Source organism: Crinia signifera, chromosome 2 (genome assembly GCF_055691185.1).
Source record: "Crinia signifera chromosome 2, ASM5569118v1, whole genome shotgun sequence".
NCBI classification, from domain to species: domain Eukaryota; kingdom Metazoa; phylum Chordata; class Amphibia; order Anura; family Myobatrachidae; genus Crinia; species Crinia signifera.
In genome coordinates, this window is record NC_139218.1 from 123,979,854 (window position 1) to 124,051,942 (window position 72,089).

The following is a 72,089-nucleotide window of genomic DNA, read 5'->3' on the forward strand; positions in this document are numbered from 1 at the left end:
TCAGCAGCTGGTTCCCCTACACCAGAGTACAGCCTCAGCAGCAGCTGCCAGCTTCTCTTCACCAACCCAGCTAAGACAGAGTGGGAGTTGATGCCACACAGAGCCGGCTCCAGGGCTGACAACCAGCCAATCAGTGCTTGCGGACTGGTAGCAATAATTAGTGGTTGGCTGCAGGTCCGCAAGCTCTGATTGGCTCAATACCTTATTTGAAATGTTTGATTTTTGCCGCAAATCGCACGCTACTACATGTGTGATTTTCAGTTAACATGCGATTTTGATCCCAAAAATTGTACATTACTTGCACCCTATTACATTTTTCCCCTGGTCTTATTAGCAAGAGTGCACTTGTAGGCACTGACTGGCTTCCCATTCTGGAGCTGTGGGGAAAAAAAACACTCATTTTATTTTATCACCAACTTCCTTGGCAGAAGGGTGTGAGTATCACAAGTTAGAGGTTCTATAGAAATGTGGGGTGTCGGTATCACAAGTTAGAGGTTCATTTTACAGAAATGAATTAAAGACTTACAAACAGAAAGTCTCTGCACAAATGTGCTCTAAATGGGACACACACACACACGTTAGAGTAATCCCTTGGGAAGACACACTATTTCTATAGCTTCCTTTATGAAGCTGTCCTCTTGTGAAAGTAATTTCTAAGATCTTTCAGCATGTGGTCACCTAGCATTAAATCATACAATAGATGTGACATTGAAATTGTAAGCTCTTATAAGCAGGGCCCTTTTCCCTTTGTCCACTATCTTCATCTTTTTTGTCAATCATCTGCAATTGTTTTATTTTTAAGGGCAATTTGTATTTTGGATGATTTGTAACTATGTCTATTGCAATGAGCATCCTTGCCTTAAATTATGATAATGATAACTGCATAAACACTCAATAGGCAATAGAGAGCAAGTCTTTGAAGTTGATATTAATATCCATTAACACCGGGTTGACACAGTAGTTATGAATGTACTAAGTCAATGTTCATAATGTAGCTTGAACGAAAAAAAGTTCCAGTGAATGAAGAGATGCTCTGAGTGGTAGCAGGAAGGATGTGACATTGTTTTCACCATAAACATTAACATCTGGCACTTGTACAAGGAAAATTATAAATGATGGAGTGGAGGCATAGGGCAGTATTCAATGTGAATACCGGTGATGTGCAGCGAATCCTGTTTAGGATTCGCTGCACATTCGCCACTGCTCGCTGCGTTCCGCCTCGCCGGCTCCGGTATTCAACGAGTCAGGGGCTCGCTGCCCCTGACCGGCGAATATGAGCTCCTGCGGCGATTCCGCAGGGAGCCTGAGGATGGTGGCAGGCAGGGAGATGGAAGTCTCCCTGCCTGCCCCAGAACGTTTGTGGGGGGGGAGGTGGGCTCCCCGGGTGCCAGGCAGCACAGGCTGCCCCCCCGGGGGTGCCAGCAGGGGACCGGGTATATTCACTACACCCGATCATGCATATGTAATGATCGGGTGAAGTGAATATATGAATATCTAATGAGCGGCTCGGCTCCGGCCCCCTGCTGGCTGGTCTGTGTAAAAAAAAAAAATATATATATATATATATTTTTAATTACGGTGGTGTGGCACTCATAGCCAGTGGTCAATAAATCACGAAGAAGGCCAGTTGATAACAACGTTTCAATTTATGTAATTTTCATCAGGTTATACAGAAAACAGTGCAGACAGTACCTTTATAGACGAGGACATCAAGGAAAGTGAAGCTGAGACGCTCGTGCAGCAAAGAGCCCGCCCCTCAGACGCAAACATATTGCGTCATAATAGAGGACGGAGAGGTGGTTACCAAGGGGATGGGGGTAACAACAAACGTAAAAAACGTAAAAAACGGTGATCAAGCTATAGCAACTAGGTCTGTGGGTTTTTAAATGAACGGCAGAAAAATGCGTCTTTAATTAGGAGACTCTCAGCTTCACTTGGCAGCAATGAAACATAATTGAGACAAAATAGACATACATAAACAGTGTTGCATAAAGCTGCAAGAAATGACATGACATGATAAAATACAATGATGCAAAAGAGGCATAACATAATATAATGGCATTCTAGTACGGTCATCAATGCTTAAAGAAAGCTCAAATTGCAGACTGAATAGATGGCACCCCCTAGAATAATAAGCAATTCATGTTTCTGAAATCATGCAGTGATCATGAGAGGATGCAGTACATTAAATAAGGCGAGAAGCACATCTAAATCAATGTCAGAGAAAAAATCGACACTAGAGATGCAAAGTCGGCATCAATCTTTTTGTAAGTCGATTGCACTGCAAAAAAGCAAAAAATATTTTATTAATAACAGGGTATAGAAAACATAAAACACATCACCTGAAAACAGAAAAAGAAATGTTTTCATTTAAGCCTCTCGGTACCAATGTGTCGAGGTGGTGAATCCACCTAGCCTCACAGCGCAGTAGCTGGAGCCCTCGATTACCACCCCTTAGATTGGGCAGAATGCAGTCAATCATGCGATAGCGAAGGCTACTGAGTGAGTGCTTATTTTCAACAAAGTGACGGGCGACAGGATGGTCGCTTTTGCCCGATGCCAGAGCCTGGCGGATGGTACAGCGATGCATTGCCATCCTTTCTTTAAATTTTCTTTCAGTCTTTCCTATATAGGAAAGACTGCACGGGCAAATCAATTGGTAGACCGTGAACATGGAGTTGCAAGTGAAATGGTGTTGTATTTTAAATGTCTTGCCTGAGTAAGGATGCTTAAACGAGTCCCCTGTCAACATGAATTGACAGGTGGTGCATGGACATCTGAAACAGCCACATCGTAGATTACTGAGCCAGGGGCGGGTAACAGGATCAGGATTGAAGGAAGTATTGGTCTTAACCAATAGATCCTTAAGGCTACGGCCCTTCGTGTAGCAGGGCATTACTCGGTGTTTAGAGAGTGGAAGTGTCTTATCACTGGCGATAATTGGCCAATTAGTTTTAATTAATTTGGCTGTAATTGGAGAAGCTGTATTATATCGGCTCACCATGGGGAGTACTTTAGAATTAATGTCATCCAGTTTTTTGGGTTGTAATAGGGTAGCTCGGTCTATTTGTAGAACTTTAGATTTACAATCTAAAAGGTCTTGCTTCCTATATCCTCTATCCACAAACTTTTTTATAACGTTATCAAGCTGTGCTGCACACTTAATAGGATCATTGTTGATTCGATGGTACCTTAACATTTGTGAATAGGGAAGGGAGTTGATTAGACTGCGGGGGTGACAGCTGTTGGGGCAAAGCATGGTATTACGATCGGTCGGTTTGACGTACACACTAGAAGATATGGTACCTTCATTTAGAGAGACTTCAACATCAAGAAAATGTACCACAGTTTTTGACATTTCATATGTAAATTTTATGACATTGTCACCACGATTATGTTCATCAATAAAAACCTTTAGTACAGAATCATCACCCCGCCAAATTGCAAAGAGATCGTCTATATATCTCTTAAAAAGCAAAAAATGATGGGAAATGTAGTCATTGGACAAAAAAATATCAAGCTCAGCGGAAAACATAAAAATGTTTGCATAGGATGGAGCTACCGAACTGCCCATTGCGCAGCCGCGCGTCTGTAAATAAAACTTGTTATTATAAAGGAAAAAATTGTTATACAAAATGAGTTCCATTAAAGAGACCAAAAATTCAATTTTAACAGGGCTGAAGTTGCTATGTACATCAAGAAATTTTCTTAGGGCTAGCAGACCAAGAGAATGGGGTATAGACGTGTAGAGATTAACAACGTCGATAGTTACCAGATAGCAGTCTTCAGTAATGGTATCAGGACAGTTCAGGCTTTGAAGAAATGATGTTGTGTCCAACAAATAGGTAGGTTGTACTTTGATCAAAGGTTGCAAGATGTCATCCAGGTATGTAGCTATCGGCTGTAGCAAAGAGCCACAGGCCGATACAATGGGACGTCCAGGCGGTGGGAAAATGCCTTTGTGGATCTTTGGTAACGTGTAGAAACATGGGACCACCGGAAACTTGGGGCTGAGAGCGTCTCTGATATCATCGCTGATGATTTTAGCATCAACACCCAGCTGTAGTGTATTGGATAATAGAATTTTGCATTGAGTAGTGGGGTTACTCGTCAATTCTCGATAGGTGGAGGCGTCCAGCAGTTGTCGCATGATTTCTTGATGGTAGTCTGCAGCATCTTGTAGCACAATGGCGCCACATTTATCTGCTTGTCGTATGATCAAATTATCATTTTTGCTCAATGTTTTCAATGCATGTCTTTCTGCAGAAGTCAGATTAGGATGGGTAGAAGCCGATCCTTGAACCACAGTGGGGAGACCATGGTCAATCATGCGAGAGAAAGACTTTATACTCGCATTGGCCGAATGGGGTTCAAAGTTGGAAACTGGACCAAATTTTTTAATAGCAGCAGGGATAGTAGGTTTGGCTACAGCGGGTTGCGGTTGGGAGGCAAAGTATTCTTTTAATTTGATTTTTCTCATGAATTCGTGCTTTTCAATGCGCCATTGAAAGTCATCGAAGCTTACAGTAGGGACGAAAGATAGGCCATGGTTCAGCAGTTTGGATTCGCTGATGGAAAGTTCATAGGAGGAGAGATTAAATATCATGCTTTCTTGTAAGTTGGGGGTCTGCCCGGACGACCTCCTCCTTTTCCACTGCTGGCCCCTTCTGGTGCAGCGTCTTTGTTGCTTGGGTTTGCTCTTCCACGTCCGCGACGGGTCGTCCCGCCTAAAGGGGCATCACCTTGGGTATTATACTCGCGTTCGCTATTGGAACTAGCGTTCTCCTGAGAAGAGTCTGTGTCAAATTGGTTGCGATTTTTGCGAGCAGGTCTTTTGTGACAGCGGAAGAATGGAGGTTTAGTATCCTCACCTGCGTTGCCAGCCAGCCAGCGGTAGACAGTATGCCTGTCGTAATCGCCTTGAACTTTAACAAGTTTCTCTTTTTTGTATAGAATCAGCTCCCTTTTATAAGAAGTTATTTGATTTTTAAGGCGCTCTATCCAATCTGTGTCTTGTACAGCAATCAGACTAGGTAGATGTAGATGTTCAACGTTGGAGATTTTCTCTTTGATGATAACTAGTTCTTTGGACGCCTGTTCAATTACCAGAATCATGAGATCGTAGGAACACTTATTCAGTGTCCCTACCCATTTCTTGCAGAATTGAGGATCATAGCATCCTATTGTTGGACAGTTCCTTACTCGAAATCCCCGTGGGATTAATTTGGTTTTATAATAGTCGCTTAAGGAGAGTACATGGAGATGGTAATCAACCTCTTTCTTTTTAAGACGTAAGAGATCACGGTAGATGATGTCGGGTGTTAGGGTTTCAAGTTCATCATTGATGCCTTTTTCGGAAAGGATTGCAGTAATCTCAGCATCTGAGAATGTGTGTACAGTTCCAATAGGGTAGTGGAATTGACCAATAGAGTTTTCATCAGCCATAGTACAAGAAGCAGCTTGAAGTGTAGAGCTCCGTACAGAAGAATATTGGCAATGTCCACAGGATAGTTGTTTGTTGTTACCCCCATCCCCTTGGTAACCACCTCTCCGTCCTCTATTATGACGCAATATGTTTGCGTCTGAGGGGCGGGCTCTTTGCTGCACGAGCGTCTCAGCTTCACTTTCCTTGATGTCCTCGTCTATAAAGGTACTGTCTGCACTGTTTTCTGTATAACCTGATGAAAATTACATAAATTGAAACGTTGTTATCAACTGGCCTTCTTCGTGATTTATTGACCACTGGCTATGAGTGCCACACCACCGTGCTTCTACAATTTTCCTCTGTGTAGGCACCAGCCGCAGTTATTCTGTTATAGGGAGTGCCGATCCTCTGCCGAATATATTTTTAATTAAATATATATTCATGTGCTTACAGCACATGAATAAAAATAGCATGCCCCTCCTCAGAATAAAATTCCAGATTTTTTTACATCAATTGTAAAAAACAAAACACTTTATTTTAAAAGTTCACCTTCCACTTCACCATAAAAAGATAGCGATTGCTACTCGGTGAATCATGGCGAAAAAAACCTTGAAATGTATTCGCCATCTGGTCATTGAATAGGGTGATTCACCGTTTTAGTCAGAAATTCGCCTTACAGCACAAAATCGCCATAAAAACCTGGCGAATCAGCCTCATTGAATACCGCCCATAATGTAGTTATACTGGGTATACTGTGGGCAATTGTATTGTTATGTGCAAGATGCAAAGCTAAACTAATATAATGAAAATACATTTTATTATTTATGTTCTTTTGTGTGTTTTATCATCCATGTCAGCTGTGTTTATAATTATAGTCATAATCAATTCACTATGTATTGCAGGTTTGCAGAATTTGCAGTTAGTTATATGGGAGAAAAATGGGAAATTGGACCACCTTCTGACGCAGCAGCCAATCTAGCCTCAACAAATGAAAAGGAGACACCTCTCCTCCAAAACACGTACACTTTGCAAAAAACAATTGGAGACACACTGGCGCTTTATAACATGATCGGGCCTGATTCAGACCTGATTGCTGCTGTGCGAATTACCGCTTTTCAAATTAATGTGCACACTGTGCGACTAGATGTGGGCGGGTAGCAAACACTTCACAGCCGAGAAAATATGTCAAAATCCATTAGTTAGACGCTCACCATGATATGATTTTTCCACTGGTCACCACTCATCGCAGGCTCACAGTAGCCAGGGACTTACTCAGTGGCAGCGATTAAATCGGCCTGATCAATGATGGAGCTGACATCACACACCCTCCCCTAATACACTTGGGCACGCCTGCATTATCCTGAGCACGCCAATCGGTTTTCTGGCACGCCTGAGTTTTTCTTGGCACTCCCCTGAAATGGCCGGTTGCCACCATGAGCTCCGGCTTCCTGACAATTACCTTGTAAATGGCTAGAAAAGGCTTGCAGGCATTGGTCCAGATGCACTAAGCTTTAAAAGTGATAGAATGGAGAGTGATAAACAGCTAGCCAATCAGCTCCTACCTTCCATGTCACAGACTGTGTTTGAAAAATGTCAGGCAGGAGCTGATTGGCTCATGGTTTATCACTCTCCATTTTATAACTTTTGAAGCTTAGTGCATCTATCTCATTGTGGCCTATTCGCATACACAGTGTGTCGATAATAAGCCCATGGTTGGAACAGATGTGACAATACATGGCAGCACGGATGGTGTAATGGTTAGCATTACTGCCTCACAGTGCTGAGGTCATGGGTTCGATACCCACCATGGCCCTAACTGTGTGGAGTTTGTATATTCTCCCCGTGCTTGCGTGGGTTTACTCCGGGTACTCCGGTTTCCTCCCACAATCCAAAAATATACAGGTAGGTTAATTGGCTTCCAACAAAATTAACCTTAGAATGTCTGTGTGTGTACATGTAGTAGGGAATATAGATTGTAAGCTCCACTGGGGCAGGGACTGATGTGAATGTTCAAATATTCTCTGTTAAGCGCTGCGGAATATGTATGCGCTATATAAGAAACTGTTAATAAATAAATAAATACATGTAATGGTTTTCTTGCATGCTCTTGTGTTTATGTACTTTGTTAGATGCTGCTGAACCCTTGTAGTACCATATAAAGGATGATGATAATAATAATGGGAAGCATAATAAAACAATTTCTAAACAATAATTATAATAACCATGTGAGTATACTTTAAGTAAGATGAGAGCATAAACTAATATTAACTTTTTCCTGAGAAATTCAATATAATGTACATTGTTCATGTTTTTTTTTTTTGTTTGGAAGGATGCTGATAAAGAAAAGAACATTCGGTTTCAGGTAAACAGAACTTTGAGTGGTCATCCTGGTTGAATTACGTATGTGCTGCTGGGTCCTCTAAACATTTTACATGTTCAGAATTGCACAACATTTTGGAACAATACAGTGTGACAAGGTTTCACTAAGATTCCATCTGGTAACATCGTTTGACAAAACTGCTGTTTTCAATGAAACGTCTATGCACATGCAGTTTATACATATCTGCGATCAATGCTGTGTGTTTCTTGGCTTGTCTGGATGAAGATTTGAGGTAATTGCATAGCTCTGGATCAGCTGCTGCCACGTTGGACATTATTCAGAATCTATTTTTACAAATCTGGCTGTAAACCATCACCTCCTCAACAGCATACTAACTGGGAAATGTTATAGCTTGTACGGACTGCCGTTATCTAAGCATAGGTTAGTCAGTGATATTAGATTTTGATTCTATAACATAATGTAAGCTATTTGCAATCTTAGTTCTCTTTATATTTTATGCTCTTAAGCCTTTGAGTGCCAAGTGAATTTGTCAAAATAGGTGTAAAAATGTAAATATAATTATAAATATACATTTTTTATTTCAATTTATATAACAAATGTAAGCAACGCTGGCATCTTTAGCGGATATTTTGCACATCCCTCACAGAGATTTTGGCACTTGGTTAAGAATTGCTATTATTGTTTTTTACCTATTAATAAAGTTTTGTTGCAATCTTTTCAGTCTGAAGAGTTTGGTGAAATAATACCATAATAATTCAGATTACTATAACCACACAATGTGTAATTTTTGTCCTTTTATTCTGTGATAAAGCAGATTAATGTTACCATGGTACTTTTTGTAACATAAAAGAGATTAAGGGGGTATTCAATCCCAGGCACTATTTCCGACAGGGGAAATAGCGCCCGCCACCTATTCAATGCTATTCACCTATTCAGTGCTGCCGTTTCCAACAGCATTAAAGGCAGATTTTGACAAAACAGATCCGACTGTGTTTCTTGGCTTGTTTGGATGAAGATTTGAGGTAATTGCATAGCTGTGGATCAGCTGCTGCCACGTTGGACCTTATTCAGAATCTATTTTTACAAATCTGGCTGCAAACCATCACCTCCTCGACAGCATACTAAATGGGAAAAATATTATAACTTGTATTTACTAATGCACAAACTGCCGTTATCTAAGCATAGTCAGTGATATTCGATTTTGATTCTATAACATAATGTAAGCTATTTTGAAACTTAATTCTCTTCATATTTTTTGCTCTTAACCCTTTGAGTGCCAAGTGAATTTGTCAAAAAAGGTGTAAACATTTTTATATAATTTTTTCTTAATGTCATCATTATTGTCCTTTTATTCCGTGATAAACCAGATTAATGTTACCATGGTACTTTTTGTGACATAAAAGAGATTAAGGGATTCAATCCCGGGCGCTATTTCTGACAGGGGAAATAGCGCCGGCCGCCTATTCAATGCTTCCATTTTCAACAGCATTGAAGGCGGATTTTTACAAAACAGATCCGACTTTGAAACCAGTTGGATTTGTTTTGTCGGAAACGGCCATGGATTGTCGAATTCACTCCTGTTTCTTGATAATTCATGGCCATTTTAACTGAACACCATGTAACTAATGCAATCTTGAATAGAGTGTAAATGGACATGCAGATACTGCCCCTGTAAACTGTCCTACTTAGTAAATATGTATATATATATAATAAAATAGTGGATTTTTTATTAATCCATTCAATTTTCTATTATCAAATGAGGGCTTATAAGTAAACCAATAAAAAAAAATTGTAATGAACACAAAGCTTTATTTTTCCTTACTAAATGGTGTTTTAATAAAAAAAAACAACAACCATAAGGTGGGAGGTGGGGGGTGGCCATTATTGTTGTGCCTAGGGGTACCTTCACCCCTAAATCCGCCACTGATTCCAGTGTACCTGTGTTCTGTATTGGTGCACTGCCCTGTGTCTTCACTCCATTTAATTAAGGTGTTCCACACATGTGATGTTTGGGTGCTTTGCCCTGTGTGTTTGCTCCATTTAATTGGAGCAGTATGGATGGTGTAATGGTTAGCATTACTGCCTCACAGCACTGAAGTCATGGGTTCAGTTTCCACCATGGCTCTAACTGTGCGGAGTTTGTATATTCTCCTCATACTTGCGTGGGTTTTCTCTGAGTACTCCAGTTTCCTCCCACAATCCAAAACTATACTGGTAGACTAATTGGCTCCCAACATATTAACCCTAGAATGTCTGTGTGTACATGTGGTAGGGAATATAGCTCGTAAGCTCCACTGGCGCAGGGACTGATGTGAATGTTCAAATATTCTCTTGCTGCGGAATATGTATGCGCTATGTAAGAAACTGTTAATAAATAAATACATTTAATTAAGGGTTCCACCCATGTGCTGTAGGGTTGCTTTGCCCTGAGTGTTCACTCAAGTTAATTTTAAATAATATAAATAAAGTTTCCAGTACACCTGTGTTACAGAGGTTCCAGTGCACTTGTGTGCTGTATTGGTGCTCAGCGCTGTGTGCATACCCTCCAACATGACCCATTGCATTCGGTACACAATGCTCTGCTCCTGGACTTCCCTGGTAATGTAGGATTGCCAGCACCTGTGTGAAACTAGGTAATTGACGAGAAGGTTGTTTCAACACAGGTGATGACAATCATACATTACCAAGGACGTCCAGGAACAGAGCATTGTGTACCGAATGCAATGGGTCATGTTGGAGGGTATGTCTGTGTTCACTCCATTTAATTAAGGGGTTCCACCCATGTGCTGTAGGGATGCTTTGCCCTGTGTGTTCACTCCATTTAATTAAGGGGTTCCACCCATGTGCTGTAGAGGTACTTTGTCCTGTAGGTTCACTTTTAATAAATTATGGAGGACAACAATTTGGAGGATACATTAAGGAAAGATAAAGGACCACTTCCTAGTGCTAAAGCTGCTGCCATTAGTTATGAGCATGACATAGACAATGAAATGCCATCAACGTTGTCTGCAAATGCCGATATACAATGTCATAGTATAGGGCATGTAAGATCCAAAAAGTCAAATTCCAGTAAAATTATTAAAAAAAAATTGTCAGTGGAGAAACGTAAACTTGCCAATATGCCATTTAAGACATGAAATGGCAAGGAATGGTTAAGGCCCTGGCCTATGTTCATGACTAGTGGTTCAGCTTCAAACAAGGTTGAGCTACACAAGCAAACCCTGCCCTGCGTGCCCTCTGCCCGCTGTCTTCTGTGTCCTGACTCCTGCGCTGCCCGACCGTGGCTCACAATATCGGCTGTGTGTTAGGGGAACGGGAGTGAACCACCAGACTTGCCCCCTGACTCTGTTGTCTCCCCCTGTATTTGCGGGTGCGTGCGTAGCTAACCTTCACCATTAACAGCCGCATGGTCTTATGAAAAAACAACGTGCCCGCCAAGGCAAGAGATGGACAACAGAAAAACTAGCTAAACCAGACAGGACAGGCTGGGGACCCCCTACAATACCCCAGGTTTAATCCCTGAATGTTCACAAGGGAAGACACGCTGTGCGTGCTCCCAGAGATGTATAGTGAACACAATGCACAACATGTATAATATAAGGAAATATAAATGCAACAATGCACAGCAGTGGTATATAAATATATACAATGGAAGACTCCTGACTTATCTCTGAGGATGGAAAATGGAGACCAACACAGGAGACCCTCTGGACAGATCGGATGGACACCAGATGCCACAGCAGGAGAAGGCAGGGGCACAGGGACAGGCACTGGCAAGACTGACACTGCAGGGAAACTTCTGCTGGAACCGGGAACACTCTGGATGTGGCAAGGCAAGACAGAACTCCTCTAGGACATAGGAGCTCAGACCAACTGACTAGCTCACAGGACTGGGAACTGGAAACTAGGAGCTCTCTGGAGCAGGAACCTAGACAAAACAGACTAGCACTGAGGACTAAACAGAACTACAGTATAACCGTCAGGGTCTGCATGCTGAGAACCTAACTAAATAACCTTGCATGCAGCCACACCCAAGAAGTAGGGTATGCAAGAAACCCAGGGAGCTGGATCCACAAAACCCGGAGTACCGATCCAGGAAAAACACACAAGCCGGGTGGCTCAGGAGTCAGTACACAAAGCAGGTATGTCCGTCGCTATTTTCAAGTCTCCGGCTGGACCGCGAGCCAATAGGAGCTCGCGTCCCAGCAGCCAATCAGGAGCGGCATTGGTGGCTGCTGGACTGCAAGGTCCTATTGGCTTGTGGTCCAGTGGGAGACTTGAAAATAGCAGCGGACCGACCTGCTTTGACTGACTAAACAGCCGGGCAGCGGGTGTGGTACAGGGGTCCGAGAGTCAGGATCCCGACAGTCATTAGCCCAACGTCGGGATCCTGACTGGCCGGACCCAGACAGAATGGTGAGCACAATGAATGAGTGGTGTGTTATATAGTATGTAATGGGCATCAGGATGTGTGGCACAATGTGTAATGGGCATTACGGTTTGTTATATAGTATGTAATGGGCATCATGTATGGCCTTATGTATAATTAGCACTATGGCATGTGGCTTTATGAGTAATGGGTATTATGGATTGTGGTATAATGTGTGATGACATGCCTCCTTTCTATTAGGCCATGCCCCCTGTTCATTACACGGAAGGGCCCCGTCTGCTACAAATGGGGGGGGGGGAGGCTTAACATGCCCTTGTTCTGAGCACCATGCCACCTAGCTACACCACTGAGGATATTAATGTAGCTTAGGAGGAAGTTTATGAGGTGGATTCTGATGGTGATGTGGACTGTGTAAATAAGCCACCGGAGGAGACAGTTGTTGTCCATCATGCCTGGGCAGAAGACCAAAAGATCTACATCATGTTCTGGAAATATTTCTACCCCAATATCCAGAAGAAAACTGTCTAGCCATATGTAGCACATGTAAAGCTGTACTTAGTAGGGATAAGGATGTTAGCCAGCTGGGAACATCCTCAATTATACATCACCTGCTGGCATTCATCATAAGTCACTATCAAGTTCAGAGACTTTGGCTAAGAGCGCAAGCAGTCCATTGACACCTAAATCCATTTGTCCTGCAATCCATACCACCACTTCCCTCCTCATCAATTTCCTCATCAGTAGTCCTTCAGGCCATGTCATTGGCATGACTTACTCCTCTCTTATCCGGGATTCCTCCAGATGATCCTACAGTGCTGAGCCTACTGCTGCCGCTTTTGCTGCTGGGAGTAGTTCATCATCCTGGAGAGAAAGTTGCAACACAACTACTTTCACTAAGCAATTGACCGTCCACCAGTTCTTTGTGAGGATAATAAAGTATGACAGCAGTCATCCTATTGCAAAATGGATTACTCAGGCCTTGACCACTATGTTGGTGTGAGACGTGTGTCTGGTATCCGCCATCATTGCAGTAGTAATTAGAAAATTTATGGAGGTAGTGTGTCCCCGGTACCAAATACCATCTCAATTCTACTTCAGCGGGGTGTTCCGTCAGAACAGGGTGTGCAAGCATCTCGTGCACACACGCCCCCCTCTGACGGCTGGCGAGCAACGGCGATTGCTGATAGAATCGCAAGGAGCAACTCTAATGAGAGCTGCTCCATCTGTATCACCTTCCACAGCAACAACAGCAGCAGCAGCACCATTAGCAGCATCTCAAAAATGCCAGCTCGTTTTAAGGCAGGCTATGCTATGTATCTTGCACAATGCCAAGAACCTCTTAGCCAGCATGTCCCATGTTTTGCTTACACAATAAATTTGGTGGTGCAGCATTTCTTGAAAAATGACAGGGGAATGCAGGAGTTGCATTTGGTGGCCCAAAAAAATTTGGCCAATTTTCACCATTCAGCGACTGCTTCCCGAAGACTGGAGCACCAGCATACTCTCTTAAATCTGTCCTGCAATCACCGGAAGCAAGAGGTAGTGATGCAGTGGAACTTAACCCTTTATATGCTTTAGAGCAGGGGTGGGCAACTATTTTGGCTAGGGGGCCGCTTAACAAAACCAGGAAATATTCGAGGGCCGCACACAATATCTTGTGTATATATATATATATATATATATATATATATAACCTCCGATACAGTAGGCGTCACTCCAGGTCTTAGGTGAAAAAACGTGATGTTTATTTATCCTTCTAACGGTCAACGCCGTTTCGGGCAGTCGCCCTTCGTCAGGACCAGAAGAAACAAAATTCAACAGTGCAACAACCAGGTTGTTGCACTGTTGAATTTTGTTTCTTCTGGTCCTGACGAAGGGCGACTGCCCGAAACGGCGTTGACCGTTAGAAGGATAAATAAACATCACGTTTTTTCACCTAAGACCTGGAGTGACGCCTACTGTATCGGAGGTTGTATCAGTGGCTGCAAGGCTACTTGGGAAGGCACCTGGGCACGTTTATGTGGCTGAGCGAGGAGTGCCGGACACCCCATATGTTCTATATATATATATATATATATATATATGGGCCATGTACTGCGGACTCTGTAGGAATTGGTCTGTATGGGTTACAGATGTAGCTGCTAATTTGGTGGTATAAACAGTGGTGGCAGCACTGGGAGGATGGGGCAGCATCTGCCTGGCATTCCTCTCTCTTCAGGACCAGCGGTCCAGTCTAGGGAGCTGGGAAAACACCCTATGGATGGAGCATCCATTCTAGCAATGTGCAGGGCAAGAAGCAGAGGCTGGGGAGTGTAACAAAAATAAATGGACACTACCTGGAGGACCAGCACATATAAAGTCAGACCAGATGTGCACAGCATCTACCACTCCTCTTGTGATAGGGGTGTGCTGGCCTGGCTTTCTGTTTTGGGCAACAGGGAGACTGTCTGTGTCTATCACCGCATGTCAGTCATTTTCAGGGGCGGATCCAGAAAAAAATAACTGAGGGAGCACCATAGGGAAAAGAGCAAGGAGGTTTTTTGCATGTGCTGGAAAAATGGGGATGGCCTTGAAATAGGAAATGGGTGATGGGGAGACATTAGATGACATAAAAAATGATGAGGAGACAGGAGCATAATTAACGCTTTGTGTGCTCCATAGTAAAATCATGAAAGTTCCCCCCTCTCACCCATTACAATGCCTTTCAGGTTGGGGGGGGGGGGAGAGTGAGTGAGACAAAGAGGAAGTTGGGGAAGAGAGAGACAAAAGGGAATACAAAGCGAGAGTGTCAGGGAAAGACAGTAATGAGAGAGAGGGTGTCAGGGAGAGAAAGAATTAGAGTGACAGAGGGTATCGGATGCAATAAAGAAAAATGACTAGCGCTCTGGCTATAAATTGGTAATCAATGGTTTACTGATAGGGTGTGGATGTCAAAAACTGCCCAATGTCTAATAGGTGTAATCAATGTCTTAGGAAGATATGACAATGAGGTAAAATGAAATATATTTATTTATCAGGTAGCATGGATGTATTATCAGCATACAAACATGTGGGGTGGGAAAGGGGGGTGAGAGGGAAGGCCCTTGTGGAGGGATCCGGGGAAAGCAAGTATGTGGCTGCAATAGCCTGATTGTCCAAGTTCACAGAGGGATGTATGGTCCCAAAGCAGACACCGCTTCACCTCCTGCGGTGAACGCGGTCTGTGTGCTCTGGATGGGGGTGGGCAGTGGAGGGGAAAACAGTCACAAGTCCCAGCTGCGGTATTGTTCGGTTGCTGAAATGGTTCAAGGGGTCATGGAAAGTGTCCAAGTGGCGCCCAGTCCAGAGCGTCCTCCTGCTGGTCCTGGCGGTGCACCCAACACTTACCTGATACCCGGTGGTGTCCTCTCTACGACCGTCCCACGTCGCGCTGAGTCTGGCTGTGTCCTGCTGGTGTCTGCACAGCCGTGCAGCAGCACCAGTGAAGATTCCGCGTCGCTTCCACAGTAACCTCAGTACTTCCGGGTCCCGCAGCTGTGCGTTCGCCGGGTACCTAGGGTCACTGGAGTAACATGGGCTCGACTCCCGGTGGGGAGGAGGCTGCTGTAATGATGGCTGAGTAATGGAGCTGTGGTCCAACGCGTTTCAACCCCTCTAGGGTCTTTATCAAGGATGATGTTCTGTGGTGTGCTATTGCTTTTTGAAGGTAGTGAGCAAACCCCGCCCCTTAGAGGAGGGCGCTCATTGGTCTGTGTAGTTGTCCATCAAAGGTATTATGCAGTGTCATACCTGTTCTTAAGGTTGCGGATGTCCATTATGAAGAGACTTTGATTAATGTTTCCATATGGTTTGATTTGAAGGGCATGACGGGTTATATGCGGAACCTGATGTTTTGTGAGTTTAATTGAGGAAAAAAGAAGGTTTATAAAAAAAGAGAAAATTTTTTAAAAAAAAAGAGTGGACACGGCATGTGTCGACCCTGTCACATATTGGTGAGTTTTAAGTCTCAAAAATAGTGTGATGTTGATACGTATGGGGTAATGCTGTGTCATCTGTCAAATCCCCATGGCGGATGATAATAAAAGTCCAAAATAGGTGGGTCACAGTATCTATCGGATATAAGTCAGGGGCATGTGTCCACGCATGTGTGGACCTGGGGCTGGGTAGTCCTGTCTCCTGTGGGCGTCTGTTGTAGATAGTGGTCGTTAAAAATGGACTGTGTGGAGGGTCGACACTGATTGTGTCGACTCTTGTCTTGAGTTATATGCTGAATCATGTGGGAACAGATTCAATGTGTAGTCAGTCACTATTTGGAAATAATCCCCAGGTTAAAATCTATGTTGAGTCCGTTGGGTGTAAGTGTTTTCAACTGGAAGATCCAGAACAGCTCTCTCCTATCTAGCGTGCCTGCAAAGTCACCCCCCCTCCAGTTTCTTTTAGGTGCCTCAATTGCTGTAAACTGTAGTCCTTTGGGGTCGCAATTGTGTCTGTCCTTGAAGTGAGAGGACACGCTGTGTTGTGTATACCCTCTTTTTATGTTTCTAACATGTTCGTATATTCTCGTACTTAATGATCTTGTGGTCCTGCCTATGTATTCTAAATTACATGGGCATTTGAGAAGATATATGACCCCTGTGGAGTTACATGTGAGGTGTTCCCTGTATTGAAAGGTTTTGTTCACTGTAGTGGAGTGCCAGGTGGTTTGTGCCTTGGTGCTGATGTTATTCTTTATCTTGCACCCTGAGCACCTCCCACAGTGGAAGAAACCTATGCTATTGGTTAGGGTAGTTTGAGTGGACAGGGTAGGTTTGATGTGATTTTTTGTCAGTTTTTGTTTGAGGTCTGGGGCTTTTCTGAAGACTAGTTTAGGTTTATCTTGAATGTGTGCTTTCAGATCTGTGTCTTCCTGTAGTATATGCCAATGTTTCTTCAGAATTTTCTTAAGGGTGTGGGCTGATTGGTTATATTGCGTGATAAATAGAGTGTTGTTGTTGTCGGTGGTCTCTGTTTTGTCTTTTATGGTTAATGTGTGTGCCCGGTCTGTGTTGTGTACTTCTTGTTGTGCTGCTTCAACTGATATGGGATTGTATTGCTTTTCTATAAATTGTCGCTTTAGTTCATCGGATTGTGTTTCGTATTCTGTTATTTTGGAACAGTTCCGTCTTATTCTGCGGAACTGTCCTTTAGGTATGTTGTCGAGCCACGGTCTGTGATGTCCACTATTGTACAGTATGTAGCGGTTTACATCAACAGCTTTTTTATAAGTTCTAGTGTGTATTGTGTCTTGTTCAATGTATATTTCTAAATCCAGAAACTGTACTGCGTGTTTACTGTAGTGAGTGGTGAATTTGAGGTTGTTATTATTGGTATTGAGTTGCTCTATGAAGTGTTGTATGGAGTCCTCTGGCCCTCTCCAGATGAATATGATATCATCTATATATCTCCGCCATAGGATCAAATTGGCGCTCCAGTCATGCTCACCCCAGATATGGTCCTCCTCCCACTTCCCCATAAATAGGTTTGCATAACTGGGCGCCACTTTTGATCCCATGGCGGTCCCTGTAGTCTGTAAATAAAATGAGTTGTTGAAAAATGAGTAGTTGTGTAGCAGTATGTAGTCGAGTGCTTTTATGATGAAGTCTGAGTGTTCTGTTGGTAGTGTTGAGGCTGTGTCTAGGAAGTGTTTTGTGCTGTCTAGTCCTTGTCGATGGTTGATTACTGTGTATAGGGATGTGACGTCGCTAGTGGCTATCCAGTAGTCTTCCTTCCAGTCTATGTGTTGTAATGTATTGAGGATGTCTGTCGTGTCTCTGATGTAAGATGGTAAATTCTTCACTATTCCCTGTAAGAAATTGTCCGTATATTGTGCAAGGTTGGCGGATAGTGATTTGATACCTGAGATTATGGGTCTGCCAGGTGGTTTCTTGGGGTCTTTGTGTAGTTTAGGTAAGTAATAAAAAACTGGTATGATGGGATGATCTGTTTTGATGAATGTGTACTCGGATTTGTTGAGGATGCCCATGCGTCTTCCTTCTTCTAGGAGGGTGTCTAGTTCTTTTTTGTAGGCTAGTGTGGGGTCTTGTTTCAATTGTTGATATGTGTCGGTGTCTCCTAAGATGTTGTGCGATTCTTGTATGTAGTCAGTGGTGTTTAAGATGACTATGCCCCCCCCCCTTATCTGCGGGTTTGATAGTGATGTCTTTGTTTTTCTCAAGTTCTTTGATGGCCTGTGTTTCCTTTTTGGTGAGGTTGGGTTTTGTGCTGTGTGAGTTCTTTTGATCAATGGTTTCTAGGTCCCTAGTTACTAATGATTCAAACGTTTTTATGTGGTGACTTTTGAGATATGTTGGGTTGAAGTGTGATTGTGGTCTCAAGTTTGTGTGCTGGTATTTCTCAATGGTGTCTTGATGGTTCCTGACAATGGGGTTAGAGTTGAAATATTTTTTTAAACATAATTTTCTAGTGAATGCATGTAGGTCGCAGAATACTTCAAATTTGTTTGGTTTACTGTTAGGTGCGAATTTGAGTCCTTTAGTCAGTACAGTTTCTTGTTCTGGGGTCAGTGTGGTATCGCTGAGGTTGTAGATTGGAGTGTCACTGGTGGTTTTGTCTGCTGTGTGTTTGTCAGTTGTTTCTGTTTTTTTGCTGCTGTTCTTGGAACCTCCTCTACAGCCTCGTCTTGTTCTATTTGTCGTTTTTTGTGGTTGGATCTGGGGGTTGTGTTGTTGCGTTCTGTCTGGCAGGCTTTTCGGCCTGCCTCTGTATCTAAAAAATGATCCCCCCATAATGCTTCAGGGGGGTTGTCAATACTGCCTTGTTTGTCGGAGGTATGTGTCTGTGTTCTAGTGGTTTCTCTAATGTTGTCTTGGTACTCCCTCAGTGTGGTCACCCAACCTTTATCAAAGGACAGTTTGGCTAAATCATCATAGTCTCTGTCTTCATCTATTTCATGTATCGAAAAAGATGTGTTGGAAGAGCTGTCAGATGAATCGTCAGTTAAGTCACTGATGTTTAAGTCTATATTTTTCTGTAAGGGTTTTGGGATAGCGTTTTGTGTGTTTACAATCGCGTTGATTCTGTGAATTTTTGTCTGGTATTGCTGGTACGTGAGACCCTTGTTTTTGTAAACAGATTGGTCTTTGTATGTGGATCTTGTCACTACGGTCTTGGCTTTGTTTGGTGTTTTGAGTAAACTTAATGTTTTTTTGGGGGCCTTTGGTCGGGGTGTTTTGTTGGTTATGGGTTTGATGTCTCTGAGGATTTTCTTAAATTTGTTTTTGATAAGTATGTCCTCTGTCCTTGTTAGTCTGGATTTTGTAATTGCTTCTTTCTGTGAAAAACCCTTTTCTGATGTGAGTGGTAGGAGTGATTTGTTCTTTGTCTCTATGTCAGAATCAATGGTACTAAGTTCTGATTCGTGCTTCTGAATGACTAGTCTTATTAGGTCTTTCGAACAGTTATGCAGGATGTTCCTCCAATCCGTCATAAATTGTTGGTCATCTAGATGGTGTGCTGGGGTTTTCTTAAGCCTAAGTCCCTTAGGGATAATGTTGTTGTCCAAATACCATCCTAAGATTCTTTTGTCCCACCATATTTTCGTCTCTCTCTGTAATAAGGCTTCTAATTGTCTGAACTGTGTGTAAAATTCAGCAGGGTGGATGGCCTCTTGTGATGTTAGAATTTTTGGATTTCATTATCGGCCCTTTTGTCCCTATCCAACCTTATGTCGGTGATACCCATAAAGTGAATGTCTGTGATTCCTATTGAGGTTAGCTGCCACACTCCACGGACAGGGGGCAATATGGGAGAGTATTAGGAGAAGGGCGCTCTGCCTCTGTGCCGGCTGCTGAGTCAGGTTTGTCCAAACCTAGGGGAATTGCAATAAAGAAAAATGACTAGCGCTCTGGCTATAAATTGGTAATCAATGGTTTACTGATAGGGTGTGGATGTCAAAAACTGCCCAATGTCTAATAGGTGTAATCAATGTCTTAGGAAGATTTGACAATGAGGTAAAATGAAATATATTTATTTATCAGGTAGCATGGATGTATTATCAGCATACAAACATGTGGGGTGGGAAAGGGGGGTGAGAGGGAAGGCCCTTGTGGAGGGATCCGGGGAAAGCAAGTATGTGGCTGCAATAGCCTGATTGTCCAAGTTCACAGAGGGATGTATGGTCCCAAAGCAGACACCGCTTCACCTCCTGCGGTGAACGCGGTCTGTGTGCTCTGGATGGGGGTGGGCAGTGGAGGGGAAAACAGTCACAAGTCCCAGCTGCGGTATTGTTCGGTTGCTGAAATGGTTCAAGGGGTCATGGAAAGTGTCCAAGTGGCGCCCAGTCCAGAGCGTCCTCCTGCTGGTCCTGGCGGTGCACCCAACACTTACCTGATACCCGGTGGTGTCCTCTCTACGACCGTCCCACGTCGCGCTGAGTCTGGCTGTGTCCTGCTGGTGTCTGCACAGCCGTGCAGCAGCACCAGTGAAGATTCCGCGTCGCTTCCACAGTAACCTCAGTACTTCCGGGTCCCGCAGCTGTGCGTTCGCCGGGTACCTAGGGTCACTGGAGTAACACGGGCTCGACTCCCGGTGGGGAGGAGGCTGCTGTAATGATGGCTGAGTAATGGAGCTGTGGTCCAACGCGTTTCAACCCCTCTAGGGTCTTTATCAAGGATGATGTTCTGTGGTGTGCTATTGCTTTTTGAAGGTAGTGAGCAAACCCCGCCCCTTAGAGGAGGGCGCTCATTGGTCTGTGTAGTTGTCCATCAAAGGTATTATGCAGTGTCATACCTGTTCTTAAGGTTGCGGATGTCCATTATGAAGAGACTTTGATTAATGTTTCCATATGGTTTGATTTGAAGGGCATGACGGGTTATATGCGGAACCTGATGTTTTGTGAGTTTAATTGAGGAAAAAAGAAGGTTTATAAAAAAAGAGAATTTTTTTTTTTTTTTTTAAAAGAGTGGACACGGCATGTGTCGACCCTGTCACATATTGGTGAGTTTTAAGTCTCAAAAATAGTGTGATGTTGATACGTATGGGGTAATGCTGTGTCATCTGTCAAATCCCCATGGCGGATGATAATAAAAGTCCAAAATAGGTGGGTCACAGTATCTATCGGATATAAGTCAGGGGCATGTGTCCATGCATGTGTGGACCTGGGGCTGGGTAGTCCTGTCTCCTGTGGGCGTCTGTTGTAGATAGTGGTCGTTAAAAATGGACTGTGTGGAGGGTCGACACTGATTGTGTCGACTCTTGTCTTGAGTTATATGCTGAATCATGTGGGAACAGATTCAATGTGTAGTCAGTCACTATTTGGAAATAATCCCCAGGTTAAAATCTATGTTGAGTCCGTTGGGTGTAAGTGTTTTCAACTGGAAGATCCAGAACAGCTCTCTCCTATCTAGCGTGCCTGCAAAGTCACCCCCCCTCCAGTTTCTTTTAGGTGCCTCAATTGCTGTAAACTGTAGTCCTTTGGGGTCGCAATTGTGTCTGTCCTTGAAGTGAGAGGACACGCTGTGTTGTGTATACCCTCTTTTTATGTTTCTAACATGTTCGTATATTCTCGTACTTAATGATCTTGTGGTCCTGCCTATGTATTCTAAATTACATGGGCATTTGAGAAGATATATGACCCCTGTGGAGTTACATGTGAGGTGTTCCCTGTATTGAAAGGTTTTGTTCACCGTAGTGGAGTGCCAGGTGGTTTGTGCCTTGGTGCTGATGTTATTCTTTATCTTGCACCCTGAGCACCTCCCACAGTGGAAGAAACCTATGCTATTATCGACAAGGACTAGACAGCACAAAACACTTCCTAGACACAGCCTCAACACTACCAACAGAACACTCAGACTTCATCATAAAAGCACTCGACTACATACTGCTACACAACTACTTCTGGTTCAACAACTCATTTTATTTACAGACTACAGGGACCGCCATGGGATCAAAAGTGGCGCCCAGTTATGCAAACCTATTTATGGGGAAGTGGGAGGAGGACCATATCTGGGGTGAGCATGACTGGAGCGCCAATTTGATCCTATGGCGGAGATATATAGATGATATCATATTCATCTGAAGAGGGCCAGAGGACTCCATACAACACTTCATAGAGCAACTCAATACCAATAATAACAACCTCAAATTCACCACTCACTACAGTAAACACGCAGTACAGTTTCTGGATTTAGAAATATACATTGAACAAGACACAATACACACTAGAACTTATAAAAAAGCTGTTGATGTAAACAGCTACATACTGTACAATAGTGGACATCACAGACCGTGGCTCGACAACATACCTAAAGGACAGTTCCACAGAATAAGACGGAACTGTTCCAAAATAACAGAATACGAAACACAATCCGATGAACTAAAGCGACAATTTATAGAAAAGCAATACAATCCCATATCAGTTGAAGCAGCACAACAAGAAGTACACAACACAGACCGGGCACACACATTAACCATAAAAGACAAAACAGAGACCACCGACAACAACAACAATCTATTTATCACGCAATATAACCAATCAGCCCACACCCTTAAGAAAATTCTGAAGAAACATTGGCATATACTACAGGAAGACACAGATCTGAAAGCACACATTCAAGATAAACCTAAACTAGTCTTCAGAAAAGCCCCAGACCTCAAACAAAAACTGACAAAAAATCACATCAAACCTACCCTGTCCACTCAAACTACCCTAACCAATAGCATAGGTTTCTTCCACTGTGGGAGGTGCTCAGGGTGCAAGATAAAGAATAACATCAGCACCAAGGCACAAACCACCTGGCACTCCACTACGGTGAACAAAACCTTTCAATACAGGGAACACCTCACATGTAACTCCACAGGGGTCATATATCTTCTCAAATGCCCATGTAATTTAGAATACATAGGCAGGACCACAAGATCATTAAGTACGAGAATATACGAACATGTTAGAAACATAAAAAGAGGGTATACACAACACAGCGTGTCCTCTCACTTCAAGGACAGACACAATTGCGACCCCAAAGGACTACAGTTTACAGCAATTGAGGCACCTAAAAGAAACTGGAGGGGGGGTGACTTTGCAGGCACGCTAGATAGGAGAGAGCTGTTCTGGATCTTCCAGTTGAAAACACTTACACCCAACGGACTCAACATAGATTTTAACCTGGGGATTATTTCCAAATAGTGACTGACTACACATTGAATCTGTTCCCACATGATTCAGCATATAACTCAAGACAAGAGTCGACACAATCAGTGTCGACCCTCCACACAGTCCATTTTTAACGACCACTATCTACAACAGACGCCCACAGGAGACAGGACTACCCAGCCCCAGGTCCACACATGCGTGGACACATGCCCCTGACTTATATCCGATAGATACTGTGACCCACCTATTTTGGACTTTTATTATCATCCGCCATGGGGATTTGACAGATGACACAGCATTACCCCATACGTATCAACATCACACTATTTTTGAGACTTAAAACTCACCAATATGTGACAGGGTCGACACATGCCGTGTCCACTCTTTTTTTTAAAAAAAACATTTTCTCTTTTTTTATAAACCTTCTTTTTTCCTCAATTAAACTCACAAAACATCAGGTTCCGCATATAACCCGTCATGCCCTTTAAATCAAACCATATGGAAACATTAATCAAAGTCTCTTCATAATGGACATCCGCAACCTTAAGAACAGGTATGACACTGCATAATACCTTTGATGGACAACTACACAGACCAATGAGCGCCCTCCTCTAAGGGGCGGGGTTTGCTCACTACCTTCAAAAAGCAATAGCACACCACAGAACATCATCCTTGATAAAGACCCTAGAGGGGTTGAAACGCGTTGGACCACAGCTCCATTACTCAGCCATCATTACAGCAGCCTCCTCCCCACCGGGAGTCGAGCCCGTGTTACTCCAGTGACCCTAGGTACCCGGCGAACGCACAGCTGCGGGACCCGGAAGTACTGAGGTTACTGTGGAAGCGACGCGGAATCTTCACTGGTGCTGCTGCACGGCTGTGCAGACACCAGCAGGACACAGCCAGACTCAGCGCGACGTGGGACGGTCGTAGAGAGGACACCACCGGGTATCAGGTAAGTGTTGGGTGCACCGCCAGGACCAGCAGGAGGACGCTCTGGACTGGGCGCCACTTGGACACTTTCCATGACCCCTTGAACCATTTCAGCAACCGAACAATACCGCAGCTGGGACTTGTGACTGTTTTCCCCTCCACTGCCCACCCCCATCCAGAGCACACAGACCGCGTTCACCGCAGGAGGTGAAGCGGTGTCTGCTTTGGGACCATACATCCCTCTGTGAACTTGGACAATCAGGCTATTGCAGCCACATACTTGCTTTCCCCGGATCCCTCCACAAGGGCCTTCCCTCTCACCCCCCTTTCCCACCCCACATGTTTGTATGCTGATAATACATCCATGCTACCTGATAAATAAATATATTTCATTTTACCTCATTGTCATATCTTCCTAAGACATTGATTACACCTATTAGACATTGGGCAGTTTTTGACATCCACACCCTATCAGTAAACCATTGATTACCAATTTATAGCCAGAGCGCTAGTCATTTTTCTTTATTGCAATTCCCCTAGGTTTGGACAAACCTGACTCAGCAGCCGGCACAGAGGCAGAGCGCCCTTCTCCTAATACTCTCCCAGAGGGTATCGGATGGATGGAGGGGTAAGCAGAGAGGAGAGGGTGCAGAGGAGAGGATTCAGGGAGAGGAGGTGCGGTAGAGTGGAGAAGGGCGAGTGGAGGAGAGGGGGAGGAGGAGATGATAAAGATGAGTGGAGGAGAAGAGGAACAGAGAAAGGGAAGCGGAGAAGAGGGGAGAGGAGGAAGGAGACTGGTGGAGGAGGAGCAGAGGATGAAGAGCAGAGACGAGGGGGAGAAAAGGAAAGGATGCAGAAGCGAGAAGGTGAGGTGGAGTGGAAGGGGGAGATGTGGAAGGAGGGTGAAAGAGGAGGAGCAGAGGAGAGGGGGACCAGAGGAGAGAAGGCAGTGAAGGGGAGCAGAGTAGAGGAGGGGTATCAGAGGAGAGGAGGAAGGGGAGCACAGGAGAGGGGGAGAGGAGAAGGGGGGCTGGAGGAGTGGGTGTGGGGGAGAGGTGATGTGGAGGGGAGGAGGAGAGGAAGGTGAGTGGAGGAACAGAGGAGAGGGGGAGCGGAGGTGACTGAGGAGGTGCATAGGAGAGGGGGAGCAGAATGAAGGAGGAGGAGCGGACAAGAGGAGGAAGGAGAGTGGAGTAGTAGCAGAGGAGGAGGAAGAGCAGAGAGGAGATGGAGAGGATGTTGAGGGGGAGCAGAGGTGGAGCGCAGCAAGGAGAATCGAGGAGCAGAGGAGAGGGGGACGAAGGGAGAGCAGGGGTGTTAAATAGATGTTACAGCAGATGTCCCTCCTAATCTGCTCTGTGTTTCCCCCCTCTGTACCTCCTCTTATGGACGCTGCACTCTCCCTAGGATGGATCTCCTCCGCTCTGTCTGCGCCGTGAATCTCCCAGCAGCAGCGCAGGGTCTCCACTCTCCAGCTCCCACTTCCCAGTGCCGGGTCTGCTCCCCTGTCTCTGCGGGTGCCTGGTCTCTTCCTCCTGCTCCTGGAGGATCTCTGCAGCACACAGCAGCAGCGCAGCGTCCCCAGCTCCCGCTCTCCATCACTGGGTCCGCTCCTCTCTCTCCGTGGTGCCTGGTCTCTTCCTCCGGCTCATTGTGCTTGATCTCTTCCGTTCATGCCCGTCTGTGCATGCCGCGCGCAGCATTTCTGGGAGCGTGGGAGGGGACGCAGTGACGGGGCTGCACCAACCAATGGCGGGGAGGCGGCTGCCACGTCATCGTGGTCCCTCCCACACTCCCAGTAATGCTGTGCGCGGGGCGCACAGACGGGCATTAACGGCGGTGGCAGCAGTAAAGTAATCATAATGCAAAGTTTATGTTATGTCCTGGCGCTGACAAGCGGCTATAGTCGGGCCGCTTGTCATAGTAATATATGTCAGTGCGGCGGGCCAGGCCTAAGTGTCTCGCGGGCCGCATCCGGCCCTCGGGCCGCCTATTGCCCACCTCTGCTTTAGAGGATGGAGGAGCAGCAAACGACCATTCAAGCCTATACATCCACCTATGACATAGGCAAAAGAGGGGGGATGCACCTGACTCAAGCACAGTGGAGAATGATTTCCGTGTTGTGCAAGGTTCCCCAACCCCTTTGAACTTGCCACAACTGAAATCAGTTCAGACACAGCCAGCGTGAGCAGGATTTTGCAGAAGAAGCTGGATAAAGTAAAGGAGGAGCAAAAAAGGAGCAATTTTGCTAAGTATGTGGGATTTGTGGATCCTTTGCCAGGATTCGAGAGTTGTCAATCTATTGAAATCAGAACACTACATTTTGGCCACCTTGCTCAAACCTAGGTTTAAAGCCTATGCTGTGTCTCTGTTTCCGGCGGACACATGTCTACAGAGGTGCAAAGACCGGCTGGTGAGGAGATTATCAGATGAAGTGGAATGTGACACGGCAACAGCTCCTTCATTTTGTCCCACAAATGGGACTGCAAGGAAAAACTTAGTTTTCCTAACCAACCCGCTTACGGTAATGCAGGACAGGCAGGAGCAAGTTTGGACATCTGCCAACAATTTCTGACATGTCTACTGTCACTGCATATGATGCTGTCACCAGTGAAAAAATAGTGGAGGATTACATTGGTGACAGCATCCAAATAGGTATGTCAGACAGTCCGTATCTGTACTGGCAGGAAAAAAAGGAAATTTGGAGGCTCCTGTACAAACTATTCAACTAGTTTACCCCCTCCAGTGTGTACTACGAAAGAGTTTTTAGTGCAGCCGGGAACCTTGTCAGCGAGTGGCGTAGGAGGTTGCTTCCACAAAATGTGGAAAAATGTGGAAGATGATGTTCAACAAAATGAATTATCAATTCTTCAACAAAGACCAGTAATTGCCTCCAGAGATTACAAAGGGACCTATGATGGTGGATTCCAGTTGGGACAAATGAATAGTCTGTGAGGATAAGCATATGCACACTGAAGGAGGTGAGACATCTGAGGATGATGACAACATATTGCCTTTGCACAGGGAGAGATTTATTGCCAGTTTGTTTTGTGGGGGCCCAAACAAACCAATCAATTCAGCCATGTTCATGTGGCATGCCCTTGCGCTGAAATAATTGGTTTGTTAAAGTGTGCATGTTCTATCTACGCAACATTAGGGTGGGTAGAAGGGTCCAAGAACAATTCCATCTTGCACCTCTTTTTTGAATTATGTGCATTTTTTGCCTAGTTTTAAATAATGCCATCCTGCCTGCCAGTGCAGTGCCACTAACATTAACAAATAAACTCATGAGGGGCTCCTGGTTTTGAAGCTATAAAATGGACCAATAAGTAATCTTGCAGTATTGAAGCAAAAGTCTTCTACATAACCAAACCAAGAAGGAGTTCTGCTACAAGCTAATAAGTGGCAGAAGTCATGCTTGATAGTAGATAGACCCTTATAAGTTAAGGAAAATGCATATTTTGTTAGTCCAGGTCTTGGATCATTTTGATACTGATTATGCACATATATATACTTTTCTCTCCTTGCTATTACAGGCAGACAACAAGATGTGGAATATTGACCTTGTTTGACGTGACTGCTATTGTTCTGTGAGAGACCACCCACTGGTAAGGATGTACACACAACTTACTGGAACCTTATCACACAACCTACAAACAGGAAAGGAACTCTTTCAGCATTATGATCTGTGTATATATTTATGCCAATATATGTATATGTTTATTATTCCAGAAATCTAGCCAAAGACAACACAAGCCCTAATAGAGTTTTTACCTTTTCAAATACATTTTTTACAAAATGCAAAAACAGTTATTTAAGAAATAACTAGTGATGCAGAGATACTGAAGTAACCTGGGCTGATTCTGAGTTAGACTTGGTACACACTAGACATTATCTTGACTATTATATGAATAGATATAGATTTTCCATATCTACTAGTGTATATACCCAGTTGCACACTCCTGTGGCTCGTTTGCTGGGACATTAGCTGGGTGCTACATGCCCAATGGTATAACGATGGCATGCAGGTGAATGTGGCCATGAATGATATATCACACAGTCACGCAATATATAATTTATTGTATACAGCAAACTGATATAACATTGTATTGGTCATGCCATCAGCTAGGAAACACAGTTTTGATGTGTACCCGGGCTAAGTCGCAAGTTCAAATATGGATGGATCACCCAGGTATCTGTAAGCTACGCATATGCCATAGAAATAAATTGCAGGCTGTGAATGCTTTGTCATTGCCATTCATATCCACATAGATGGTGTCTGAAAGAGCAAACATTCTGAGTCTTCCATTGTTTAACCACTCTTTCAGTCTAATGGGAGTTACTGTATAGCAACTGGGTAACTACTGTGCAATGGCATGGGGCAGATCTGTCTTGTGGGAGTGCCATGGGAGTGTTGTGGCCATGTAGGCTGACTTCTCTGTGCATTTGCAGAGAGGATGCCCCCAGCATGAGAAGGGTCTCAAGACATATGCGATTTGGACACAATGTCATCTGGTGTATCGGGCCATGAAATTGGGTGAAATCGACACAAATCACATATGTCTGACATCCAATCTGATGTATCGGAGCAGGAGATCATATGTGCTGCACGTATGATCTCAAAGTCTGACCCCCTCCTAGTGGCGGGGAGCGGACATTGCATGTGATACATCTCATGCAGAATTACCACATGCAATGTACCCCTCCGCGCTGCACTGTGTTCCCCAACCGTCAAATTCTCAGTCAGCCATGGGCCACCTGCTGAGCAGAGCACTGAGTCTTGGACACAGAGGGGAAACACTATACTGACTCTGATCAGCGCACCCCCTGTGTCCTAGACTCGGCACTCTGCTGAGGTTAGAAGCAGCCGACTGTAGAACATAGTGCAGCATGGAGGGGACGCGCTTTCACTGGCTGTGGTGTACAGGAGGGAGGTCGGAGAGAAGTAGCAGTGGGCACTGGCTCAAAAAATGGAATATGAAAATGGGGAAAGGGGGACAGGGCTGAATGTCTAATTACGGCACTGGTGTACACATAAATAGCTGTTTAATCACAGCTGGGATCCTGATTCATGATGGGAACTGCAAATAAGCATACATTTATAGCGTCTGAAATCTCAGTTTTAGGGAGAAAGCACTATGTTTTAATACTTCTGAGTAATTATATTCAGTCATAACTGAAAATAAGTTACACAAAATAGAGGGATAAAAAATAACAAACTTCAAAAAATAGCTTGCATAAAAAAAAAAAAACCATAAAATATCTAGTGTAATCCAATATGAAACTAAAAGAAATCATAGATGGCAGTAAAATCGCAGCAAATAATGTATATTCATAATACAACATGGTGAAGAGTACGAACAAGCCTAAAATACTCTAGAAATGAGTTCCAAAGAAAAATATTATTTTTTGTAGAAACTGTGGAGAGAGGGAGTAGCCAGCTACCCCCTGTTACAAAATGTAAGAAATATGTAGAAACAAAAAACAAGTGGGAGGAATGAAAATGATCATGTGTTGAAATACAGTACCAGTGTTCGCAGGGCCGTTTCTAGAGAATTTAGCTCCCAGGGCAAAGAAATGAAAATGCGCCCCCCCCCCCCCCCCCCCCCCCCCCACACACTCATTATGTGAGAGAGACTAAATTGTGCGCGCCGAAGGCGCGCACGTCGGAAAAGGGGTGTGTTTTAATTAAAGGGGTGTGGCTTAATATAAGGGCGTGGTCCTTACACCTCACTCTTGCAACCTGCATGACCAAACATTGGTTACCCCAGGAATGGTCATTGTCCTCCCACACTCAAGTTGGCGGGCTGAAGTCCACACAGTGACATAAAAACCTAAATGCCCACACAGTGACCTAGTATGCCTCACAGATCAAGCCCAAACAATGACAGGCTACATAAATCATTATACACTGTAATTCCAATTACACATTATGCCGCACACCGTGATGCCAATTACAAATTACACCAATGCCCATTACATACTATATAACAAACAGTAATGCCCATTACACATTTGACACATAAGTTCCACTTACCTACATGCTCATTGCTAGGAACGTCATGCTCTATGCCAGGGGCTTAATGCTCTTTGCCAGGCCCGGTGTTTGTCAGCACCCTAGGTGAACTGGATGCCCCCCTCCCCAGTCCCCACATTCATAAACATCAATACCGGGCAACAGCATGAGGCTATTCGCTGGGCGGTAGCAGAAGGCAGCTAGTGGTGAGCGGGGGACAGCAGAAGCCTCGAAGAGTAATGGTGTGTACTCACGGTCGAGACAATGTGCTATGCGAGTCCCAATGCGATCAGATCATGCATATAGTGGCACAATTTAGACTATATAGTGCAGATCTGCACTATATAGTCTTGGCTGCCCTGTCTATTTGACTGCAGATGTTCACTCACACGGGAGCGCGCATCAGCAGCACATCGGGCTCGCAAGCCCTAAAAAAGCACACAATCAGCATGCGATATGGCTTCCGATGTTCACTATATCGGCAACATCGGAAGCCATATCGCACCATGTGTACACACTATTACTTCTAAAAATGTCCTTAATCACAAACAGATGTGTTTACTCTTAGGAAACATAGAACATAGAGCATGTTTGTACATTATATTGGAACATCCCTATAGAAGTCTATAGCTACAGTATGCTGCACTACATAATTTAGGCATAGCGTCTGTTTGAGGCAGCTGTAGTGATGGCCCTCCCGTGTCAGCTAGCATGAATCGTGGCACCAATTTAATGAGAAAAGTATACAGGTTGGTAAGGGTCAAACGTAACATTACTGACCGATGGGGAAGTTTAAAGAATACCACTGAAAACCCAAATATTCAATGTTGCAGGGTAGCAGGCAGCAGCCCTGCTGTCATTAGGACGGGAGCAGCAGAGTGACCCAGCTTCTCGCTGTAGTAGGACGTGTGACCGCAACGCCAAGCTGCCGTGGGAAATGAGCCCGGGACTAGGGTCTGCTGGGGCAGTGGCAGACACACACCAAACACTTAGACAAATTCGCTTCACTTACTTTTGTGATTGCCTCCTCCCCAGGACAGCTGAGCTATGCTGAGGCTCCTGATGATCGCCCTTCCCACAGACTTCAGCGCGTCCATCCTTCCCCAGAGCAGTTCCCACCGCTTCCTCCGCCTGCATTGTAGCAGGAGGAAGCTAGTGGGTGGTCAGGCGGGTAGTGGCAGGAGGAAGCTGGCTGGTGGGATGCGACGCGGCAGAAGGAAGCTAGCGTGTGGGCAGCAAGAGGAAGCTAGCAGGCGGGGGAGCCGGTGGCAGAGAGCACTGCAGGGAGAGATCCTTCCGGCTGTCAGTGTCCCTTCAGTAGCGCAGCGCTCCCCCGTGCTGACCCGGCGCTCCAGCAAAGTGATACGGCGGGTCATGGGGGAGCTGGTGCGGTGCCCCGGTAGCTATCAGTGGCGGACAAGCCGTGCAGTCACGTGGTGGCAAGCACGGCGCCCCGGGCGGCTGCACGGCTTGTCCGCCTGTAGAAACGGCCCTGAGTGTTCGGCATATACTTTATGTATAACTAAAGTCCCAGATATGACCAGAGACATGATCCATAGAGCAGCACAATTATTAAAATGCTCTTGGGGACATTTTATGGTAAATTGCAGCATACTTGCTTACTTTTAAAAACTAGTTTTAAGGAGATTATAGTTGGTAGTAGAATTTTGCACAGCGCCCCATTGAGGGAGAGTATAGCAGATAGCAGCGGAGGTTGTGTTTGCCCCCCCACCCGTCCAACCTGTGGACGCTGCGGTCCGCAGGTTGTACGTCCCCCAATGATGTAAATGGGAGCCGGGTCGGATGACTCGGCGTACCCGTTTACACCGCCCTTTACCCAGGTCTTAGCCAGGTCAGGACCTTGGTTGAAGTCCCGTGTAAAGGGACACGGCGTGACCCATTTACACCGCCGCTGACCCGGGTCTGACCCGCCAATGACCAGGGTTTTTACGATGGTGTAAAAGGGGTATAATCTGCTACAAAACTAGAAGCTTATAATTGAATTTAATGCAAATTTGTGTTAGAAAAACTAAATCTGTATGTCAGGAGCCTTTATCTCATAAATAATGTGTGTTACTGTGTTGCAACTTTTCAGTTAAGTAAGGATCAGTTTCCAAATTGGTTAATGTGTGGTAAATATTGACCACAGTTTATAATGGCGCACCACACCAAAACAAACCATTCTCTGTCCTACCTGTCCTTTAACGGCAATATCAATGGACATTAATGGCAGTATCACTGAACTAGACTTATATAGCAGTATCACTGGACTGGACTTATACAGCAGTACCAATGGACTTTAATGGCAGTACCACTGGACTGGACTTATGCAGCAGTATCACTGTACTATAACGGAAGTATTCCTGGATTTATGCAGCAGTATAACTGGACTGGACTTTAACGGCAGAATCACTGGACTTTAAAGGCAGTACCACTGGACTTGACTTTTACAGCAGTTAAACTGGATTGGACTTATGCAGCAGTACCAGTGCCACCTTATATATTCACAGGGGGGTGCTGTGGATACAGCTGTCCCAGGCCCCAGCCTCTGGAAGGGCCCAGGCAGCTCATTTTGACCACCCCAACCCCCCCTGACTGCCTCCAATGTGCTGCCTGCTTCTTCAATGCAGGATGCCGGTGGCCAATTAAAACTCTGCACCAGCTTTTGAGCCAATCAGAGCTTGTGTACTGTTAGCCAATCAGAGTGGCAGCCGGTACACAAGCTCTGATTGGCTCACCAGCTGGTACTGCATCTTAATTGCCCGACTACCACTAAACTGGCGGTTTCCACCCCCAGACACCTACTTCCTGTCAATAAACTTGCCTGCAAATAGAAAAAATAGCAGGACTTCATCGCGTGATGGCCTCGCACATACGTTCTACGGGCCGTACGCATGTGCAGTCTATCGATAATTGCCCACTGTGTGAATTTGCAGCCGGACGATTAGGTTTGAATTACCCCTATAGTTATTAACCCCTCCTGACAGAGCCAGTTTTTGCGTTCCTGACAGAGCCCTTTTTTTCAAATCTGACATGTATCACTTAAGTGGGGATAACTTTTTTTTGCTTTTACTTATCCCAGTGATTTTGAGAATGTTTTTTCGTGACACATTGTACTTCAAATTAGTGGTAAATTTGGGTCGATACAGTCTGTGTTTTTTTGTGAAAAATACCAAAATGTCGTAAAAAAATGGAAAATTTAGCAATTTGCAAAATGTTAAATTTTCTGCTTGTGAGACAAATAATCATACCACTCAAAATAGTTAATAACTAACATAGACCATATGTCTACTTTATGTTTCCATCATTATTTCAACTTTCTTTTAATTTTTTTGGACACTAGGAGGCTTACAATATGAATAGCAAATTCTCAAATTTTCAAGAAAATTTCAAACACTGATTTTTTTAGGGACCAGTTCAGTTCTGATGTGACTTTGAGGGACTTGTATGTGAGACACCCCCATAAATGATACCATTTCAAAAACTGCACCCCTCACAGTATTCAAAACAGCATTTTGGAAGTTTGTTAACCCTTTAGGTGTTTCACAGGAATTAAAACAAAGTGTAGGTGAAATTTCAAAATTTCATTTTTTTTGCAGATTTGCAATTTTAATACATTTTTCTAAGGAACACAGTACATTTTACTAGAGAAATGTGACTAAAAATTGATTCCCCCAATTCTTTTGTTTTCATAAATATCCTATATGTGGCCCTAGTGTGCACGTTGACCAAACCACAGGCTTCATAATAGAAGGAGCACCTACTTGATTTTGGAGCCTCCTTTTTATGAGATTATTTTTTAGGCACCATGTAGGTTTCTAGGCACCATAAGATGCTAAAATTTAGGACCCCCCCCACAAGTGACCCCATTTTGCAAACTACACCCCTCTGGGAATTCAACTAGGGGTATAGTGTACATTTCAAACCCCCAGGGGTTTCACCAATTGTGGTACAACTGGGCAGTGAAAATGAAAAATTAATTTTTTTACACAAAAATGCAGTTCTGGCTCCAAATTTTTCATTTTTACAAGGAATGAAGGAGAAAAAGCACCCCAAAATCTGTGCCCCAATTTCTCCCGAGTACGGCAATGCCTCAAATGTGACCAAAAAATACCATTTGGGTGCATGGCAGGACTCAGAAGGGAAGGAGTGATTTTTGGATTTTGCGGCTCAGATTCTGGTGGAATGTTGGTGGGTGCTATGTTGCATTAGCAAGACCCCCCAAGCACCAATACAGTGGAACCCCCCCACAAGTGACCCCATTTTGCAAACTACACCCCTCAGGGAATTCATCTAGGGGTATAGTGTACATTTCAAACCCCCAGGGGTTTCACCAATTTTGATACAACTGGGCAGTGAAAATGAAAAATTACATTTTTTTACACAAAAATGCAGTTCTGGCTCAAAATTTTTCATTTTCAGAAGGTATGAAGGAGAAAAGGCACCCCAAAATCTGTGCCCCAATTTCTCCCGAGTATGGCAATGCCTCATATGTGACCAAAAAATACCAGTTGGGTGCATGGCAGGACTCAGAAGGGAAGGAGTGATTTTTGGTGGTGGAATGTTGGTGGGTGCTATGTCGCATTAGCAAGACCCCCAAAGCACCAATACAGTGGAACCCCCCCACAAGTGACCCCATTTTGCAAACTACACCCCTCAGGGAATTCATCTAGGGGTATAGTGTACATTTCAAACCCCCAGGGGTTTCACCAATTTTGATACAACTGGGCAGTGAAAATGAAAAATTACATTTTTTTACACAAAAATGCAGTTCTGGCTCAAAATTTTTCATTTTCAGAAGGTATGAAGGAGAAAAAGCACCCCAAAATCTGTGCCCCAATTTCTCCCGAGTATGGCAATGCCTCATATGTGACCAAAAAATACCAGTTGGGTGCATGGCAGGACTCAGAAGGGAAGGAGTGATTTTTGGTGGTGGAATGTTGGTGGGTGCTATGTCGCATTAGCAAGACCCCCAAAGCACCAATACAGTGGAACCCCCCCACAAGTGACCCCATTTTGCAAACTACACCCCTCAGGGAATTCATCTAGGGGTATAGTGTACATTTCAAACCCCCAGGGGTTTCACCAATTTTGATACAACTGGGCAGTGAAAATGAAAAATTACATTTTTTTACACAAAAATGCAGTTCTGGCTCAAAATTTTTCATTTTCAGAAGGTATGAAGGAGAAAAAGCACCCCAAAATCTGTGCCCCAATTTCTCCCGAGCACGGCAATGCCTCACATGTGACCAAAAAATACCATTTGGGTGCATGGCAGGACTCAGAAGGGAAGGAGTGATTTTTGGATTTTGCAGCTCAGATTCTGGTGGAATTTTGGTGGGTGCTATGTCGCATTAGCAAGACCCCCCAAGCACCAATACAGTGGAACCCCCCCACAAGTGACCCCATTTTGCAAACTACACCCCTCAGGGAATTCATCTAGGGGTATAGTGTACATTTCAAACCCCCAGGGGTTTCACCAATTTTGATACAACTGGGCTGTGCAAATGAAAAATTACATTTTTTACACAAAAATGCAGTTCTGGCTCAAACTTTTTCATTTTCAGAAGGTATGAAGGAGAAAAAGCACCCCAAAATCTGTGCCCCAATTTCTCCCGAGTACGGCAATGCCTCACATGTGACCAAAAAATACCATTTGGGTGCATGGCAGGACTCAGAAGGGAAGGAGTGATTTTTGGATTTTGCAGCTCAGATTCTGGTGGAATTTTGGTGGGTGCTATGTCGCATTAGCAAGACCCCCCAAGCACCAATACAGTGGAACCCCCCCCCACAAGTGACCCCATTTTGCAAACTACACCCCTCAGGGAATTCATCTAGGGGTATAGTGTACATTTCAAACCCCCAGGGGTTTCACCAATTTTGATACAACTGGGCTGTGCAAATGAAAAATTACATTTTTTACACAAAAATGCAGTTCTGGCTCAAAATTTTTCATTTTCACAAGGAATGAAGGAGACAAAGCACCCCAAAATCTGTGCCCCAATTTCTCCCGAGTACGGCAATGCCTCACATGTGACCAAAAAATACCATTTGGGTGCATGGCAGGACTCAGAAAGGAAGGAGTGATTTTTGGATTTTGCAGCTCAGATTCTGGTGGAATGTTGGTGGGTGCTATGTTGCATTAGCAAGACCCCCCAAGCACCAATACAGTGGAACCCCCCCACAAGTGACCCCATTTTGCAAACTACACCCCTCAGGGAATTCATCTAGGGGTATAGTGTACATTTCAAACCCCCAGGGGTTTCACCAATTTTGATACAACTGGGCTGTGCAAATGAAAAATTACATTTTTTACACAAAAATGCAGTTCTGGCTCAAAATTTTTCATTTTCAGAAGGTATGAAGGAGAAAAAGCACCCCAAAATCTATGCCCCAATTTCTCCCGAGTACGGCAATGCCTCACATGTGACCAAAAAATACCATTTGGGTGCATGGCAGGACTCAGAAAGGAAGGAGTGATTTTTGGATTTTGCAGCTCAGATTCTGGTGGAATGTTGGTGGGTGCTATGTTGCATTAGCAAGACCCCCCAAGCACCAATACAGTGGAACCCCCCCACAAGTGACCACATTTTGCAAACTACACCCCTCAGGGAATTCATCTAGGGGTATAGTGTACATTTCAAACCCCCAGGGGTTTCACCAATTTTGATACAACTGGGCAGTGAAAATGAAAAATTACATTTTTTTACACAAAAATGCAGTTCTGGCTCAAAATTTTTCATTTTCATAAGGTATGAAGGAGAAAAAGCACCCCAACATCTGTGCCCCAATTTCTCCCGAGTATGGCAATGCCTCATATGTGACCAAAAAATACCAGTTGGGTGCATGGCAGGACTCAGAAGGGAAGGAGTGATTTTTGGTGGTGGAATGTTGGTGGGTGCTATGTCGCATTAGCAAGACCCCCAAAGCACCAATACAGTGGAACCCCCCCACAAGTGACCCCATTTTGCAAACTAAACCCCTCAGGGAATTCATCTAGGGGTATAGTGTACATTTCAAACCCCCAGGGGTTTCACCAATTTTGATACAACTGGGCAGTGAAAATGAAAAATTACATTTTTTTACACAAAAATGCAGTTCTGGCTCAAAATTTTTCATTTTCAGAAGGTATGAAGGAGAAAAAGCACCCCAAAATCTGTGCCCCAATTTCTCCCGAGTACGGCAATGCCTCATGTGTGACCAAAAAGTGGCAGGACTCAGAAGGGAAGGAGTGATATTTGGATTTTGCAGCACAGATTCTGGTGGAATGTTGGTGGGTGCTATGTCGCATTAGCAAGACCCCCAAAGCACCAATACAGTGGAACCACCCCACAAGTGACCCCATTTTGCAAACTACACCCCTCAGGGAATTCATCTAGGGGTATAGTGTACATTTCAAACCCCCAGGGGTTTCACCAATTTTGATACAACTGGGCAGTAAAAATGAAAAATTACATTTTTTACACAAAAATGCAGTTCTGGCTCAAAATTTTTCATTTTCAGAAGGTATGAAGGAGAAAAAGCACCCCAAAATCTGTGCCCCAATTTCTCCCGAGTATGGCAATGCCTCATATGTGACCAAAAAATACCAGTTGGGTGCATGGCAGGACTCAGAAGGGAAGGAGTGATTTTTGGATTTTGCAGCTCAGATTCTGGTGGAATGTTGGTGGGTGCTATGTGGCATTAGCAAGACCCCCGAAGCACGGTGAAATGATGAACCTAATAATCCATAGATGTGTGGTATATTTTAAAACACTCCTTTATACATAGGCCGGGTTTGTCGGGGCAAGTTTCACAGTGGAAAATAGTTTCCTTTCTTATTCCCTTTTTATAGCAAACTTTGCACCTTTTTTGTGTCCTGCCCTTTCTTGCAGTGGAGGGGATTTCGTTCGGAAAATGCTGCCCTGGTACAATACGGGGGCCAGTACTAGAAGTACTGGGGCCCTCTGCCTGCTGGTTCCCAAATACTAGGCCCTTTATGACTTCCTCTTGAAAGTGCATAAATGTCCCCCTCTGGCCGGTAGAACGGAATAGCACGTAAGCGTTATACAGTGCCATCTGGATGATATACACGGCCAGCTTCTTGTACCAGATTTTTGTTTTCCGCAGGGCACTGTACGGCTTCAGTACCTGATCTGAAAGATCCACTCCGCCCATGTATCTATTGTAATCCAGGATACAATTAGGTTTTGAGGTGTGGGTACTGGTACCTCGTACAGGGACGGAGGTGGTACTGTCTCCGTGAATTGTTGTCAGTATAAGGACATCCCTCTTGTCCTTATATTTGACCAACAACATATTTTCGGTGCATATTCCCCTGCTTTCACCCCTTCTCATTACTTGGGCAATGTGCGTTTTTGGGAGGCCTCTTTGGTTCTTGCGCACAGTACCGCAAGCTGCTGTACCTCTTGAACCAAGGGCCTTAAACAGGGGGATGCTAGTGTAAAAGTTATCCACATAGAGGTGATAACCTTTATCCAGGAAGGGGTGCACTAAATCCCAGACAATTTTTCCACTAACACCTACGAGGGAGGGGGGGCATTCTGGCGGTTCAATTCTTGAATCCTTCCCTTCATATACCCTAAACCTGTGAGTGTACCCTGAGGTGCTTTCACACAGCTTATACATTTTTATGCCATACCTTTCCCTCTTACTGGGAAGGTACTGGCGGAATTTAACCCTTCCTTTAAAATGTATAAGGGACTCGTCTATGCAAATGAATTTATCTGTGATGTACATCTCTTCAAATTTGGCACTGAAATGATCATTGACCGGCCTGACTTTGAATAGCCGGTCAAAGGTGGGATCATCTCTGGGTGGGCACTGTGCATTATCGTTGTAATGCAAAAATTTAAGGATCGTCTCAAATCGAGCCCGGGGCATGGCCATACGGTAAAATGGGGTGATGTACAGAACATCTGTACTCCAATATTGCCTAATTTCTGGCTTTTTTACTATGCCCATATGAAACACCAGACCCCAAAACGTCATCATCTCTACTGCATCTACAGGGGTCCACCTAGCAAATGATGACGTGGGGTTTTGAGCAATAAACTGCTGGGCATATAAATTAGTTTGGTCCACCATTAAATTTATAAAATCATCAGAGAAAAATAATTTTAAAAAGTCAATTTCTCTGAGACCTGTGGAATCAAATTGGATTCCTGGCATGGCCAAAAACTCAGGAACCTGGGGCTCAAAATTGTCTGGTGGTGGGGTCCATACAAGATCAATTATTGGGGGGGGTCTCAGCTGCTCTACGGGGGCGTCTTTGAGGGGGTCCCTCATCACCAGAGGAGGAAGAGGAGCTTAAGACGAATCCTTCAAATTCCCCGCTTGCCTCACTGGCTGTGTCAGAGTCAGAGGCAAGCATGGCATATGCCTCCTCCACTGAATACATTCTTCTGGATGACTGGGATGACATTTGGGATGACATTTGGGATGACATTTGGGATGCCATTTTTATTTTTGTGTTACTGGTAGTGAAATGTTTCAACACGTGTATAGTGTAGGGGGGGGTACAAACTTTATTTCAACCCGGGGGGTATGTAGTGTGTAGTGTGTATGTAGTGCAGAAAAAAAAAATACTTTATACAAAAAAAAAAATTGAAGGGGTTAAAAAAAAAAAAAATTGAAGGGGTTAAAAAAAAAAATTGAAGGGGTTAAAAAAAAAAAAAAAAAAGGTCCTGCGCCAAAAATTGAGCACAGATGTTGGTCAGTAACGTCCGTCACTGAACAGCGCTCAAAGGCAACAGGAATTTGATCAAAAGAAAAATAAAAAATAGATCAACCCTGTGCCGAAAAAGCTGATCAGTGATGTACGTCACTGATCAGCGCACAGTGGCCACAGGACACCCACAAAATCACAGTGTGTGTAAAAAAAAATTTTAAAAAAGACCCCACAGCACCCACAAAAAAAAAAAGGTGATCAGTGATGCGACACTGATTACCAGTGAGGGGCAGCAGGTGCACAACCTTTGGTGCAACTGACAGTGCAACTGGCAGCAACTGACAGGTATATATAAAAAAAAAAAACCTCTGCACCCCCAAAAAGTTGCTGATCACCTCAGATATAGTGATCAGCACAAAAGGCGGGGGCAGCAGACACAAAATATATCACTCTCTATCACTCTCTGTCACTATCTCTCTCTATCTCTCTATCTCTCACTATCTATCACTCTATGACACTGCAGCAGCAGCAGCACTGACAGTTATATATATGAAAAATAACCCCTGCACCCCCAAAAAGTTGCTGGGGGTGCACAAAAGGGGGGCAGCAGACACAAAATATAGCAGTCTCTATCACTCTCTGTCACTATCTCTCTCTCTATCTCTCTATCTCTCACTCTATGACACTGCAGCAGCAGCACTGACAGGTATATATATCTAAAAAAAAAAACCTGCGCCCCCAAAAAGTTGCTGATCAGTTAATTTATACTGATCAGCACAAAAGGGGGGGCAGCAGTCAGTTATATAAAAAATATATAGCACAATCTGTCACTATCTCTCTATCTCTCTCTCTCTATCTCTCTCTATCTCTCTATCTATAGCTCTATCACACTGCAGCAGCACAAAATATAGCACTCTCTGTCACTAGGCCTCTCTTTCTCTCTCTATCTCTCTCTCTCTATCTCTCTATCTAATAACTCGCAGCAGCACAACACAGCACAGGATGTCACAGGATGTCACAGGATGTCACAAGAATAAGCAAGATCCAGGCAGTGATCAGGTAAGTATTTAGAGGGGTTCTGGTCAGTAAATGGCGGCAGCTGGGCACGGTGACCGCACTGCACGCTATTCCAGACCGGAATGGCGTCTGCAGTGCAGTCACCGTTAGTTTAAACCCCCCTCCATGGCTGTGATTGGTTCGTCGGTCCGACGAACCAATCACGGCCTTTGGGGGCGGGCGGGGTGAGGTGGGGTGACACCAGTGTCACCCTTACACCCCGCGGTGATTGGTGCTGTACTTTACAGCACCAATCACCTCCGATCCCTGTGTCACCGGCGAACGTTATTCGCCGGTGACACAGAAAACGTTGTGAATGGCTGTTCACACTGAACAGCCAATCACAGCGATCGCCGACGGGGGGGCGGCATCGCAGCCCCCCCTGGGCATGCAGGGACATGTCTGCTGTCAGGGACAGCAGACATCGTCCCTCTGTCACTGCGTCTCTAGACGCAGTGACAGTTAGAAGTCATGACTTATATATACGTCATGTGTCGGGAAGTACTTCCCGGCCATGACGTATATATACGTCAAATGTCGGGAAGGGGTTAATGATCCATGCAATGATGAGCTGCTCAATTAACATGGTAAATATGAGGTTTTGTACACAGCAATGTTATCACAGGTTGCGAAACCAGCATTAGGTACTAGGTAGGTTACATAAAATGAGATGGTAACTTAATTTTTTTCCCATAACATTATCTAATCCTTCTGGAAAAGATCCTGGCATTTGTCATAAGATTCATATTGGGCCAGATTACTTCAATGGAAAGTTGTATTGGACTAAATGGAAGCAAAGGCGAAATTAGTTCAGAATAGCAATAGTTCTTTCTGACATTGTTTATTAATGACTAAGAAAGAACAAATCCCACTTTATAGTGTTTATGTGACCTTAGACGATCTCGTGCAAACTACCGTAAGTATGTACTTACTTAACTACGGAAGAATTAGTAATAACATAACATTGCAAGCATGGAAATGCATTCGCTATATAACATTATATGACAAAGAAAGTCATTCATTAGTAATGTAACTGTATAACTAAAAATGTTCTCTCAATACATTTCCATCTTTGGTTCTTGTTCACTTGCTTTTCCTTAAGATTTTTTATTTCAACATACTGTAATTTAGAATGTTATGACATTTTTAAATAACTAGTTCTGCAACAAAGAGCTACGCGATACATTTTTAAATTTTGATGTCATCTAAAATATAACAAATAATAAATAGCTACAACACATGGAATATAGACCTTAGTTTTGAGAGTTTCCCATCCTTGAAGGATTATGATATCCTGAGGATGAGGAAAAAGAAGAACCGTTAAACACATTTTTCTCATCAGTATTTACTAGGGAGGAGCAGACAGCGGAACCCACAGGTACCATAAATGGGACAAGCCAGCTGGAACTTAATATTGAATTTACGACAGATGAGATAAAAAAAGAGGCTCAGCAAAATCAAAACAAATAAATCCACAGGTCCGGACGGGATTCATCCTAGGGTTCTAATGGAATTAATGGAGGAATTAGCAAACCCTCTTTATTACATTTGTGGGAACTCATTTTCATCTGGTATGGTGCCTAAGGACTGGAGAATATCAGAGGTAGTACCAATATTCAAAGAAGGGAATATCCAGTAAATTGTAGACCTGTGAGTTTTACATCATTCCTGGGTAAATTATTTGAGGGAATTTTAAGGGATGGTATCCAAAAACATTTAGAGCTCCAGAGTATAATCAGTAACTAATAACTAAAATGGGTTTGTAAAAAATCCATTGTGCCAAACAAATTTATTAAGCTTTTATAAGGACGCCAGCAACAACCTAGACAATGGAAATGCTGTAGGCATAGTCTTCCTGGAATTTGCTAAGGCTTTTGATTTCGTGGCACATAAGTTGTTGATAGATAAAATGAAGGATTTGGGGTAATAATTTGTAGATGGGTAGGAAACTGGTTTGCAAATAGAGAACAGAGAGTGGTTATAAATGGTGCAGGTATGATACCAGTATTAAGTGGAGTGCCACAGGGGTCGTTGATTGGGCCCCTTTTTTTAACATATTTATTAAGAATATGGGGGTGGGTATTCTCAGCAAAGTTTCCATCTTTGCTAATGACACAAAACTGAGCAGAGTATTATAACAATCAATGATGTCTCCACGCTTCATAATGATCTTAATAAACTAGAACAGTGGGCAAAAAATTGGTAAATGAGGTTGAATGTGGATAAATGCGAGGTTATGCATCTTGGGAGTCATAACCAGTGTACTAGTTATAACCTAAGTGGAGTTGCTTTGGGTAGAACTGGAAAAGGATTTTGGAGTCCAAATTGATTACAAACTTGGATGTAATGCTCATTATCATGTAGCAACAAATAAGGCCAACAGTATACTAGCGTGTATAAGAAGGGGTATGGAGACTAGGGCCTCAAATGTAATTATGCCACTCTACAAAGCATTGGTTTGACCGCATCTAGAATACGGAATACAATTTTGGGCCTCCTAGAACTGGAAAAGGTCTAAAGAAGAGCAACAAAGCTAATAAAAGGGTTGGAGAATTTAATCTATGAAGACAGATTAAAGAAACTGGGATTATTTACACTATAAAAAAGACAGTTAAGGGGAGACATGCTAAACATGTACAAATATATCGGGGCCAATATAGGGAACTGTCAGGCAACCTTTTCGCTTTAAGGAAGGACTCTAGGACATGTGGGTATGAGTTTAGACTAGAGGACAGAAGATTTAGTTCCCTTAGAAGGAAAACATTTTTTACGGTCAGGGCAGCCAAATTGTGGAACTCTCTTCATGGAGAAGTGGTGTCGGCAGACACAGTAAATACATTTAAAATAAGGTTGGACAAACATATATTGGGTAAAAACATCCAGGAGTACAAAGAACAATCATAATCTGTATTTAAATAAATCAGAATACACAATGCATAATAAGGGATGTAGCAAGTGGATAATACACACTTATCGACCACCATTTTTTACCACAATGTGCCAAAAATGCCCAGTGTGTATTCACCTTTATTGTTTCTGCCACACGTGATCCTCAAACAAGCTTGCAGGTTGGTAGTACAAAAGTCTAGCAGTATTCACACCTATGAGTAGCTAGGTGTGTTGACACTCAACAGAACTGGTTGCATGGTTTTGCACATGCACAAAAAAAACCCTGGCGGCCATCTTTGTAAAGATGTCCGGCTTGTTTCACTGCAACAGATAGGAAGCAGTACAGGAGTGTTGTCATGTCGAACAACACATTAATAAACTAGGACTTATAATTGCCATCACATATTTAGATTCACATTCTGTGACCTTCCCTGAAATATATCTTTACAGGATATACCAAAAGTGTCACGGACCAGTTTTCGGGTAAGTGAAAGTAGTAAACATGCTCTACAATAGAAAAATGGTCCTTTAATAAGAGTTTTGCTTAGACAGAATATTCAGAACACTGTCTGGTAATAATCTCTAAATAATGAACATAATTATCACAGCTTTATTCAGTCAAGTGAGATAAAAGGAATTTATAATCTAAATTGCTGGAAGATGAAAGAAAAATCAATCATAATCAACTACATTATACCTGCAGTTAATGTGAGACTGTCCAGAGTATAATATCTTCCAAGTGCAGACTGATATATTTTTGTGGAATGATTTTTACAATTCCCAAATCCAGTCTTAAGGAATTAATTGTTTGCATCTGTAGCCAGGGTCATTGAGAAATTATCAGGGCTAGAGATGGGTCGTTCGCGAACGAAGCAGATCTTTTGAACGGATCCCGTAGAAGAGTGAGTGTGCCGCCGATCCCAAAAATGGTGAACCATCATTCTTTTACTTTCAGTTTAGTTTTTCATTACAATGCATTTGCCTGAGCTCAGCACTGCCATCTGTGGCAGCTGAGATGTACTAACTCTGGAGACTGAGCACAGTGCTGTGACTGCAAATGAAAGAAAGAATAACAAGGCTGCTGCTAGGGACGGCCATCAGTGCAGTGTGCAATGTTACTGGCTATGCAGGCCTGGAACTGCAGCAGCCTCTCCTCTCCCTCTTGCTCAGGAAGCATCAGCCACCTGAACCCATGTAAGCTCTGTCCCCAGTGAGTTCCCTGTAGCTCCACCCCTAACCAGGTCCCATGTAGCTCCACCCACAGCCAAGCGGCAGCAGAGCTGGTGGCCGGGCATCTGAGGGTTGGGGGCTGAGTGCTAAGTGGCCAGATGACTGAGTGGGGGTTCTTTTTCGGGCCTCTTAGATCGGCAGGCCCCGGAATGGCTATCCCCTTTGACACCCCTCTCGCCAGGCCTGCATGTATGTTCATGTGTTACCCGTATCCCCATGCTATGCGTGATCTGTGGTGCAGCCCACGGGCAGCACTTAAGGGGGACTGCAATTTCCTGGGAACTGCTCATTGCATACAGTCATTAATTATTTGCAGGTTATTAGTTTGATTTGCTCTGTACCAGTGTTTGTGTGCATTAACTGTAAATAAATGATGTACTCATAAGCACACAAACACAAGTACAGAGCAAAATACACACTTTTAATAACTTTAATATTAATTAAAGTACACAAAATGATACTCTTAATAAAGATCTACACACAAATATTATTAAAATAAAAAAACTTCCATGCACCTCTCTGGATCAATGCATACCTTCAGCTGCATCACACTGAGTGACTCACTGAAGTCTGGGCATGCTCACTGTAGAGAATTGCTTCTGGGCTGCACAGACAGCAGCCCATAGAAGCGCTGTAGCTCTGGTGATTTGCATAGAATGGCTTCCTGTTGGAAGCTATTGCTGTCATTGCTCCATGTACTGGCAGCCCAAGAGGGGGAGGCGTTTCCAGCTCTGTGTATGATGAGCAGTAGCAGCTTCCAATAAGAATCTACTACATGCTGACCTCCTCCCCACAGGGTTGGGCTGTTGCTGTGTCTACCCTGCTGCTTCATGGAGCCTGGTGAAAGGAGGTTACCGGCTTGTAAGAGACACAGACAGCAAGCACCAGAGCTCCTGAGGGGGGTGCCCACGGGGGGATGCACCGGAGATCTGGTGCTGTCTGTCTGTGTCTCTGGTGTTTTACATGTTGCATTTAATACTTATCTCCTTTTAAATTGTCATCCCCAGGAAAAGCTTGAAGAGGACAAGAAGGTGGGCTTTGATGGATGCTGGAGCACCTGCATGAATAGGCCCTATCTACTTGTGGCAATGGAGCAGATGTATGAAGCAGTGATAATGTAGGAGTGAATGAATTGATCCTGTGAAGAGTGGCCCCGGCAACCAAATAGCATCATCAATAGCAAATAGCATCATTTTAGCCCCTCCATCTCCACGTATAATCAAGAATCATGGGATTTTACCGGCAGGGTAGGAAGATGCAGAGGAGGCCGGGGCTTGTGGGGGGTTTGCCCACTCTTCTGGGGGGGGGGGGGGGGGGCGGGAGGGGGACCCAATTTTTGAGAGCCTCCTGCACATTTCGGGAGGGTAGGCAAGTATGGCCTCTCCTCAGCTGGGATGGCCCTCTGCCAGTTACTGTAGTATCTTGCCTCTTGATGTAGGGAGTCACCAGGCCCAGTAACTCCTGGAAGGTAATGTCATCCATTCACAGATAGTTGCAATAGTCGTCTGGGTTGTTCTCCATAATCTTGGTCTAGGAGCGACATGTGAAAGAGAGAGAGTCTCTCTTCAGTAGCCACCTTTTGGTCCAGCAGGACCTCACCCTCTTCCATTACTGATCCCTGTCATGTCTCAACTTCATAAAGTGATAAGGATCCATCACAGAATAGGGTAGAAAACACTTTGTTAAAAAAAAACAAAGCAAATATTTAGATGGTGTTTCTGTTTTGATGGTTGTGGTTTTACCATTCGATGGCAGCATTCCGATGTTTGCCACCATGTAATGATAAACATTTGATGGTGTTCTGATGGTGTTTCCCTCCCCCTCCCTTCCATCCAGCAGCCACGCTGCAGTGGTTCTGCTGATTCGTGACAACACTAAAGATGTTTACACATGCGCAAGAGATTTATCTATTGCCAATTGTATGTAAAAAATGGCACATCAAGTGTCAAATTGTATGTAGTCATCCCAGGAAGCTGCCGGTGAAGCTGAAGTGAAATTAGTTCTAATTTTTATACATATTATAATATATAAATAACATTATTTTTGTCATTATTATTATTATTATTATTATTATTATTATTATTATTATTATTATTATTATTATTATTATTGTTATCTATGGATAAGGTTTAGAGTCATATTGTTAGAGCCCTTGGGTTATTTTGTTGAATTCACACTGATAGTTAGGTTTGCTGTATAATGAAAAAATGTTCTTTTTAAAATCATACCACATAGACTAGAGGTGAAAGGTAAAAACAAGATAGTTACTAGATAGGCTGTAGGTCGCAAACGCTTTCTGTCTATCTAGCTATAGATTAGCTATAGTAGAGATTAGCAAGATGGAAAAAAACATCACAAAGGTGTTTAAAAAAAATGAACTGTACAGTAGTTTGTAACAATACACTTCACACTAGATACTCAAATAGGATTATAAAGTACAACAACAATTATAGAGTACAACTCAGGATTAATAAAAAAGCACATCCTTATTATTATACTTTATTTATATGGTTCCACAAGTAATCCGCAGTGGGCCCGCAGATGGGAGCAGTAGCACACGCAGGGGGGGGGGGTTTCTGAGTACCCAGAAACCCCCCAGGAATCTAAGGGACCTAGGCTGAAAGCTGAGGGTCCCCTCTTTCCATGGGTATAAGAATTGTAAAAATCGGCCCTTGGGAACCGGAGATATCTGAATTCAAAGCAGTGGTCCCCATCCAAGCCTGTTAATTGCTCTTCCCAGTCAGATATTTCAGGTTCTTTCTGACTTATTTTTTCTGAGGGTATATTCCAAAAGCTGAGACTCTCCCCCTTTGATGGACACTAGGAGCTTGTCTCTACTGTTCCGAGAACCAGAGATATCAGCCTTCCAGCAGCTGGTTACTGCTCCAGCTCCACACACCTGGTATGTACTGTAGTTTTATATTTACTCGTTGGCAGATTGCTCTGCCTCCTGAACTCTGATCCCCTAGTCCCCAATAACATTTGGTAGGTGGGATTCTCTAGTTTTTAATACCATTAAAAGCTAAGAAATTTAGTTCTGGCAACTGGAGATATCTGCAGTCAAGCAAGCTGTCCTCCCACCAGAAAATTATGAATAATAAGCCCACTCCACTATACATCCTCCTCTGCATATTAAACATCCTCTACCACCCTGGAAGTTATGTATCAGAGCCCCTTCATTCAGCCCAATGCCCTCTTCTTCCACCTCATCTTCCACCATCTGTGCAGTAAAGGGGTAGTTAGTGGAAATTACTGATCCTGGCCCTACATGCTGAGCGGTTGATATAATACCCCATACCACCCGCGGGACATCAAAGCTTCCCCCACCCCTACAGCTGGAGGATCGGTAGGGGCCCCAATACATTGCTATGCCCAGGGGTCTACACTGCTGTTGATGCCCCTGTATGTATGTATGTATGTATATATATATATATATATATATATATGTATATGTATATGTATGTATATATATATATATATATATATATATGTATGTGTATATATATATATATATATATATATATATATCCAGGTTTAGGAACAATTATTCCACAGAGCGCACTCACCAGTCTTGATATAGTTTAAAACTTTCAAGTTTATTCCATCCTTTTAAAATCCAACATAGTGGTCGACGTTTCGAGTCACAACAGGACCCTTTTTCAAGACCTCGATACAGCTCAGTCTCCTGCTGACAGTGATGTACTGAGGCATCACCACCCAGGTTTAAATGCTACACACTCCGCCCATCAGGGCTGTTATTAACCAATTAGATAATGCTAGCTATTATCAATATACCCTCTACCAGCTGAATAATATAAACAAGACCATACCGTATCAACAAACTCCCGCCGGTCACTGTTATCCGGCGTGCGTTCCACAGCCTGTAAGCACCGCTGCCATCACTTCCGGCTAGCGTGCGTTCCACTATAAGGAAGTGGTTACGGTAGGCTGAGAGGAGAGCGACGCCCGGTCACATGGCTGACGCCGGGCATGACGCCACGTGCGTTCCAGCTCTAACCAGGATGTAATGCTCTGATCAAGCTATGCGTTCCATTTCTAATGCGGAAATGGCTTTTATATTGTTTTCAACATATAAACCCATGGCAAGTGTGTATATGCACGAAAAACCCTGAGTGGGGAGCCCCATCATCACTGCTAGAACAAAACATATTCCACATGTTATTAAAAAAGTTTTTTTTAAAAACATAAAATTGCGTAATCCATGAAGAGGCGACCACACAAAAATTCCGTACAGTCAGCCTCAAAAGGGAGCACGCAATCTGCCGTCCAGTACTCACATAGGTAATCTATTAACTCATATTTATACCAACAAAAAGATAATTAGATAAAGCAAGAAAATCAGAACTTATAATAATGGGAAAATTAATAATAAAACTCAGAAAAAACCTAGCAATTGAATATTATGAGCATGATTGCACAAATAATGGTCACTCCAATTCACCATCTATTCTTACTCCAAGAAGATTGAGAGGGTATTCTTCTCATTCAATCCTCTTGGTGAGATAGTGTCCAAGTGGTGTATCCAATAAGCCTCCCTTTTCAGGAGAGCTAGTCCACGATCACCACCCCTTGGATTTGGTGCTATCCAGTCGATGATCATATAGCGAAGACTGGCGACTTGGTGTTTTTCTCTTAAGAAATGAGCCGCTACGGGTTTGTCAGTACTGCCCGTGGACAGTGCTTCCCGGATCGTATATCTGTGCTGACTCATTCTTTCGCGCAGAGTCCTTATCGTCTTCCCTATATACATCAGCCCACAGGGGCAAGTGAGAAAGTATACAATGTGGTCCAGAAGACAGTGCAACTTGTGTTGTAGCAGAATCTTTTTCCCACTATGGGGATGGCAAAAATATTTTCCAATTAGACCCTGGCAGGTAGTACAGCCGAGGCATTTAAAGCAACCCTTCTTCTTCGTTAACCACATAGTATCCACCTCTGTGGTATGTTTATTACTGGTACGATAAAGAGTGTCTTTTAGGTTGCGTCCTCTAGTGATGCTAATTAGAGGTCTGGTGTTCTGTAGCCTTTTGAATGCTGGATCCGTTGCTATCAGATGCCAATTATTTCTTAAAGACTTCTGCGTAGTGCCCAAATTGGTGTCACAATGTACATTCAGTACCATCCTGTCTTCTTTGGACTTTTGTATTTTAACTGTATCATTTTGGTGAGTGGCTCTGGCTTTCATTAAGCTTTTTTGGACATCATGCTTGTTGTAACCCCTCGACAAGAACCGATCGACACACTCTTGTAGCTGGGTCTCGGCATGTTCTGGTTCAGAATTATTTCTCAGTACCCTTAGGAACTGGGATACTGGCAAATTGGACTTTAGTTGGGGGGGGTGGTGACTCGTCGCCCACAATAGGGTATTACGGTCAGTTTCTTTCCTGTATAACGTATAATGTAGACCCTTAGTGTCCCGAAAGATTGTCACATCCAGGAAACTGACCTGTAGAGGGTCACAGGTGGCCGTAAAACGGACCGGACTGTCCATGTTATTCAGAGTCTCTACCATTTGATAGAAAGATGTACAGTCCCCCCTCCAAATCACAAAGACATCATCTATGAAACGTTTGAAATACAGTAAATTTTGATGATACAATGGAATGATATTACTGCATTCATAGGAGTCCATGTACAAGTTGGCATAGCTTGGGGCCACATTGGACCCCATAGCTGTGCCAGCCAACTGGGTATAATGCATACCCTCGTACATGAAGTGGTTTTCTCTCAAAACAATCTCCAAAAGAGAAATCAAAAATTCAGTTGGGGGTCCCCCCTCAGTCCTAAGGCTTAGTGCTTCTCTAACTGTTTCTATACCATCACAGTGTGGTATGATCGTATAGAGCGAGCACACATCCAGTGTACCCAGTACAATATTGTCTGGAAGGATACCTATCTGGTCCAAATCTTTCAATAAGTGGCCTGTATCTTTAAGATAAGAACCTGTATTCCTGACCAGGGGTTGTAAATGGTAGTCCAAATATTTCACCAGGGGTTGTAAAACAGAGCCCCTGGCCGAAATAATGGGCCTACCTGGTGGGTTGTCAAGTGTTTTGTGCACTTTAGGTAATGTGTAGAGCACCGGACAAACCGGATGCTCTACCGTTAGGAAGGCCAATTCATCCTCATCAATCCAACCTTGGGCATGGCCAAGGACTAGTAATGAGTCAGTTTTTATTTTTACACTCAGCATGGGATTCTTAGAGACCCTCTGATAGGTCTTTTCATCAGCCGTTTTGATCCCCTGTCATATAATGCAAGTCTAAAAACTTTCCTGAGGGTTGTAGATAGGGATTGTAAACGTTCTGCAACAAATTATAAAAAGACCTTTGATAATTTAAGTTCGGTGGAGAGACAAGCATTGACATCCTTAAAGAATAATAACAATCTGATAATAAGGAACGCCGACAAGGGCGGAGCAGTTGTTCTGCAGGACTTCTCCACCTACAATAGAGAGGTTCTGAGGCAACTGTCTGATGAAAAGACCTATCAGAGGGTCTCTAAGAATCCCATGCTGAGTGTAAAAATAAAAACTGACTCATTACTAGTCCTTGGCCATGCCCAAGGTTGGATTGATGAGGATGAATTGGCCTTCCTAACGGTAGAGCATCCGGTTTGTCCGGTGCTCTACACATTACCTAAAGTGCACAAAACACTTGACAACCCACCAGGTAGGCCCATTATTTCGGCCAGGGGCTCTGTTTTACAACCCCTGGCGAAATATTTGGACTACCATTTACAACCCCTGGTCAGGAATACAGGTTCTTATCTTAAAGATACAGGCCACTTATTGAAAGATTTGGACCAGATAGGTATCCTTCCAGACAATATTGTACTGGGTACACTGGATGTGTGCTCGCTCTATACGATCATACTACACTGTGATGGTATAGAAACAGTTAGAGAAGCACTAAGCCTTAGGACTGAGGGGGGACCCCCAACTGAATTTTTGATTTCTCTTTTGGAGATTGTTTTGAGAGAAAACCACTTCATGTACGAGGGTATGCATTATACCCAGTTGGCTGGCACAGCTATGGGGTCCAATGTGGCCCCAAGCTATGCCAACTTGTACATGGACTCCAATGAACGCAGTAATATCATTCCATTGTATCATCAAAATTTACTGTATTTCAAACGTTTCATAGATGATGTCTTTGTGATTTGGAGGGGGGACTGTACATCTTTCTATCAAATGGTAGAGACTCTGAATAACATGGACAGTCCGGTCCGTTTTACGGCCACCTGTGACCCTCTACAGGTCAGTTTCCTGGATGTGACAATCTTTCGGGACACTAAGGGTCTACATTATACGTTATACAGGAAAGAAACTGACCGTAATACCCTATTGTGGGCGACGAGTCACCACCCCCCCAACTAAAGTCCAATTTGCCAGTATCCCAGTTCCTAAGGGTACTGAGAAATAATTCTGAACCAGAACATGCCGAGACCCAGCTACAAGAGTGTGTCGATCGGTTCTTGTCGAGGGGTTACAACAAGCATGATGTCCAAAAAAGCTTAATGAAAGCCAGAGCCACTCACCAAAATGATACAGTTAAAATACAAAAGTCCAAAGAAGACAGGATGGTAGTGAATGTACATTGTGACACCAATTTGGGCACTACGCAGAAGTCTTTAAGAAATAATTGGCATCTGATAGCAACGGATCCAGCATTCAAAAGGCTACAGAACACCAGACCTCTAATTAGCATCACTAGAGGACGCAACCTAAAAGACACTCTTTATCGTACCAGTAATAAACATACCACAGAGGTGGATACTATGTGGTTAACGAAGAAGAAGGGTTGCTTTAAATGCCTCGGCTGTACTACCTGCCAGGGTCTAATTGTTGGAAAATATTTTTGCCATCCCCATAGTGGGAAAATGATTCTGCTACAACACAAGTTGCACTGTCTTCTGGACCACATTGTATACTTTCTCACTTGCCCCTGTGGACTGATGTATATAGGGAAGACGATAAGGACTCTGCGCGAAAGAATGAGTCAGCACAGATATACGATCCGGGAAGCACTGTCCACGGGTAGTACGGACAAACCCGTAGCGGCTCATTTCTTAAGAGAAAAACACCAAGTCGCCAGTCTTCGCTATATGATCATCGACTGGATAGCACCAAATCCAAGGGGTGGTGATCGTGGACTAGCTCTCCTGAAAAGGGAGGCTTATTGGATACACCACTTGGACACTATCTCACCAAGAGGATTGAATGAGAAGAATACCCTCTCAATCTTCTTGGAGTAAGAATAGATGGTGAATTGGAGTGACCATTATTTGTGCAATCATGCTCATAATATTCAATTGCTAGGTTTTTTCTGAGTTTTATTATTAATTTTCCCATTATTATAAGTTCTGATTTTCTTGCTTTATCTAATTATCTTTTTGTTGGTATAAATATGAGTTAATAGATTACCTATGTGAGTACTGGACGGCAGATTGCGTGCTCCCTTTTGAGGCTGACTGTACGGAATTTTTGTGTGCTCGCCTCTTCATGGATTACGCAATTTTATGTTTTTTAAAAAAACTTTTTTAATAACATGTGGAATATGTTTTGTTCTAGCAGTGATGATGGGGCTCCCCACTCAGGGTTTTTCGTGCATATACACACTTGCCATGGGTTTATATGTTGAAAACAATATAAAAGCCATTTCCGCATTAGAAATGGAACGCATAGCTTGATCAGAGCATTACATCCTGGTTAGAGCTGGAACGCACGTGGCGTCATGCCCGGCGTCAGCCATGTGACCGGGCGTCGCTCTCCTCTCAGCCTACCGTAACCACTTCCTTATAGTGGAACGCACGCTAGCCGGAAGTGATGGCAGCGGTGCTTACAGGCTGTGGAACGCACGCCGGATAACAGTGACCGGCGGGAGTTTGTTGATACGGTATGGTCTTGTTTATATTATTCAGCTGGTAGAGGGTATATTGATAATAGCTAGCATTATCTAATTGGTTAATAACAGCCCTGATGGGCGGAGTGTGTAGCATTTAAACCTGGGTGGTGATGCCTCAGTACATCACTGTCAGCAGGAGACTGAGCTGTATCGAGGTCTTGAAAAAGGGTCCTGTTGTGACTCGAAACGTCGACCACTATGTTGGATTTTAAAAGGATGGAATAAACTTGAAAGTTTTAAACTATATCAAGACTGGTGAGTGCGCTCTGTGGAATAATTGTTCCTAAACCTGGATATGTACTGGCATACATAGGACTCTACCTGTGAAGCCTGGGCTTACTGGCACCCCAGCAAGAATTTACATGAATATTGAGAGTGCTGCTTTACAATATGGATATATATATATATATATATATATATATATATATATTTATTATTTATTTATTTATTAACAGTTTCTTATATAGCGCAGCATATTCCGTTGCGCTTTACATAGGGGACAGTGATACAACAAAACAGGGTATTTACAGACAGTCAAAATGTTGGAGGGCCCTGCTCGCAAGCTTACAATCTATATATATATATATATATATATATATATATATATACAATCTGTATATAATATATATATTTTTTTAATATTATTATTATTTATATACATTTGGTCTATCTATAATACTTAAACTGACCCGGCATATACTGGGTCACCTAATTGTCCATCTCCGCCCCTCTTGAAACCCCCTTCTCAAAATCCTGCGTCTGCCCCTGGGGATGTACACTGGACCTGGCTGACAAGATGTGATGGGATAATGCCACCGCTTAAAGATTTAAATAAAACAGAAATGACTGCAGCAGTGGCAAGCGTTGCAGACAGCAGTGGCTTCAGGCCCCATTATCTCACGATGGTTCCTCCCCTGCCCTGTTATATTTTTATATTATTTTTGGAAACCCTGGCCTAGGGTGCTTAACCTGCTCCTATCTAGAGACAGGAAACCACTTTCTGCACCCCCATAAAGGTAAGAAGATTAAAACACAACCTGTCCTTACCTGCTATAGTCAATTTGTGGTGTACTACATACGATGTTTCTGTGCCAAATATCATATTGGAAAAACAGCTAGGCAATGTAAGGAAAGGATGGCACAACACAGAAGTGCCATGCATCTGGTCTTCCACGGTAAGACTATTGACCAACAGGTAGCCAAGCATTTCAAAGAACCTTACCATAATTTGACTTAGTTGTGCTACAAAATTATTGACCATACACAGACAACCCTAGAGGAGGTGACAGAAATAAAGCCCTCCTACAAGGAGAAGTGGATTTCTCAACTGAAGGTTCAGCCGCATGGTTCAAATAAGTACCTATATTTTACAAGCTTTATTTGAGTTCTAGCATGTTTCGGTCCGTAACCTAGACTCTAATGAATGGCAAAATATACATTAATTACATACTTTGTGTTCTATTGTGATACAGTTTATCTAACTGGCAAAGAAAATTGGAACTTTTAAAACATTAGGGTGCAATGTATACTTATGAAAACCGTGGAATATAATCATTTTCTGTAATAAAGTCTTTTTTACTGATGTTGATGTCCAACCATGATGATCGATCTCAGATGAAGGTGGTGGTTAACCATGAAAAATAAACAATAAACAATGGTGTGTGTTTTTATCTTAAGAAGGATTGTGCTCGTTTTCTAAATGTGAAGTGATGAGTTTCAATCAAGCGTACCGAACTCACATTTACGTAAGTCGATACGAAGCGAAGTGATTATGGGATATCCTGATCCGAATTGTTAAATGCGGTCATATTATCCCCCATGCAAAGAAAAAAAGAAAAGATACAAATCATGTGTAGATTTTGTGATGTGAAATGTGTTGTTAGTGTGTGATGTGCTGTAAATTGAAATTAAACAGCTTACCTCACTTACCAAGAACACAGATATAACAAGTGTATAAAGGTATCTTTATAGTGTGGGCGTACCCCAACACAATGGTTTTGTGGTATTCACACCTATCAAGGTTTCCTTTTATTCGTGCTCTCCTTTATTGTAACACAATGGTCCAGTCCTTCACATGTGCTCGAATATGCAAAAGAATGGATATACAGTGTGTCGAACAGTTGAACTTAGTTATAAGGGGGAGGTTTCTACCCAAATTTGTGGTGTACCTCACTTAAAAAAGGAGGGCGTACCCCAACTCACACTTCAGGTAATCCACATATCTGGGTTTCTTTTATAGGGTGTGACGTCACCAGACCTAATTTGGCATTCCAATCATTTGTAATACACGTGAAAAGAAAATATGTGTAGATATTTTCAACTTGATTTTAGGGAAAAGATGAGGCCAGAAATAATGGTGTACCTTGCTCACCACTTATAGTGGAGGGGTAAAGCTTGTAGCGGTTTCTTTAACTCATGGTTTGGGTGGTATGTAGGGCAGTGGGTCCAAAATATTTTTTTTTTAAGTTTTTAATCCAAGCAATCAATAAAAATACATATATCCAACCTAGGGTACAGATGACTTAAAAATAGCTCAAAGTCAAGCAATCCAGGGATCCAGAGCGAACATCGGCCCGCACAATATGGGCAGATGCAAAACTCCTCCATGAAGATGTTAATACCGCATTAGCTTTATCCCCAGTCAGTGCACAGCGGGGAATCAGGAAGTGGACAGGCTGCCGGTGACCCGCACGCAACCGGAAGTTCCTCTCTTCAATTGGCCGCTATTGGTACGCACCATGTGCGCACACGCCCGAATGATGCTCCCATTCCTCCGTCCTTGTAACTATCTGGAGGGCGGAGATTTCTGATGAATGAGGTGCACATAGGGGGGAATTGATTGTCCTTATAAATTTCAATTGGTAGGAGTTGGAATGCACAGAAGTGTTTCGGTGTGTTCCCATGACAACGGACACACAGATTATAGAAGAGAAATATATACATCTATAAGGCAAAGTGCATACAAATATATACATTGGGCATTTATGATCTTAACAATACTATGCAAGTGTTATCTTAAGCATTTTAATATCAACAATTTTATACAGATAGTTTCTTAAATAAGGGAGCAACACAGGTGATTATGATGATGAACTGTGAGGAAGGCTGGGACAGTAAAGCATACCTCCCAACACTGAGGAGGTACGAGGAGGTGCCGATTTTGGGAATGTGGCCCAGTGTGAAGGGGGCGTGGCCTATACACGCTCCCATGAGGCCACACCCCTGTTTTCACCGCTGTGGGGGCATGAATAGGCAATGTGGGCATGCGCACAGCATCCATTCACAGGTGACTCCCAACTACCTCCCCCCAGGACACTTTTGAGGGTTGCACCCACATAGATTTACCAGTAGGTGCCACTGCAGCATTGAACTCACAGGATGCAATACAAACATCTTAGCCATGTGGAGACCTCTAGCTTCACATTACATTAACTGCAGAGCTGAACGTTTCCTACCTCTGAAACACAATAATAGGCAGGAGCTACTGTATGTATTAATAATGAATGTAAAACAAACACTCACAAAGGTGCTCTATAAAACTAATGACTTAGATTTGCCTGAAGTCTGCTTGTCTATGGCTGAAAGCATGCCAACATTTAACCAAAGCCAAACACAAATTCCCTGCTTTATAGTGGGAGATTCTTCACTTCTCTGTTATAGACATCCAAAGGCTATGATGTAGGGTAAGAGTAGAGAAGTACTACAGTATGTATAGGAAAGAGGGGGGACTGGACTGCACACCATATTTTTAAACATAATGAGAGGTGCTATGCTGCTACCATGTTAAGGCTTCTAGTACCATACAGGAAAAAAGAAAATTACTTATGTACACTCTAAGTTTTAAGAACACTGATTGGTTTGGACCAAAAAGCTCTCTGGTTCAAACCAAAACATTTCCAAACTCAACACAAAGTAGAACCCACTAACTAAGCCTCAACATTCACCAGAGCAAAACCAGACCTCCATCAATGGGTACCAGACACCACATTCAACTCCCCAACGTCATCACTAGCGAATTAAATGGTGAGAAACATTCGATTTTCAGTACCTCAGGGCTTTAATTTCAGTTGCTGGGACAGCACAAGCCCAACCCTTTAAAAAACGTTGAATCAAAAAACTCTTAGTAAAACGCCAGTGACAACACAAACTAAGATTAAAAAAAATTCCAGTGTGTTTTTGCAAAATCATAGAAGCAATTTACCATCCTTATAGAGGTCTCAAATAAATGCAATCAGAAGTTGGTGAGAACTCTTTCCTTCATTACGCTTATGCAAAATAAAGACTTCCCACTGGCTCCATACTGAGCGGTACTTCCACAACCCCCCTGGGCAATCGATTGTGACACTAATCCTTCTACACCTGCCAGATAGGCTGCCAACAATAGGGGTGCACAAGTCACCAATCAGCCTTGCAGACGGTGCTTGAGCTTAACGCTGATCACACTGCTGATGTCACAGTGCATCCGTGATCAAATTGTCTACCCCTGGAACGTGCCTAGCAACAAAGTAGACATTGAGCTCGAGATACCACAAAACAAGGCGAGTCAATAAACGTAAAACCAGAAGTGATGATGGCATGCACAACACCCAAATTGTTGCACATGATGATTCTTAATCTGCTCCCCCACAAATCTAATGCAATGACTATAGGGAACAGATATAGCAACAGCAGGTTCTTGGTCAGGCCCAAGTCCACCCATTCAGATGGGCAAGTAACTACTGACTAAGAACCACCAAGATAGGATAAGTAACTAATGCATCAGTAAAAAAATGACTTATCCATTGGACAGAGAAGGGGGCCTCCACACTGCTACACCCTTGAACCTTTCTAAAAAGTAATGCCAAACTCCCAGATCCCTGTGAAGTTCAGCATTCAGGCATATAAAATGATGCAGCCTGCGAACATCCGCCATTACCCTATCCAATATCCTACTAAAAACCCTTCACAATGCAATAACCCTACATGCCTTCTGTCGATGCTGAGATATGTGAGACAAGTGCAAAGGCCCTCTTATTGAAGAAGTTGGCTGCCCAAGAGTCCCTGCACAGATGCACCAATGCAAAAAGAAGCTGATGGTCTCTAAAAAGGCGCATACAATGGATTGGTAGGCATTTGTAAATGTAATATCCTCCAGCGACAAGCCCATGAACCAAAATATCTCCAGATGCAAAGGCGAAAAGCGGACTCTACATCGACTTTGCCAAGAAGCGCATCCAATCCTGCCAATCTAAATAAGTGCCATGCCTCGGAAAATGACTGATAATATACCTTAGCAAGCGTCTCTGGGATGGCATCATTGGCTGACATACATGGCGGGTGAGACAAGTGTTGAATAAGGCAAAATTGCTCTGGTTGATTTTTGGGGACAACACCTACAGGAGATACCACCAAATCCCACAAAGGAGGCTCTGGAAAGGGGCCCACCATATGACCCAACTGCACATCCTTCGCAACCTTCTCCTTAATGACACGGGAAAAATTTAAAGCCAATGTCAATTTCTAGGGCATCCTACAGAGTTAGTCATCAATGGGGATTTTAAAACCCTCACTAAAACCCCAAAACAAATATTCAGCTTCAATGAGTACAGGGTACCATCCTAACCTCTTACTCATTGTACCCAAGCAAACCAGTGATGACTTAGCACTTCTATCCACACCTCAATGACCTTTACACCCAATTCCATAAAATGCAAATCATTCTGTCTGGTCCTAAACACTTCATCATACCGATGCACTAGTAAAATGAAAAGGCTAATGAGCCAAGTGTACATAATGCACAATGTTCATAGCCTCCCCATACCTCAACTCCAAATCATGCTACAAACTAGAATTGTGCGGGTTCAGTTTTACCCAGATTTACTTGGATCTCAAATAGGGATCTTATTGGCTATCCAAGAAAACGTGACAGCAGATAGCCAATCGGAAGAATCACAACTTGTGATAATTTGATGATAAGATCCAAGCCACTCGACCAGTTAATGTATGATTGGTTCACCTCTTTACCAATGCCTCCCTTCTTCTATGAAGTGGCTAAAGCCTTGCACATCTTTGAGGTGTGAGGAAAAACATCCACTTATTTGCCCTTCTTGATATGATCCCGAATGCGTGGTCACAGACCCTGTAAAACTGCCATATAGATGCAGCACACTATGTCACTAGGGCAACCCTCCTCTAGGCTATTGGTGCTCCTCCTGTGAAGATTTGAATGCTTCCTATGACTGTGCGATCGCCCCTGCCATGCCCAATTAGCACACCTATGCCCACAATCTGCACCACTGCCAGAAGAGCTAACCACCTTAGGCTTACACTATCAGTCTGTGTCAGACTCACCAGATGATGTGGATGTAGATGTGTCATCAGCCCATCAAAGAGCTGTGACTCCTCCTGCCACCCATGCTTGAAATAGGTGAGGGAGACAAAGGAGACAACCCTGCAACATCCTGAGACTTCCACAGACTGCTCATTATTCCTACTCAAAGCATACATGCCTACTTTCGAGATCTCATCTCTGGGAGAAGCCTGGGTAGGAGATGCAGAGGCAGCAGTAGGGGGTGCAGGGACAAGACAACACAGTCAAGCTCTGCTCCCTTGCTATTCAAACACTGTGATTCATGGGTATTTGAAGAAGTGGCTTGGCTAAAATGGTGCGGTTTGTGCCATTTTAGCCCTGCCACCAGTGAATCCCAGCATTTATCTTTGCCGGAATGTGAGGACTCTGAGGAACATGTGGGAGAATTGTCTACCTTCCCGATTAATGGCAATTCCCGGAGGGTAGCCAAGTATGACTTAAAGGCAGTAGAGGCACACCGCACAGGGAGCCCAAGCCTTGTGGAGGCACCCCCCAGGGCCGCCAACAGGGGAGTGCTGTGGGTACAGCTGTCCTGGGCCCCAGCCTCTGGAAGGACCAGGGGCAGCTTATTTTGCCCACCACAAACACCCCCCTCCCCGACTGGCTCAGCTCTGCTGCCTGCTTCTTCAATGCAGGTAGCCGGCGTCCAATTCAAATGCTGCACTGGCTTTTGAGCCAATCAGAGCGGCTGCCGGTACATAGCTGCATTATAATTGGCCGCCGGGACCTGCAGCAGGAGTCGGGCGGTAATTCAAGGGGGGGAAGCCCAGACTGGAAATCAGTAACGGGCCCCAAAATTCCTTGTGGCAGCCCTACCCCCCCAGTACACTGGGCCACCAACATTGGTGTTAGTGCACCCATAATAGCTACCAACATATATGTCACAGCCCCCAAATCCAGATAACTCCAAGCTGCAACAGAGCTAGCACCTGATCAAGAGAGGCAAGCGCAGCAGAAGCAGCCTCCCCAGCAGATTCTTTCATCTGCATCAGCCTGGGCTGCAAAGAAATGAGGAATATTGCAGGTTATACTGTACTCCAAAAATAATTTATGCAGTAGAGTGTACATGTAATACATTTTATATTGGATGCACTTCTAGATTCCTAAAAATTAGAATTGGAGAGCCCTTAAGAAATGTGAAAAAAGGTCTAGAAACATATTCACTGTCTGCACATGTTAAAAAGGAACATAAATGTTCCGTCAGTGGAATAAAGGGCTTATTATACAGAAATTAAGTTTAGTTTAAAGACCTTGGTTCTGAGAAGTTTGAACCAAGTTTTTTAAATTAAATGTTTTTTTTTAATATATTTTTCGAAAAATAAAATTCTAAATAAATTTTTATACATTTTTATACATGATTTATCTCCATTCTGCACATTTTTTTTTTAAATAGCATTTTTATAATAAACTATTCAATTCTGATTATAATTGATTCTGCTCAATTCAGTTTTATTAATACTGATGCTGCGAAAATGGACTTCTACAACTTCTGGAATTAAATAGAGGAGATCAGGATATTGGAAGAGATTTGCTGTTGAACACCTAGTGAACATGGAGTTGCGTTTTTCAGGCCGGAAGAAGGAAGAGAGATCACATGGTCAGACCCATGCAACCAGAAGTTGGGAGACGAAACATGACCGGGAAGAAGCCAGGCACCCAGACTATGGCCCTTATTCAGATCTGATCGCAGTACAAATTTGTTCTCAAAATAGGCAAAACCATGTGCACTGCAGGTGGGGCAGATGTAACATGTATAGAGAGAGTAAGATTTGGGTGAGTTATTTTGTTTCTATGCAGGGTAAATACTGGCTGCATTATTTTGAAATTGCAATTTAGATTTCAGTTTCAACACACCCCACCCAAATTTAACTCTCTCTATACATGTTACATCTACTCCACCTGCAGTGCCCATGGTTTTGCCCATTTTGAGAACAAATATGTACTGCGATCAGATCTGAATAAGGGCCTATGTATACATGCGGCATATACAGTAATTGAGCCTGTACTTTTTGAACTATACAGCTCTGATGTACAGTATAGCATCAATTGGGACCATGTATACTTCATTTGATAGTTAAAGGGCTATATAGCCGAGGAGTCCAGTGGTCCCACACACCTTGAAAAAAGATCCGTAAGTTGGGGACTCTCGGCACATAGCACTTGACAGGACTATCTCTGCTTAGGACGGGAAGGACTGCCACCTGGTTAAGAGATGGGGCCCTGTATTCTTTCATTTTCTAACTTGGAAACCTGCTCAAGCTGAGTAGCCTGCTCTTATTTTTGTTTTATTGAGTATTGTATATGTTCAATAAAGGGTATATGTTGATATACATATATCAGTATCTTTCTATTTTTTCGGTTCTTTTTGGATATACTGCTCACCAGGGCTATTTTTCAGTAGGCTCCAGCGGGAAGTGAGTTCACTCTTTCTGACTAAATATTTCTTAGATGGACAAAACCATGTGCACTGCAGGTGAGGCAGGTGTTACTTGTGCAGAGATAATTAGATTTGGGTGGGGTTTTACACCTGCCTCACCTGCAGTGCACATGGTTTTGTCCATCTAAGATTATTTTGTCAGAAAGAGTGAACTAGAATAAGTGCCTCAGTTCCTGCTGGAGCCTGCTGAAAAATAGCCCTGCTGCTCACCATATTAGTGGATTACTAAAGAAAGGACAATGGCCCTTATTCTGGTTGGTGCGGTCGAGCCGCATATGCGGCTCCGACCGCACCAGACGAATCCCCGCCCACCCTACGGATCGCCACGGCCGTCCGTACATGGACGGCTGGCGATCCGCATAAAAATGGTGGAGGCTACGCCTCCACCATGGTGGGAGCTGCCCCCTGCATTCGATGGTCGTCGACCATCGAAGGCAGGTCCGCACGCCGCGGCAGCTCCCGCAAGCTGAGACCACACGGACAATCGTCCGTGTGGTAGCTTGTATGGGGGCTGAAAGCTGACATCCGGCGACGTCAGCTTTCCGCCCCCATGAGTTGCGTCATGCCCTCATTAGCATGCGTACGCCCCGCGTTTGCATGGGAACGCCCATGAAACGCGGGGCGTATACATAGGGAAATGAGGGCATGAAGCCCCTCACTCCCCTATACGCCCCCTTTGCGGCGTAGTAAATTTATGTGCGGCGAATTCGCCTGCACATGCGCAGATTGACCTCTGCGCATGTGCAGACGGAAAACATCGGCGGTACGGCCGCACGCGGGCCGTACCGCTCGAATCTGAATAAGGCCCAATGTGAGGAGAAAGACCCACCAGAAATGCACACCATTATACTTTTTATGTGATACATCCGATTGGATACTTTTGGTGAAGGGATTCATTTGAATTGATGTACATGACACACAAAAAAAGACATCAACAGTATTACACAAGGAGATCTGTGTCTTCTGTCTTTTATATGTGAAACAGAATAGAAGAAGAACATCTGAATCCACACCTGCATAGGGGAGTATTACTTATTTTTATAGAGGCGCCCATAATTCCTTAAATTGGTATATCTATATAAACATAGTAGGTGAGCCAGCACTCCAATGCAATAATTGAACAGCTGCGTTCGGGTGCCCTCTGGTTACCCTCACTGGCTTTTGAGGGCCGTAAATAGTTTTTGGATCAACGCACTCGGTGATCGGTGACCATCGAATGAATGGATGCTTATGCTAAACATCCATTCGCAATGCGGTGGGATGTTCGTTCTGCATGGGGGGCTGGCATTCGCTTGTCTGCCAGGGCGGCGTTAGATGGCTTGCTAAGCAGCAAATCTTCAGCTCTAGCGAGCCAACATGAATCAGGCCCCTAGTTATGAAAGTGTGTGGAAGATTATGCATGAGAGCTATTGCACATGTCTAAAGTGTCATCCAATAGGTTCCCCGTTTGCTGACCCCATTTCACAGGCAAACTTTATGTGAAATTTTCAGCAGATATTGGGCCTGATTCAGAAATGGATAGAAATGCAGCTGCAAGTGGGGTTTTATCTGCAATGCAGCTGCTGATGTCAGCCAGTGAAGTTGCCGCTCCGAAATGAAAAGAGACACCAACCAGAGGTACCGCAAATCATTTGCAATTGTATACACATATGCAGCCAATCCGCAAGAATGGGGAACATCAACTGCTCAAGTAGGCCTATGGCTATGCGGACTGGTCACAGCAGTAGCAATGCAGGCGTCATGTTTTCGTATGCTAGAGCTACAGTAAGTTGCAGCTGATGTCAGATTTATGCCTTGAAAATGGCAATGAAAAGTATGTGTTTAAGTATCAAGTTAAACCCCCAAACGGTCACTCCCTGTCAATCACTTTGCAGTGGCATCTTATAGCGTGCACAATGCGAACACAGTGCATGCGCAGTCTGCTGATAATCGCACAGTTCCATGGACCATCAGCTTTGTGTCCATCTCTGAATCAGACCCGTTGACTCTGTTGGAGCAGGATAAAGTGTATTTCTACAGATGAGTATGGATGAATACTGGGTCTACATGCACAATCTGGAAACCAAAGAAATTAGCAAACATAACTGCTCCACCCCCAAAAGGCTAAAGTGCAGAAATCTGCAAGGAAGGTCATGCCGTCTGTTTTTTTAGGACTGTCTTGGCATAATTCGATCTGATTACCTTTCAAAAGTCAGTATTGCTTACTACTGCATACTTGTGCAAAAATTGTGAGTTTTAGTGAAAGAAAAATGCTGTGCTGTGTACTTGCACATTACACCCAAGCATCAGCTGTGGAAGCCAAGCATCAAACTTTATTATACCCACTATACGCACCAGTGGAATATTTATAAATTACACCAGCCAAATTAAGTCAGACACCAGTGGCAGTAGTTTTTGCCCATGTTTAAAGAAGGTCAATGTCAAGCCTGGGTATACGACCAAAAAAAGTCACCTTGTGTGACATTATTTTTACCTAAATTCTGTCGGACTCTGTACCATTTGTAAGGCCAAAGTAAGTTAAGGTAGGGACATTAAACAACTAAGAACTTTTTCCCTGTTGCATCATTTGCAATGATTTCATCCATGCTGTTTCTCAAAATCTTAATAAAACTGCAAAATATTAACAAGCAGTCCAGTATCATCTACCAACAGGTTGGACCAGCATCATTTCCCTCATCATTAAGCTCCTTGCTAATGATCAGAGGCAGTCCTTCCTAAAAGTTGGTTTGTGTTTGCCCAAGCAAATCAAGTACTTCAGCCATAAAAGAGGCAGTCCCTGTAGCTGAAGTGCCTGATTTGTTAAACTTTCAAATATACAACATAAAGGTTGGTAGAAAGGTCCAAGGACAATTCTATCTTTTCATTAAGGGCTTTATTTAGGAAGATATTGGAGACTGTTTTTTTTGCATAGACAAACATTTTTATTGGTTATTGCTGCCATACATTAGTAATTTTGAATTGAAACACATTTTTTAAACAAATAATTTCCCCCACTTTTTTGCTGTGTTTAGTCAGCCAGCCTTTGGCCAATATTGGTGAACAATATAGCAGTGAGGTGGTCAAAATGGACTGTAAATCAATACAATTGAATGTTACTGAAATTAATAATACTGTAGAAACAAAACCAGGCCCACATTTTATAAGTTTAGCAAATTTTTTAAAAGACAAAAATACAGATCCAAAACACATGATGGTGGTTTTGCAAAAATACATGGGGTTCCAGCACGAATTAAAAATGATTCCAACTGTCTGTGCAGAGGTGCTGTTTTATTTGAATTTTTTTGCAGGTGGACTACAGATGTCAGCTTAATGTCCCTTAGCTTAAGACCCCTTAATTTCTGTGCACTTGTTTGGCCCCCAAGATATACATTAAACCATACCTCCCAACTGTTTCAATTATTGTGGGACAGTCCTGTTTTGGGGGGCTGGCAGTGTCCCGCAGTGGAGGGGGGGGGACAGTCAATATCCACCTGTCAGTGCAGGGAATAGATGCTTTGCACACATCATCTATTCATTTATACAGAGAGGCTGGGGGCATGGCCAGCCCCCAACAGTGATAAAAATGGAGGCGTGGCTTCACAATAGCGGCATCCCGCAAAGCCATGCCTTATTTTCGGATACCATGCCCCCTATTGTTTGGAGCATGACTGCGGCACATGCATGTGTTCCTTTTTTTTGTAACACAAAGTTATGAGGTATGATTACACATGTAGGGGTACTTCACTTTGTGTACACAAGCTGCACCTCTGCACCACATTGTGGGTACGCTCAGTCTACTGTGCGGGACTGGAGCAATTATGTATCTTCTATTTCCTGCGGGGGGCCAATGGGGGGGAAGAGCCTGCCTATTTTGTTATTCCCAGGACCACAATTTCTGATGGCAGCCTTGTACACACCGATCAACTTAATCTGGTGGAAAGCCATGTTCACATCAATTTATTGTTTGCAAGTACAGTATATTGCTGCAATTGTAAGAGAGCTGTCAATTATATTGCTGGTGGAATGAAACAGTCTTGATGTAGCATTGGACAAATGTTTAATTATCTATTTGGGACATTGCCCATCTGTCCCTTTGAAATGTATAAAGGTGCATGCGAAGACATTCTGTTCTTATTCCCTTGACACATCGGTAGTAACCTACTATATTTTACTGCTTTAACCTTTTATTTCCCAGCAAAATAGCCGCTTGGTTGTCATATTGTCCAGTAATCAGGCCAGCTCTCCTAGTGTAGCTACCAGTGATGGCCTGCTTTTGGACAGAAGTAAGCATTGTTCTAGACACAAAAAAATACTATTTACAGTAAATCCAGCATATTTTGTCTGAACAACAAACTTTGCTGTAATGCTCAAGCCGCATAACAGGCTAAACTTGGCTGAGAAATAGAAGCATAAATTGACAATTAAGCTTCTGTTAATCTCTAGCACATAACCTTAAATCAGATTAAGTAAAATCTCACAGCAAATATTTATTCTCAGTTTAACCCTTTCTAAATCAGCCCATATAAGAAGTTATTTTACAGGTTATTCTCAACAGGGCTTGCAATAAAAATATATTTATACAGTATATGTAAAAGGGAATAGAACCTGTTAGTGGGTAAAAGAACGTCATATGAAAATCAATGTGTGCTTACCAAAAAGAAACAATTTTTCAGATTACTATATCGGTGTGTGTTTTGGACATACTTCAATGGAATGCCTCACTGGAATGGTGATAGGTTTAATCCTGCAGTACAACCGAGGAAATCTCCCACCTAGGTGCCGGATTCCAGGGATATAAAACAAGAAGGGAAGCATAATTTGTAGTAAATCAAGAAATATGCGGGAAAAGGGTGTGAAGTGTGGGACTAGCGCATGTGAAGTGCCAGTGCAGTGGTAGCCAACTTCAGTCCTCGAGAGCTACAAAAAGTTCACATTTTCCAGGCAACCTAGCTGCAGCACAGGTGCACTCATTATTCGCTGGCACATTTTAAAAGATAAGCAGGTGGAGCTAATGACTTCACTTGTGATTCTGTGAGGAGATCTGGAAAACATTAACTGTTGGTAGCTCTAGGGGACTGGAGTTGGCTACCCCTGTGCTAGTGTATGAATGCATCAATAACAAACCTTGCTTATGGGGTGATTCAGAGGTGTACGCTATAGCATACCTCCCAACATGACCCATTCCAGGAGGGACAAACTACACTACTCCTGGACTTTTTTGTTAATGTATGGTTGCCATCAACTTTATTGAAGAAGTTAACGGTACTTGTTTCCTAGCACGGCGCCCACGATATTCAGTCGTATGGCATCTTATGCATTGTATAGCATCGCATGCCATATACCCGCATGCGATTTTAAATTGTATAAGCACCCTAATGGGTTTTTTCAATGTTAAATGGCCCTCATATACGATTTTTAATTGTATAAGCATCCTAATGGGTGCTTACAATGTTAAATGCACCCCCACGCCACCCCCACTATCAACGTCAACCCGAAGCGTGGCGAGCGCAGCGAGCCCGCGAGGGGCGGCGGTACGCATCCTCCGACCTTTTCATACCCCCACTATCCACGTCGGCGTGGAGTTGATTTTATATTGTGTGGCAAGCACAGCGAGCCACCAAGCCCGAAGCGTGGCAAGCGCAACGAGCCCCGCGAGGTGAGGCGTTTTACTTTACAGGTATTACAGGTCCCCTCGCCATGCTTCCGGCTCGGTGGCTCGCTGCACCCGCCAAACTATCTAAACTCAACTCCACGCCAACGTGGATGGTGGGGGTATGAAAAGGTCGGAGGACGCGTACCGCCGCCCCTCGCGGGCTTGCTGCGCTCACCACGCTTCGGGTTGGCGTTGATAGTGGGGGTGGCGTGGGGGTGCTTTTAACATTGTAAGCACCCATTACGCTGCTTATACAATTAATAATCTTAAAGGGGGCCCATTTAACATTGGAAACACCCATTAGGGTGCTTATACAATTTTAAATCATATACCATTGTATATGGCATACAATGGCATACAATGCGATGGTATACGATTTAACCCCTTCCCGCCGCAGCCTGTTTTTGCCTTCCTGACAGAGCCCTTTTTTTCAAATCTGACAGGTATCACTTAAGTGGGGATAACTTTTTTTTGCTTTTACTTATCCCAGTGATTTTGAGATTGTTTTCTCGTGACACATTGTACTTCAAGTTAGTGGTAAATTTGGGTCGATACAGTCTGTGTTTTTTTGTGAAAAATACCAAAATGTCGTAAAAAAATGGAAAATTTAGCAATTTTCAAAATGTTAAATTTTCTGCTTGTGAGACAAATAATCATACCACTTAAAATAGTTAATAACTAACATAGACCATATGTCTACTTTATGTTTCCATCATTATTTCAACATCCTTTTAATTTTTTTGGACACTAGGAGGCTTAAAATATGAATAGCAAATTCTCAAATTTTCAAGAAAATTTCAAACACTGATTTTTTTAGGGACCAGTTCAGTTCTGATGTGACTTTGAGGGACTTGTATGTGAGACACCCCCATAAATGATGCCATTTCAAAAACTGCACCCCTCACAGTATTCAAAACAGCATTTTGGAAGTTTGTTAACCCTTTAGGTGTTTCACAGGAATTAAAAAAAGTGTAGGTGAAATTTCAAAATTTCATTTTTTTTGCAGATTTGCAATTTTAATACATTTTTCTAAGGAACACAGTAGATTTTACTAGAGAAATGTGACTAAAAATTGATTCCCCCAATTCTTTTGTTTTCATAAATATCCTATATGTGGCCCTAGTGTGCACGTTGACCAAACCACAGGCTTCATAATAGAAGGAGCACCTACTTGATTTTGGAGCCTCCTTTTTATGAGATTATTTTTTAGGCACCATGTAGGTTTCTAGGCACCATAAGATGCTAAAAGTTAGGAACCCCCCCACAAGTGACCCCATTTTGCAAACTACACCCCTCAGGGAATTCATCTAGGGGTATAGTGTACATTTCAAACCCCCAGGGGTTTCACCAATTGTGGTACAACTGGGCAGTGAAATTGAAAAATTATTTTTTTTACACAAAAATGCAGTTCTGTCTCAAAATGTTTCATTTTCACAAGGAATGAAGGAGACAAAGCACCCCAAAATCTGTGCCCCAATTTCTCCCGAGTACGGCAATGCCTCACATGTGACCAAAAAATACCATTTGGGTGCATGGCAGGACTCAGAAGGGAAGGAGTGATTTTTGGATTTTGCAGCTCAGATTCTGGTGGAATGTTGGTGGGTGCTATGTCGCATTAGCAAGACCCCCGAAGCACCAATACAGTGGAACCCCCCCACAAGTGACCCCATTTTGCAAACTACACCCCTCAGGGAATTCATCTAGGGGTATAGTGTACATTTCAAACCCCCAGGGGTTTCACCAATTTTGATACAACTGGGCTGTGCAAATGAAAAATTACATTTTTTACACAAAAATGCAGTTCTGGCTCCAAATTTGTCATTTTCACAAGGAATGAAGGAGACAAAGCACCCCAAAATCTGTGCCCCAATTTCTCCCGAGTACGACAATGCCTCACATGTGACCAAAAAATACCATTTGGGTGCATGGCAGGACTCAGAAGGGAAGGAGTGATTTTTGGATTTTGCAGCTCAGATTCTGGTGGAATGTTGGTGGGTGCTATGTCACATTAGCAAGACCCCCGAAGCACCAATACAGTGAAACCCCCCCACAAGTGACCCCATTTTGCAAACTACACCCCTCAGGGAATTCATCTAGGGGTATAGTGTACATTTCAAACCCCCAGGGGTTTCACCAATTTTGATACAACTGGGCTGTGCAAATGAAAAATTACATTTTTTACACAAAAATGCAGTTCTGGCTCCAAATTTTTCATTTTCACAAGGAATGAAGGAGACAAAGCACCCCAAAATCTGTGCCCCAATTTCTCCCGAGTACGGCAATGCCTCATATGTGACCAAAAAAATACCATTTGGGTGCATGGCAGGACTCAGAAGGGAAGGAGTGATTTTTGGATTTTGCAGCTCAGATTCTGGTGGAATGTTGGTGGGTGCTATGTCGCATTAGCAAGACCCCCGAAGCACCAATACAGTGGAACCCCCCCACAAGTGACCCCATTTTGCAAACTACACCCCTCAGGGAATTCATCTAGGGGTATAGTGTACATTTCAAACCCCCAGGGGTTTCACCAATTTTGATACAACTGGGCTGTGCAAATGAAAAATTACATTTTTTACACAAAAATGCAGTTCTGGCTCCAAATTTGTCATTTTCACAAGGAATGAAGGAGACAAAGCACCCCAAAATCTGTGCCCCAATTTCTCCCGAGTTTGGCAATGCCTCACATGTGACCAAAAAATACCATTTGGGTGCATGGCAGGACTCAGAAGGGAAGGAGTGATTTTTGGATTTTGCAGCTCAGATTCTGGTGGAATGTTGGTGGGTGCTATGTCGCATTAGCAAGACCCCCGAAGCACCAATACAGTGGAAACCCCCCACAAGTGACCCCATTTTGCAAACTACACCCCTCAGGGAATTCATCTAGGGGTATAGTGTACATTTCAAACCCCCAGGGGTTTCACCAATTTTGATACAACTGGGCTGTGCAAATGAAAAATTACATTTTTTACACAAAAATGCAGTTCTGGCTCCAAATTTTTCATTTTCACAAGGAATGAAGGAGACAAAGCACCCCAAAATCTGTGCCCCAATTTCTCCCGAGTACGGCAATGCCTCACATGTGACCAAAAAATACCATTTGGGTGCATGGCAGGACTCAGAAGGGAAGGAGTGATTTTTGGATTTTGCAGCTCAGATTCTGGTGGAATGTTGGTGGGTGCTATGTCGCATTAGCAAGACCCCCGAAGCACCAATACAGTGGAACCCCCCCACAAGTGACCCCATTTTGCAAACTACACCCCTCAGGGAATTCATCTAGGGGTATAGTGTACATTTCAAACCCCCAGGGGTTTCACCAATTTTGATACAACTGGGCTGTGCAAATGAAAAATTACATTTTTTACACAAAAATGCAGTTCTGGCTCCAAATTTTTCATTTTCACAAGGAATGAAGGAGACAAAGCACCCCAAAATCTGTGCCCCAATTTCTCCCGAGTACGACAATGCCTCTTATGTGACCAAAAAATACCATTTGGGTGCATGGCAGGACTCAGAAGGGAAGGAGTGATTTTTGGATTTTGCAGCTCAGATTCTGGTGGAATGTTGGTGGGTGCTATGTCACATTAGCAAGACCCCCGAAGCACCAATACAGTGAAACCCCCCCACAAGTGACCCCATTTTGCAAACTACACCCCTCAGGGAATTCAT

At 43.5% G+C, this 72,089-nt stretch overlaps 1 long non-coding RNA gene across 1 annotated transcript; it reads left to right on the forward strand.

Annotated features, from left to right (window-relative positions):
• Positions 1-7,851: 7,851 nt before the first annotated feature.
• LOC146058854 (uncharacterized) lies at positions 7,852-47,155 on the forward strand. Its single transcript, XR_014470007.1, has 3 exons — positions 7,852-8,037; positions 27,754-27,825; positions 46,086-47,155. It is a non-coding gene; the product is annotated as an uncharacterized LOC146058854 (long non-coding RNA).
• Positions 47,156-72,089: the final 24,934 nt, after the last annotated feature.